The 72,089-nt window shown below is 36.1% G+C and overlaps 2 protein-coding genes across 5 annotated transcripts; both read right to left on the minus strand.

The window, feature by feature from the left end:
• Nucleotides 1–35,712: 35,712 nt before the first annotated feature.
• On the minus strand, nt 35,713–41,214 carry LOC109811487 (glutamate receptor 3.6). 3 transcript variants are annotated; one of them, XM_083075264.1, is made up of 7 exons: nt 41,003–41,214; nt 40,587–40,897; nt 39,138–40,477; nt 38,762–39,039; nt 38,611–38,642; nt 37,200–37,606; nt 35,713–36,416 (listed from the first exon to the last, which is right to left on the minus strand). In XM_083075264.1, the coding sequence occupies exons 2-7, from the start codon at nt 40,870–40,872 to the stop codon at nt 36,072–36,074; spliced, it is 2,688 nt and encodes an 895-aa protein (XP_082931390.1). In that variant the 5' UTR covers nt 40,873–40,897; nt 41,003–41,214; the 3' UTR covers nt 35,713–36,071. The 3 variants fall into 3 exon arrangements, with proteins under 3 accessions (XP_082931390.1, XP_029129834.1, XP_020230833.2); XM_029274001.2 differs by having other exon boundaries at nt 40,587–40,862; nt 41,003–41,213; XM_020375244.3 differs by having other exon boundaries at nt 40,587–41,214.
• Nucleotides 41,215–61,526: 20,312 nt separating this feature from the next.
• Nucleotides 61,527–67,075, minus strand: LOC109811510 (glutamate receptor 3.6). 2 transcript variants are annotated; one of them, XM_083075266.1, is made up of 7 exons: nt 66,516–67,075; nt 65,977–66,259; nt 64,529–65,871; nt 64,151–64,428; nt 64,004–64,035; nt 62,977–63,383; nt 61,527–62,124 (listed from the first exon to the last, which is right to left on the minus strand). In XM_083075266.1, exons 2-7 carry the CDS (start codon nt 66,239–66,241, stop codon nt 61,660–61,662), a joined length of 2,790 nt encoding a protein of 929 aa, XP_082931392.1. In that variant the 5' UTR covers nt 66,242–66,259; nt 66,516–67,075; the 3' UTR covers nt 61,527–61,659. The 2 variants fall into 2 exon arrangements, with proteins under 2 accessions (XP_082931392.1, XP_020230862.2); XM_020375273.3 differs by having other exon boundaries at nt 66,511–67,075.
• Between the last annotated feature and the right edge of the window lie 5,014 nt (nt 67,076–72,089).

A 72,089-nucleotide genomic window follows, 5' to 3' on the forward strand; every position in this document is an offset into this window, starting at 1 on the left:
ACCTCAGACACGTGCTAGGCGACGTCGGTCAAGACAAGGACCGCTATCCAAACAGGTCACAACTGACCTCGGGCCCAAGGCCCAGCAAAACCCTAATTCACACTAAGTTACGTGGATTACTTATACGAGACCCATACATGCACAACACTAACTTTAGCATCGGAGTCTCTTTTGCAGGTACCACCCCCGCCTTGGAACAACAATCGTACCCAGTGAAGGAGGCTCACCGATCTTGCCAACAGATCGTCCCTACGACCGATCTCCAGTAAGAACATTTGGCGCCCACCGTGGGGCTGATCAAGACAGCTCTTATCGGTCACGCTTATGGTTTTCACCCGAAGCCATAGTAGACGAGCAACAGACGACCTAGATCGCACAACTAGAATGGACAGCGAAGCAACATTGAGGAGACTGATCGAAAAGGTCAAACAAATGCGGCAGCAACACGCCGACGACCTGTAGAGCATTCGTGCCAAGCACGAAACCGACCTTGCAACGCTGCGTGCCGCGAACGAAACTGACCTAGCGGCGTTGCGCGCCGAGAATGAACGCATTCGCGCCCAACTCCCTCAGCGCCCCTCTGATCAACCCCGTCAACCGAGTAATCAACACGAGGAAGAGGGGCACTCGGTCTCGCAACCACCGATTGCACATAGGGCACCGACCACCAATCTCGCCACACATCGGTCGCATGCACCGACGCACAGGTCAGCCCATGAAGTCAGCAACGCGCCCGCCCAGGATGCAGGACATAGGGCAAGCATCCACCGCCACCCCTTCGTGGACGACATTATGGAGACGCCCCTCCCTTTTGGATGGAAGCCGCTCAATATCGACCGTTATGACAGCACTACTGACCTGGACGAGCACATTGACCTATACGTCACACAGGTAAACATATACACTAATGACGATGCTATTCTATGTAGGGTTTTTCTGACCTCGCTCAAGGGTGCAACACTCGCATGGTATACCCAACTACCGGCAAGATTAATCGACAGTTTTGACACCCTGGTCTGACAGTTTACGGCACAGTATGCAACAAGCTGACCTCATCACGTTACATCAGTCGCTCTGGCCAGTCTTAGACAGAGCGATGACGAACCACTAAGGACGTTCATGGAGCGCTTTGCCAGCATCTCGATTAAGATTCGAAATTTGAATCCCGAGGTCGCCCTACACGCCATGCTCATGGCACTCAAGCCAGGATCGTTCGTCGACAGCCTGTGTCGGCGACCCCCTGTTGACATGGACGAACTACGTGCCCGAGCTGCAGGCTACATCCAGATGGAAGAGCACTCTACTTTTCATGACCAGGTTCGCAGAAAATCGCAGACAAAGTCAGACCAAGGCCACAAAGATAAAGTGAAGGTCACCAACGACAATTAGTTCAAGAAGACTGCTAAGGCAAATAAAGGGGGGAGATACGACTTCTACACTCCCCTGAATGCGCCCCAAGTACACATCCTGGAGGAAGCCAGCAATAGTAACCTGCTCACCCTGCCACCCACTGGACACAGTCCCAACAGTGCGGACAAATCCAAGCACTGTCGGTACCATAGGAACTATGGTCACACAACCGAAGAATGCCGCACTCTCAGAGATCGCATAGAGGAGCTCGTCCAAGTAGGACACCTCGGACAATACGTCCAACGGTAGCAGGGTCACAAAGGAGGCTACAATGGACGAGGACGAGGCAGAGGTCGAGGTTTGGGAGCTCGCACGGACCAACCCTCTAGTTCTCAGCAAAATGCTGGTGGTGCGGTGCAGGCCGAGGTAAGTCAGGAAACAGGGTTAGCTCCCTTGCGGGGAGTTATCAATACAATTGCAGGTGGTTTCACAGGGGGAGGCTCTAGTAGCTCGGCACGGAAAAGACACTTGCGTAGCATCAACAATGTCCACTCCACTACCTCGGCCCCACACCCCAGCACACCACCGATTACCTTCACCGATGACGACTATACTGGCGTCTGTCCAAACCAAGATGATCCAATGGTCATCGCTGTGGAGGTCGCCAATTGGGAGGTTCACAAGATGCTGATCGACCAAGGAAGCTCGGCTGACGTCCTGTACTGGCCGACGTTCCTAAGGTTAGATATCCCCCACTCCCTTATCCAACCTCACACAGAACCTCTAGTCGGTTTTGTAGGAGAACGAGTCTACACTCGGGGGTACGTGGATCTATTGACAACCTTCCGAGCCTCTCCCGATTCAAGGAGAATTATGGTCCGCTACCTCCTCGTTGAGGCCAATACGTCGTATAACATTATCATCGGCAAGCCTACCCTCAACCAGCTAGGAGCCGTGGTATCCACTCCACACTTGACAATGAAGTTCCCAGGGAATAATGGGAAAATCATCTCGGTCAAAACAAACTAAAAGACAGCTCGGCAGTACTATACCAAAAGTCTGAAAGTCTCGTCATCCGAAGAGCGTCACAAAAGCAACCCTCCCACTATAGCTCACATATCTCAGGTTGCCATCACTGACCTGGATCTAAGGTCGGAATCCCATGATGAGCGGCCAAGTCCTATTGACGAGCTTGACGAGCTTCAAGTCGGCAAACTCCCTGGACAATGTACAAAGATCAGCAGACAGCTAAACCCGGAGTTGCGGCAGCAACTTGAAGCCGAAATCTCCAAGAAGACCTCTTCGCATGCTCCAGTACCGACATGCCAGGTATCGATGCTAACTTTATCTATCACAGGTTGGCAATCCACAGAGAGGCAAAACTGGTGGCCTAGAGGAAGCGGAAGGTCAGCAGTGAGAGGCGAGAAGCTATCATCATCGAGACACAAAAGCTGTTGAACGCGGGCTTCATCCGTGAGGTCAGATACACCACGTGGCTGGCAAACGTGGTACTGGTGAAGAAGAGCTCGGGGAAATGGCGCATGTGTGTCGACTACACCGACTTGAACAAAGCATGCCCCAAAGACTTATACCCCTTACCGAGCATCGACAAGCTGGTCGACGGAGCATCTGGGCACGCCCTCCTCAATTTTCTAGATGCTTACTCCAGGTACAACCAAATCATGATGTACCCCCCGGATGAGGTGCACACGTCGTTCATCACTAACCATGCCAATTTTTGCTACCGAGTAATGCCATTCAGTCTCAAAAACGCAGGGGCCACTTACCAACGACTGATGGACAAGGTGTTCCACCAATAGATTGGGCGGAATATGGAGGTCTACGTTGATGACATGGTGGTCAAAACCATGTCTACCGAGGGTCATGCTGCCGACCTGGCTGAGGTGTTCAGTCAGATCAGAAAACAAAACATGCGCCTCAACCCAGAGAAGTGTGTTTTCGGTGTCCAGGGAGGTAAATTCCTTGGCTTCATGATCACCAACAGGGGAATTGAGGCCAACCTGGAGAAATGCAAAGCCATCATCCAGATGCAGAATCCCCAGACCGTGAAAGACGTCCAACACCTGGCAGGTAGGTTGGTCTCTCTTTCACGTTTCATCCCCAGGCTGGCGGAGAAGGCAGGGCCCATCTTCACCCTACTGCGAAAGCCATAGAACTTCGAGTGGACGGACCAGTGCGAATCAGTGCAGTCATAGTAAAAGAGCACCAGAAAGTGCAGATGCAGATCTACTTCATCAGCCGAGTTCTCCAAGACACGGAGAAACGATACCAGATGATTGAGAAGCTCACACTAGCCCTTGTCACTGCAGCTCGGCGTCTCCGACCTTATTTTCAAAGCCACCAGGTGGTCGTCAAAACCGACTACCCAATCAAACAAATCTTGAGAAAGTCGAAGCTCGCCGGACAGATGATAGCATGGTCGGTAGAACTATCCGAGTTTGGCATCAAGTATGAAAGTCGCGGCCCCCTGAAGGCCCAATGCCTGACAGATTTTATGGCCGAACTGACTCCAACCTCGGCTGACGAGCAACATGTATGGATTTTACACGTTGATGGATCCTCCAACTCTAAGGGTGGTGGTGCAAGTATTATTTTGGAAGGGCCGAATCAGGTCACCTTGGAGCAATCTCTCAAGTTTGGCTTCAAAGTGACAAACAACCAAGCAGAATACGAAGCGCTTCTCGTAGGGCTAAGGTTGGCTCACGACCTCAGAGCACGGAGAGTGAGTTGCAACAGCGACTCAAAACTCATGGTGGAGCAGCTCAGCGGAACATATCATACTAAGGACACCTTACTGCAGAGGTACTTCCATGTAGCCACCCAACAGATCTCCTCCTTCGAAGAGTTCACAATCCACCATGTACCCCGCGAGAAAAATGCAAGAGCCGACCTTCTGTCCAAGCTCGCCAGCACGAAGCGCCCCGGGCAACACCAGACTATCATACAGGAAACACTGAACTCACCCAATTTGGACAACAAGGTCCTCAACACCAGTGACAATGTAGACCGAGGATGGATGACAGACATTTGGAATTACCTGAAGCAGGGAATTCTGCCCGAGGATAAAAATGAAGCTCGAAAAATGAGGGTAAGGTCAGCTAAGTTCGTCATTGTCGGAGACGAACTGTTCAAACGCGGTATCTCCACCCCACTGCTAAAATGCTTAACAGAGCCTCAAGCCACCTATGTCATCGAAGAGATCCATCGAGGGATATGTGGCATGCACTCCGGAGCACGCTCTATGGCGACTAGAGTACTCCGAGCTAGATATTACTAGCCCACATTGAAGTCAGACTGCCAAGCTTACGTACAAAGATGCAAGGAATGCTAGCAGTTCGGCAATACACATCGACAACCGCCCGAAACTCTCCACCAGATGATGTCGTCGTGGCCTTTTGCCCAGTGGGGAATGGACATCCTCGGACCATTTCCCCTCGCGAAGGGTCAGCTCAAATTCCTCTTAGTGGCAATCGACTACTTCACCAAATGGATCGAGGCATGCCCACTCGCCAAGATTACTACCGAGAACGTACAGAAGTTCACCTAGAAGAGCATCATATGCAGGTTTGGCATCCCTCATTCCCTTGTTACCGATAACGACAGGCAGTTCATCGCGCAAAGTTTCGAGAATTTCCTCCAGAAACTCGGAATCAAACACCTCCCGACCTCGATGGAACATCCACAAACCAATGGCCAAGCCGAAGATGCAAATATGGTGATACTCCGAGAGCTCAAGAAGCGGCTAGGAAGCGCCAAAGGACAATGGGCCGACGAGCTTCCCAGCATCCTCTAGGCGTACCATTGTACCCCCCAATCGACAACGCAGGAAACGCCGTACAGGCTAACCTATGGAGCCGATGCCATGATCCCGGTAGAAGTCGGCGAGACGTCTCATCGGCGTTATGTCTTTGATAGTGAGAAAAACGCCCAGGAGACAGCGATAAACCTCGACCTCATTGACGAGCTCAGGGAAGAAGCCCAGATTCATGAAGAGGCGTGCAAGCTTCGAGCCTCTAGGAGATACAACACGTGAGTCCGACCTCGCTCCTTCAGAGTTGGCGACTTGGTCTGGCGACTACTAGGAGATGCCCGCAGAGATTCGTCAAAAGGGAAGCTCGCACCTAACTGGGATGGCCCATTCCGGGTCACAAAAAACTTAGAAAATGGGGCGTATCGCCTGGAAGAGCTCAACAGAAAAGCCATCCCAAGAACTTGGGATGCCATGTATCTCAAGTTCTACTTCAGTTGACATTGTACGAATGAGTTGTGCACTCTTTTCCCGCCTCAGTCTTTTGTCCCAAAAAACAGAAAAATGGGTTTTGGCTGAGAGGGTTTTTAACGAGGCACACCCACAACATTAATAAAATGACTCATTTTGTCCATAACCTTTTAATTTTACATTACTTTAGTACGAATTATTTTGTCTTAAGCCGAGGTCGAGTTCAAACCTTGGTACGAAATTTAACCCGAGGTCGAGTCCGAACCTTGCTACACATCATTCTACCTTAAGCAGAGGTCGAGTTCGAATCCCGGTACGAAATTTTAACCTGAGGTCGAGTCTGAACCTTGGTACGCATTAGTCTACCTTAAGCCGAGGTCGAGTTCGAACCTCGGTACGAAATCTTATCTGAGGTCGAGTCTGAACCTTTGTATGCATTATTTTACCTTAAGCCAAGGTCGAGTTCGAACCCCGGTACGAAATTTTAACCCGAGGTCGAGTCCGAACCTTGGTACACATTATTCTACCTTAAGCCGAGGTCGAGTTTGAACCTCGGTAAGAAATCTTACCTGAGGTCGAGTTCGAACCTTTGTACGCATTATTTTACCTTAAGCCGAGGTCAAGTTCGAACCCCGGTACAAAATTTTAACCCGAGGTCGAGTTCGAACCTTGGTACGCATTACTCTATACTAAGCCAAGGTCGAATTCGAACCCTGGTACAAATCGTTGCGCGCTAAGCCAAGTATGAGCACCGAAGCACAAAGTACAGAACAAATTCCGAATGAGTTTTCAAACCACAAAAACGGGCAAAAACTAAGCCTAAAACATGCGCGCAAAGTCAAAAATCAAAAGCAAAAACACAAGATGAAACACTCAGGAAAATGTTATATACGCAACGAAGGTCATGGTATGCAGAGGCATTCTCGCTTGAGCTGTCCTGGAGGTCGTCTTCCTTCACCAGCCGCCTGAAGCGCACCTCTTTCTCCACGGCATAGCCAAAAGGTCGACTCCGGGCGCAAGCAACCTCGCCTGATAAGCCACCTTGACGAATCCCTTTTTATGTTCGAACAAGACAGCTCGCTCAGTCTCAACGAGCTTCTTCTCCAGCTCCGCCTTTGCCGCGGCCATACTGTCAAGATCCACCCTCAAAGCGGCGACCTCCTCCTCTTTCCCACCAAGGAGCACCTCGTCCTCTAAGGAGCGCACCCGACCTCGAGAAGAACTGACAAGCTTCCGCAGCTCACCCACTTGGGCAGCGTAAGCCTCATTAGCCCTCAGAGCGATCTCCAAGGACTTTTGAACTCTCACCAACTCCCTCCTGGTGGCTTGAAGCTCGGCCTCGTTCTACCACTTGGCCTCACCGAGAGCAGCTCCTAAGGCCTTGTTCTCCTCCTCCAAAGGCTGGACTCGGCTCTTAGCCCTCTCGAGGTCCCCTTGCAGCTTCGCCCACCTGTGCTTCTAGTGGTCTACGATGGCAAGCGACCACTGTAGGAAGACCTCGGCAGAATCGAGACTCTCTACTGCCCCGACATTCTCGAACATAGCCTGATCAGCCAAACGCAGCGAACCCTTGGGATAGAAGGTCTCCGCAGTCACCCCCGCACTCCACAATGAGTCTATAGCAGAGGAGGCGCTCACGTGATCCAACCATGACAGAGGGCGATCCTTCTCAAAGCATTGGGCGAGGTATTTGCTCCTAGGGGCCCCCATTGAGGGGCGAGATGGTGGCGTAGTGGCTGTCGGGTTAGGCGACGGAACCTTAGAGCTCGGTCCCTTTCCGTGGACCTTGGCGGAAGTAGAAGCTGGTGCCGCCTGCGCAGCAACGGGGGCGTTCACCTCTGGCACCTCCGAGCTCGGCGCCACCCAGACCTCGGCAGCATTCGGCTTGGGCCCCGCCTACAAAAGACAAAAGTTTTCTCCTAAGTCACAAAATAAGAGGACAGATAGTATAGAAGCAAAATCACAAGGAAAGGCAAAAACCTCAGCGGCATGGACGACCTCCTCAGCGGCCACCTAGGAAACTCCCTCAAGAGGAGGACTCCCAGTGAGGTCGACGGCGTCGGCGTCAACAGCCCTCGAAGTCACCTCCTCTTCATCTCGAGGGGCAGAGGTCCCCCCGACCTCCTTCTCCCCCCTCTTTCTTTTTCTACGAGTCTCTAGGGGGGCAATCTCCTCCTCCTGAGGCTCGGGGACCTCAATCTCGGCAACATTGTACCGAGACTTCAACTCACGCCACTTGCTTTTCCCCATTATGCCTGCAAAAAACAAAAGCGAAATGCATCAGTAAAAGAAACTTTTACAAACCCTAATAGCTAAGAACGACGAGATACTCACTCTCTAGACCCCTCTCCTTGTACGCCAAGTTAGAAAGCGACAAAACGAGCTTGCAATCCAAGGGACGAGGAAGCACTTCTAGGTCTTTAATGACAGTAGCATCCAAGGTCGTCAATTCAAGATTGGTCAACCCGTTAAACCTGATCGGAGCCTGCTGCCAGTAGAGAGGGAACCTTGGCAGCCCGCCGAAGTGGAACACCTCATCCTCCAGCGGGTTGGCCTCCTTGGGCATAACTCGGAAGAACTCTTGCTTGAAATTCTTGTAAGACTGGGAATAAAGAGAAAATAGTCCCCAGCCTTACTCCCACTCAAAGACAACCAACCATAAGGAGGCACGCCCAATTTCAGTTGGTAAAAATGAAGAAAAAAGGAAGAGATAACCCTATCCCTAGGGTCGAGCACAGGACCTGAAAAGCCCTCAAAAAACCCCAACTATTGGGTTGCAACTGGCAAGGAGCCAAGTTGAAGAAATTCAAAAAATCGCATTCAAATTGGGAAAAGGGAAGACACACGCCTAAATCCCTAAAAAAGCACTAATACATATAGAAAAAAGGAGGATTGTAGGTACCCCCATGTATACACGCTCACCAGGCTGACAAGACTCAAGCCAGATAAGCTTAGAAATGGATGGGTCACAAATCCTATGCGATTTCCACATCGTATTAATCTCCAAGAACAACTTGAAGACGCTCTGGAATTCCCCGACATCACCCCTGACCCATTCGTAACTAGAGATGACGGGGAAGGGCTCCCTAGGCTGGTTCCCCCCCTTTTTCTTTTCCACGGCAGCCGTCTCGACGGCCACCGCCTTGCCGCGTGCCTTGCCTTTACCCTTGGCCGGCGCGGAAGGAGCGGCATCACTGTTACCAGCCATCAAGAAGATGAAAAGATTTGAGAAGAAGGAGAAGATTGGGAAATCGAAGTACCTGGTACTCCTTTGACAAACGAAAGAACAAAAACGAGAGATGGAGACTCGGTTGCCAGAAATGGAGACGGAGGAGAACAAAGATGAGGAAGGTGGAAGACGAAGAGTGAGCAGAGAAACAAAGAGGCATCGGAAGCAAGACAAAGCAAAAGAGTAAAGTGAAAGGGGAAAGGGCGCGAGAGAGAGAAAATGGGTCTCCAAAATTCAAAACGATAGTGACACGTGTCAGCAAGGGGACAAGACTGACAGCACATTAATGAGGCCCCATCATGATGAAGCACGACCATCATTACATAACCGTCATCCCCATTAACACGCTGCCCACGCGTTTCGGAACACGAAGTGACGGTTATGACACATGGAATCATGACAGGCAGGCGTATATGAAGGGTCGCGGCCCCTTGTCGAGCTCGGTCTTAACTCCTCGACCTGCAGCCATCGGAGCTCGGGGGGCTAGTGTACTATCCGTACCGCTATGCTGAGCTCTAGCTCGACATCACAGCGCAAATCAACCTCGGACACGCGCTAGGCGATGTCGGTCAAGACAATGACCGCTATCCAAACAGGTCACAGCTGACCTCGGGCCCAAGGCCCAGCAAAACCCTAATTCACACTAAGGTACGTGCATTACTTATACGAGACCCACACATCCACAACCACTAACTTTAGCATCGGAGTCTCTTTTGCAGGTACCACCCCCGCCTTGGAACAACAATCGTACCCAGTGAAGGAGGCTCACCGATCTTGCCAGTAGATCATCCCTACGACCAATCACCGGTAAGAACAATAAGTATTATAAATAATCACTAAGAAATCATAAAGTATCATAAACATGCCAAACAAGGGGTCCCAAAACGTCAAAAACGCAAACTAAAATAGAATACCCGTATTGGGCACCGTAAATCCTATCAACTTGACCTCTACTTACTATTTTGACCATAACTTGAGTTATACACATCCATTTTAGTGATTCCAAAGTCATTAGAAAGCTAACATTCAAAGATACAACTTTTGTGAAGAACACGAAGCCTAAAAATGTCGTTAAGGTCATTGCGCATGGCTGACAACACAAAACTTAACATTTCACACACTAGAATGGAGACTAAACTTATAACTCGTATAACTCAATCAATTCTTAATATTTTTACACGATTCTAGAGTCTAAATTATAGTACCAAGTGTCTACTTTCTAACCCAACAAATGAAAATTGATTTGGTTAATCACACAAAAAGATATTACAAAAATAATAAGGTATATCCATAAGTAAAATGTGACACCCTTACTACCCCAACACATATATAAATATTAATCATGTAAATAAACTAAAGAATAAAATTCTCAACGTTAGTAAAAGGGTTCACATAAAACCTTCATATTTATTTATCAATAACCAACATAATAATTGGAAATAAAACTTGAGAGTTTACAAATTGGTTTCAAAAGAAAAGGTATAACTTTAAATACATATAAAAAAAATTATCCTAGACTTCTCTGCCCCGATGTCACAATATCAGAGCACACCCACAACTCAACGTTTGGCATTCTAGGTGCCACTCAAAGTCGGATCTTCCTCACCTAAAACATCCACAAATCGTACGGTGAGAAAAGAAAACATCTATATATATAGCACATAAGAAAACACAACATATTATCTCATTATAACTTAATATTCATAAATATTTCAGCATATCGTATTTCAATCAATCATGCATCGTCATCACGTCATAATTCTCAATCACACCAATCATCACAAATCTTGCACTTCACACTATGCCAAGGTCACGCTACCCATTTAACAATCCAAGGTCGTGTTCACCCCTGATATAACATTGTGCCAAGGTCACGATTCTCCTGTAGCATATCTAGCCCAGGGTCGTGCTCATCCCCGACATGTTATTCAAGGTCACGATACCCACGTAACAATCCAAGGCCGTGCTCACCCCTGATATAACATTGTGTCAAGGTCACATTACCCCTAACCCAGGGTCGTGCTCACCCCTGACATGTTAATCAAGGTCACGATACCTATGTAACAATCCTGGGTCGTGCTCACCCCTGGTCATAGGTGTGAAGAACCACAATCACATCTCATTCACATTCCACACAACATCTCATAGTTCAATTCCATACACACATCAGATAAGTCCAAAATAATGGGTTTCATACACCTCAAGCAATTCACATCTAAATTATTAATTTTTATCAAGTAATATAACAATAACATTCATAAATTAATATAATAATCAATAGAATTATCAATTTAATATAATTTTAACATAAATAGTAAAACCCCCAATTGTTCCAAAACCTAACTCACAAGCACTTTTCTACAATTTCGTTCTCTCTCCCAGATCATCATTCTTACAAATTATTAGCATATTTCTAATCCTCAATACATATACAGTCTAATGGGATCATCAATTTCTCAAACAGAAATAATTATAAAATTACCCCTACTCCTACGGGATTCCTCCTCTACCCAATTTCCTCATGTAACTCTACACATAAATAATTCCCCTTTCCCCCGTACCTTGATATGTAGAAGCTGAACCTACACAAGATCTGGTTGGTCTCCCTTGTTGGGTTCCCCTCGGTCTGAAGTAGAAAGTAGAGGGAAAGAAGAGAGAGCAGAAGAAAAGAAATCAGAAAATGAGAGGTGTGCTTTTTGGGAGTGGCAGAGAGCTCAATTTATAGGCATCAGGCTTCGCCGGAATGGCTCGTTCCAAATCTGGAACGGCCCGTTCTGGACCCTTAAATCATGGGTAAAAATTACATCCAGAACGGCCTGTTCTCAAACCAGAACGGCCCGTTCTGGTGTGCATTTATTACTCACAACGGCCATATTTTGGAAACGGCCCGTTCCCATTTAGGGTTATAGGCAGTTTTAATAGTCCGGAATGGCCCGTTCCAACTTAATGGCCCGTTCCAACTTAATGGCCCGTTCTGGGCTACTAAATCACATTCATTTTGGTAGTTTGGAACGTCTCGTTCCAAGCTACTAAATCACCCCTATACATTTATAAAAATTACCAAAATACCCTCAATAAAATAAAAAGGAAATAAAACTGGGGTGTTACATAAAATCTCTCAATTACTCATTAATTCATATAATTAAGGGTGTTCATCAATCTACAAGAACCCTAACTTATAGACAGTGACGAATCCAGAAAAATTGATGAGTGGGGGCAATAAAATATTTCATATCATTTTTACTAAAAAAATTTAATAACTTTTTGGAAATATATTTTTATGATAAAAATTTAAAATATCTTATTTTAATAAATTACAATTGTATTATAAATAGAGTGATAATTTTTCCTTTTTCTCTTTTTGTCTAAGATTATATTTAAGTGTCATTTTATAAATTTTTGTGACTTATTTAATATTAGAGGAATAAAATGATAAAAATTAATAGGATAAAAATAATAAAAATATTAATTGTTTTCTTTTATTTTTCTAAATTTCTACTCATTTAAATTAAAAATATTTTATGAGTGCAATGCCTATATTTTTTTTTATAAGAATAAATGTCTTTATTTAAATATGTTTAAGTTAAAAAAATTGTGTGGCAATTACTCTCATTTCTCTTAATGTGGATTGTCTCCTATCAACACACAATATGCATATACATGATCAAACGATTAAAAAAATAAAATAAAATTCAAAAATAACCTACATTAGTAAACTAAATTATGACACACCTTTAATGAGTAAAAAAAAATAATAAGTTTTTTAGTCGAAAAAATATAATATATTATAATATAAAAAATAAGAAGGAATCTACTTAGTCCAAAGTTAATTTTGATAGACTTGTTCAACTTAAAAATTCATGTTCTACACCAAGTATTCAACCGTTCAATTAAAAGTCTTTAATGTATAGATCAAATTTATAAAAAATTTTAAAAATTAAAAATTATTTGATACCCGATTTCATTAATTTAAATTGATGGGTAAACATAAAAAAATATTTTATATGTTATTTTGAATCTATCTAACAAAGTATTATATGATTTTTAATTTTTCTTAAAATTTTGTAAACTTGATCTATATATTAAGAATTTTTAATTTAATAGTTGAATTTTTAAAAATTTGATATAGAACATTAGTTATTGAGAAAAGTAAATCTATCAAGACTTACTTTTAGAGTAAATAAATTTTTTCGTCATAAAAAATTAAGATAAATTTATTACAGGGTGAAAATAATTAAATAATAAAATAAAATATCAATATATTTTATTATATTAGATATAATAAGATAATTAAAATATAATTAATAATATATATTTTATAAAATAATTAATATTTAATATAAAAAAGAAAATGAACAAAATTTTAGTGAGGGCAATTGTCCGCACTAATGTAAAAGTTGTGACACCCTCTACCTCGACATAATACACAATAATTGTGGGATAAAATTAGAATGAATAAAAACTTTCTCAATTAGATAAGTCTCGATTAACAAATAGATAAAGAATTCACATTCGCATACATAATCATAATTCACTTGCACTACAAGAAAAATGAATTTCCGACGGAAAATTTCTGACGGATATGGATCCGTCGGAAATTTTCGACGGATTTATATTTCCATCGAAAATTTTCGACAAAATTTTTCGTCGAAAATTTTTCGTCGGAAATTTCCGATGGAAATATAAATCCATCAGAAATTTCCGACAGAAACTTTCCGACGAAAAATTCCGTCGGAAATTTCTGACGGAAAATTTCTGACGGAATTATTCCGTCGAAAATTTCCGATGAAATTTTCCGTCGGAAATCTTATTTTTAATTTATATTTTTAATTTCTTTTTTAATTTCTTATTTTTAATTTATTATTTTTAATTTCTTATATATATTTGTAGTATTAAAAATTTTATATATCTTTTAAAGGTATAAATATATATTATAATTATTTATTACAAGTTTTTTATATCTACGATTAGTATTAAAGATGAAAATAAATTAGGTTATACTATATTTTATTATAATTTACTTGGTTTGAACCTAACTTTCTTTAAAAATATATATTTTAAGTGTGACTTATTTATCTATCATAGATAATTTTTAAATATTTGGGTAGAACTACAATCATATAGACTTATTTTATAATAATTTAACACTATTAAAAATATAAAAATCTATATGTTAAATTTATAAAAATAAAGTTTAATTTATTTATGATATAAATATGTTTTTAATATCTAATATATATTTTTAGATGATAATTTATTTTAAAATATATCTTATAATAACAATTCTAAATGGAATATAAATCTTATGATTTTTTTTATTTTGATTTTTTTAATCAATGTATGCAATTTTACTATTTTGATTTTTTCAATCAACGTATACAATAAATAAAAAACACAAAAGAAAAACATGCATGCTACAAATTTTATTTTATCAAAAAATTATTTGTTTTAATATATACATTATATATGTGAATATTAAGACATATATATATATGCATATATATATTATAATTAAACTTTTTTTAAAAATTAATTCATTATTAAGAAATTTTTTTTGTCACATGAGAATTAATTTCCTTCAAAAATTTGACAGATATCAAATAAATAAACATTTTTTCTGAATCTATATATTTATTTTATTAGAATATAATTTTTATTTTTTAAAATATATTATTTTTTTAGATAAAAAATTATGTATATGTCAAATAGTAGTGAGGGCAAGTGCCTCACTATTCCAAACGTGCAGCTGTCGCTGTATATATATATATATATATATATATATATATATATATATATATATATATATATATATATATATATATACATATATAATATAAGGGGTTATAATTATACCGGTGTAACTTTTACTAAGTATTATGCCGCTCTATAACTTTATATTAAATGTGAATTTTGTAAATTCAACTGTTAAATTGAAAGTTCATATCACTTTATACGTGTATATCAAATTTTGTTAAAATTGAACAACAACTGGAAGATAATCCAAGTGTTCATATTTTAGTGTATTTTGAAATGAATATATTACATCAATTTTGTTTTATAAAAATGAAGTATCAAATCATCTTGGATTAATATAAAGTTTTGTATATATAATCTATAAGAGATATGAACTTTCAATCTAACAGTTGGATTTACCAAATTCACATTTAATATAAAGTTATTGAGCGGTGTAATACATTGTAAAAGTTGCATTTAATATATATATATATATATATATATATATATATATATATATATATGAGGGGGGTTATAATTACAATGGTATAAATTTTACTAAGTGTTACACCGCTCAACAACTTTATATTAAATGTGAATTTTGTAAATTCAACCGTTAAATTGAAAATTTTTTACTCTTAAATCATATATATATATAGACACACACACACACACACACACACACACACACATATATATATATATATATATATATATATATATATATACATGAGGGGAGCTATAATTACAATGGTATAAATTTTAGTAAGTGTTACACCGCTCAATAAGTTTATATTAAATGTGAATTTTGTAAATTCAACCGTTAAATTGAAAATCTCTTACTCTTAAATCATATATACAAAATGTTATATTAATCGAAGATGATTTTTTATAAAACAAAATTAAATCTTTCGAAAAATTTATATTTTTGATGAGAAAATTTTTGTAAGAAAAGTTATATTATTGATAGAATATTTCAGACAAATTTATATTTGTCGAAAATGTAAGAACTGGTTTTAAATTTGATATGAAAATATTATGATATAATTAGATAAGATTTTAAGTTACTATTTTATTAATGGTTGATAATTAAAAAATAAAACATGGATAAATACATTATTTGAATTTTATATGTTTGATTTAAGATAACTTACAAAATAACTCTTGGTAAAGTTATTCCGCTCAATAAGTCATGGTGTGTTGAATTTCATCGATCCAATTAATTGTTAAATTAAAAGTTATTAAATTTTACTAATAATTAATATAAAAAATTAATTAGTTTTGAAATAAATTATTTGCTAATTAACAATATAATTGAAATATTAATTATTTTAAATTATTTAACTAAAATCTTATTGACAATTTACTATATGATCTTAATATTTTTGTATAACTAATATCTGGTTTTAAATTTGATATGAAAATATTATATATAATTAGATAAGATTTTAAGTTAGTATTTTATTAATAGTTGATAATTAGAAGAAAAAAAATAAGGATAAATACATTTTTTAAATTTTATATGTTTGATTTAAGGTAAATAAATATATTAAATTAATTAATAATTTATTTAAAATATTAAAATTTAATTTATAAGTATGTAATAAATAAATATTTATAATTTTATAAATTATATTATCATTATAAATTATAAAATTAAATAATTTAAATTATAATTTTAAATAAAAATAAGTAGATGTTAATTATAAAAGTAAGTACATAAAGAATAATTAAATATATTATTATTATTATTATTATTATTATTCGTAATATAAAATTATTATATATTATTATTATAGTACAAATATGAGATTGTATATTTGAGGATGACTTAAATGAATTAATTTGTACAAGTTATACTGACAACATACATAGACATTTCGGTAGCTTACTCATCAGAACTTCACAGTTAAGCGTGCTTGACCTGGAGTAGTACTGAGATGGGTGACCTTCTGGGAAGTCTCCCAGAAATTGCACAAGTAAGAATAAAACACGCTAAACAGTGAAATATTGTGAAATAGAACCCTTGAGAGGCCAAATATGAGAGTTGTTACATTAATAAATTTATTAAAATTAAAAAAAAATTATAATTTCTGACGGATTTTTCTGTCAGAAAATTTGACAGCAATTTCTGACGGATTTTTCCGTCAGAAATTTTGACAGCATTTTCTGACGGATTTTTCCGTCAGAAATTTCTGACGAATTTTTCCGTCAGAAATTTTCGACGGATTTTTCCGTCAGAAATTTCTGACAGAATTTTTCGACAGAATTTTCTGTCAGAAAATTCCGTCGGAAAAATTATTTCCGAAGGATTTTTTTTCGACGCCACTTTTTCCGACGGATTAAAATCCGTCGAAAATCCGTCAGAAAAAGCAAAATCTGTCGAAAATTTACCTATTTCCGTCGGAAATCAGCATTTTTCTTGTAGTGTTGCAGAAATTACAAAAGAAATAAAGTTAAAAGTTTTCCAAACAAAAGAAAGAAACTAAATTGCTAAACTAGTCCTAACTATGCCCTGATGTCACATATCCTATCAAAGCACTCTCAACTGAAGCCTAAGCCTCATCATCAATATCCTCATCCTGATAATCACCTGCAACACAATTTAAACACATACAAAGAGTAACAAGGGGGTGAGAAACACCTCACTCAGGTTCAGGTGTAGAAATTAAGGTTAGACAACACACACAACAAATATAATATAAGGCACAAGCACATATCAGATATAAACAATACATATACACAATTAGTATCACATGCACATTCATATTTCATGCAATGATATCATGGACTTGACTCATAAATGCATGCATGTGGCGTCAGTCACGTGTCTCACAATCACATGTCACGTGGTATGTTGCCGAAGCAACATACTTGGAGTAGTCTAGGAGTACATGTCGGCTTAACCGTGCACTCTTAACTAAAAGGATGTACTGCTAGGGTCTCGTCGGGATAGCGAAGCCGTGCAAGATACGTCCCATGCACACAAACGGGCATAATTGGGCCTTCCAAACCGCACTATCCCCTAGGATTCCTCCAAGATGTTTCACACTTGGAGGGCCTTCCCTAACGATATACTCCATATCGTACCCCATCACATAAATGCATATGATGCATGTCACACGTTCACAAACTCATGGACTCAACATTTTACTTGTCAAGGAATTTAATGTCTCATATCACTTGTTCACATTTCACATTTCTAATAATCATACTTATACGATCATCATTTGGAGATTCTTGTCCTTATCATGCTAATAGGGATCACGCTCGGCGTGCCCTGAGCGCGCCCGACAAATTAAATGTCGTGCCCTGAGCCCGGCTTAAAAAAACTATACGCCCGGCTTAACTATTTAGCCTAGCTTAAAAAAATTGCCCTCGAATTAACTGTTAAGCCCATCTTAAAAAAAACTAAGCCCGGCTTAAAAACTACGCTCAACGTTAAGAACTACGCCTGGCACCCCAATGCGAACCTGCATTACTTAACTTCGTGAAATCTTGCGTATTTCACAACCAAACATGTAATTATAGCATTCAATGGGTAAAAACACTTTAAATAACACCCAGATTGTAACGACCCGCCATGGTCTCTACACTTAGTGGAATCGTACTACTACTAGTGAACTAAGGAAAATATTAAATTGGATAACTCATACATACATGTATAGATAAGAAAAAAAAATAACCAAATTCTTCAAATACAAAATAAAATGCCATATATGTACAGTCATCCCAAAAATAATATTCCCTAGTGCCGGTCAAACAGACAAAATCGTTACCTAAAATGGTAACCCTAACACGAGGATCAAAGCTCCCCGTCTCGCAGCGGACACCTCAACTCCAAGCTAGCCCTGACCTGCTCCCATACCAAGTATGATCATCGCAGTTCCACCACATGGAAAACAAAAGGGTAAGCTAGAATTCACAAATCAATCATACAAGTATAGAACTATAATCTATACTACACAATCATCCAACCATTAATCATATCCATAGAGTCTCACCATACACTCTATCCAATACTACTCATGCATAACATACAATGCACCAATCATGAAGTCAAACACCACACTTCATCATATTAATAATCATGCAGTAAATGCATCTCATGACAGATATCAATGTATATCAATCATCTAATGCGTCGTCACGCATACACCTAGGAGATCTCCATAACAATAGAGTTGTATAAGTGACATTCCATCCTACCGAAACCACCCCAACCGTTTTCACGCCCAAAGCGCCCGCTCGGTCACAGCTAAACAGGATATAATCCTCCCTCGGGTTTACTCGGATGATCTCACTTACACACTTGGAAGTCCAGATCCACCGTCAGGTATAGCACAGTTGGGTACGGGCTTACCACGACCTTGGCATGCATTAACCAAGTCAATTGTGGAGTTCGCCCACCAACTATCTGCAAGGATCCACGCACCTTCCCGAGTACTTGGTTAAGGGAATAACCCTCGACCTCATACCCCGCTCCAACACTAACTAAGGACTTAGAGGAGACTCACCCAACCCAGTGGCCTATCTGAGCACCACTCTCCCAAATCCAGTGGCCTCCCAGAGCACCACTCTCATATATCAGTGGCCTATCCAAGCACCACTCTCAAGAGACTCTATGTGAGCTCTTCCAGTTCGAAAATATTTTTCCTCTCCTCAAGTCCTAGGCTAGACTCATGCCATAGGCATCACATGCAATCATGCATCATACATCATAATGGTCTGCCCACCATCATGATCAACAATCATACACATGTCATAAGACATCACATGCAATAATGCATCATACATCATATATGGTCTACCCACCATTATGATCAACAGTCATACTCATATTCAAACATTCATACGTATCATCACAAAGCATACATATGAATCACACCGCACCATACTATCACACATATATGATCTAACATTTTAACTTTTAACATATTTACGCTCGGCGTAGCCTGAGCTCGCCCAGCCTAATCCCAACCTGAGAGCCCTAAGCTCTTCCATGCCTGGCGCACTCAACCTGCGCCTAGCCTAATCCTAGTCAGAGAGTTCAGAAACTCTCATCCAAACCAACAAATCCAGTCACATGCAAACACAAAACACAATACATAGGCTCCATACAACTCAAAATAAACTCAAATCTCACATGCATCCAACCTATGCATCAAAATCATCAAAATCCTCTCAAAACCCCAAAAGATGAGATTTTCTTCAATCATCTATGGATTCTCAACATTCACGCACCTATTGAGTTTCTAAACTCACATGCAACCTACACAACAAACATTCTAGCTTCCCTTACCTGAAGGTTGGCTCAGATAGCCAAAAACTGAACAAAAGTAGAATTTCCCTTCGAGGCTTAACTCGAAACTTCAATCCACCCAAATCAAGCTTTCTAATCTGAATTTCAAGAAAAGACAGAAGAAGTTATTGATCTAGAGGAGAAAAGGAGTTAAACAGAGAAATTTGGGAGAGAAAGGAGCTCACTGACCCAGAGACCTTCTCTCTAAAACTTCTCTCTATAACTTCTGATTCTCCTCACGGCCCCCTCACCCCTATTTATAAGCAATCCGAAGGGGCCAGAACGGCCCGTTCCGATACCGGAACAGCCCGTTCTGAACTACCAAAACACGCCAAAAATCCACGCCTAGAACGGCCCGTTCTGAAATCAGAACGGCCCGTTCCGGGACTCATCCAGAACGGCTCGTTCTCCCTCCAGAACGGTCCGTTCTCAACTACAATATGTAGTTCAATTCAGTAGCTTGGAACGGCCCGTTCCAGTTTGGGAACGGCCCGTTCTGGGCTACTGAATCAGCCTTTTTTTTTTTTTTTTTTTTTTTTTGAACAATGTTACACAGATCACAAATCCATACTCAATTTTATGTAAACTACCTTAAATCTTGTTAAAAGATCATACCCCTAATTGTTTCACATAGGGTTTCCCCAAAAAACTCATAGAGCACTCTAATTCATATCAAAACTTATCTAATTTTGAAATCAAACACATATTCACGCATCACATCCAACCAGAAACCCAACAGAAAACTCAGATATTAAAACAGAATACTTTCGTAATCTATCCGTTCTTAAAGTATGCATCAGGCAAGGGATTGGGGGCCAATCCTGCTACCCAACAATTATTCCCACACCCTTAAGGGAGATTTCTCACTCCCCCCTTACCTTGATGATCAAAAGATGAGGCACGAGCGTAATCCGGTTGTTCCTTTTCTTTGGGTTCTCCTTGTTCTTCATAAGGCGTAAGAAAGAAAGAAAATGAGTCAAAGTGAATGCGTGGAATGACTCTGGTAACTTCTTATAACCTCCTTTTTTTCAAATTAATAAAATAATAATAATAATAATAATAATAATAATAATAATAATAATAATAATAATAATAATAATAATAATTAGTAAACGACTACTACGTCCTTCCTTCCCTTCATAAAATAACATAATTAAAACACCTTTCCTCCTTTTTAATAAATCACATGAGCATAATCATTCATAAATACCTTTCATAAAAACACATTCTATATCACTAATGAAAATAATAAATTACAACTCATGTTTTATAATAAAATAGTGCTCATATCAATAATTAAATGATACCAAAAAATCCTTAATAAATATATTAAAATATTGAAATAATTTTCTAAAATATCATTAATATAATTTATAAAAATTGGGGTGTTACAAAAGTGGATCCGTTATTGCTTACGGAGCACATCTCAATAAATCCAATTATCATATAGATCATCAATTTTACCAAATAATATAACAACCACATTTATAAATCAATATAAAACTCAATTGAATCATCAATTTTATAGAATCTTAACTCAAATAGTAAAACCCCCAACTTTTCTGAAACCTAACTCATAGACACTTTTCTACAATTTCGTTCTCTCTCCCAGATCATCATCTTCGCTAATTGTTTGCATATTCCTAATCCTCAATACCCATAGAATTTAATGAAATCTTGAATTCATCAAATAGAAACAATTGTAAATTTACCAATAGCCCTACGAAATTCCTCCTCTACCCATTCCCTCATGTGACTTTGCATACAAATAAACCATTTTCTCCCATACTTGGTTGTGCAAATCCAAATAACTCTGATGTAAGGGAATTTGTTCCTGATCTCTTCTTGAGTACTCCTTCTTAGAACTCTTTGTTTTTGTTATTTTTCTTTTCTAACCCTTTAGAACGCAAATGAGGCATATATAATTAACTTTACTTGACCCATTTCTTAAAATAATCTACTGGGCTGGGTCAATCCAACCCATCTTCCTTTTTTTTCGACCCGCTTCTCTTTTCCACAAAATAATTAAATAAAATAAATACATATATAATATAAAATATTTTCTCTCTCTATAATAATAATAATAATGTATTTCTGATCCAAAATATAATAATATAATTTTAATATTAAAATATCCTATAAAATCAACCTTTTAGATTTTAAAATAAAATATATAATTTATCAACTCCTAAATTATCCCTTAAAACATAAATAATTATATATAATGCTAATAAAAATATTTATTTAATACGTACAAAATAATTATTTAAAATGTACAAAATAATATTCTCGTATAATAATAAAATAATATTAACCAAATACTATATAATAATAATAATAATAATATTTTGAAAAACAGGATGTTACATCACTCAATAAAGGGGATAAAAAGAGTTATGGGCTTAGGACAAAGTGCATTGTTGTAACACCCCGATTTTCACAAATTATATGAAGGATCAAAGCCCAATAAGGGTGATTTAGTAGCCTAGAATGTAACATCCTAAATTTTTAATTAATTAAATTTTAATTAATTACTATTTTTATGAAAATAATTTATATCATTTTATTTAGTAATTTTATAAAATTGCAGTAGATTCTAAATAATAATAATTATATTTACGAGAGAAACTTGAGTCTAGTAGTTATTTATATTTATATTCTAGAGAGCAGAAAATAAATTAGTATTTTAAATAATTATAGAAGTTGAAACTGTTTTATTTTTTTTTTAATTATTTATTTACCATTTTAATTAAATAGAGGGGGATGGGCGGGTGAGTATGGGCCTGGCCCAATCAGAATTATTAGAGGGGTTTTGGGGGTAGTCAGTTACCTAATATTCATTTTAACGTCAGACGCTTGAAGGAAGAGGGGAGAGGAGAAAATTCTTGAAGGAAGGCGTAAAGTGTTCAGATTGCTCCGTCGTTCTTCTGTTGGCCTTCGTTCATCATCCTTAAGGTACGGGGGTGATGGGTTTCTTCATATGTGAATATAGGGGTGTTCGGGTAGTGAGGGTGTAACACCCCAGCAACCCGCATGTGGATATTGTCCGCTTTGGCCGCAGCCCTCACGGTTTTGCTTCTGGCAATGGCGCGCATGCCACCCCAAAACGCGTCCACACAAGGAAGGTATCCACACCCATATATATGGCATGCTTCGTTCTCCTTCCTAACCGATGTGGGACTTCACAATCCACCCCCCTCAAGGGAGTCCAGTGCCCTCGCTGGCACACCGACCCGGGTCCAAGCTCTGATACCAAATGTAACAGCCCAGCAACCCGCATGTGGATATTGTCCGCTTTGGCCGCAGCCCTCACGGTTTTGCTTCTGGCAATGGCACGCATGCCACCCCAAAACGCGTCCACACAAGGAAGGTATCCACACCCATATATATGGCATGCTTCGTTCTCCTTCCTAACCGATGTGGGACTTCACAATCCACCCTCCGCAAGGGAGTCCAGCGCATATAATGTGACACCCTTACTACCCCAACACATATATTGTAATAATGAAAACTTAACAAAAACAATTTTCAATTTCGGTAAAAGGGTTCACATGAGAATCTTCAAAATTGTTCTTCAATAACCACAACGATAAAAATAAAACGTGAGAGTTTACAAATGATTTTCAAAAATAATATTTACAATTCTAATTTCATATAACAATCTATGTCCTAAAGAAAATCCTCTGCCCCGATGTCACAATATCAGAGCATAACCTCAACTCAACCGTTAGCATTCTAGATGTCACTCGTAGCCGGATCTTCCTCACCTAAAATATCCACAAATCGCACGGTGAGAAAAGAAAACATCTATATATATAGCACATAATAAAACACAACATATTATCTCATTATAACTAAATATTCATAAATATTTCAACATATCGTATTTCAATCAATCATACATCGTCATCACGTCATAATTCTCAATCACACCAATCATCACAAATCTTGCACTTCACACTATGCCAAGGTCACGCTACCCATTTAACAATCTCAGGCCGTGCTCACCCTTGATATAACACTGTGCCAAGGTCACGTTATCCCTATCTCAGGGCCGTGCTCACCCTTGACATGTTAACCAAGGTCACGATACCCACGTAACAATCCAGAGTCGTGCTCACCCCTGATATAACACTATGCCAAGGTCACGTTATCCCTATTCTAGGGCCGTGCTCACCCCTGACATGTTAACCAAGGTCACGATACTCATGTAACAATCTCGGGCCGTGCTCACCCCTGGTCATAGGTGTGAAGAACCACAATCACATCTCATTCACATCCACATTCACATTCACATCCACATCCACATCCACATCCACATCCACATCCACATCCACATCCACATCCACATCTCAATTCCACAATATATACACAATCCACACAAAATGGTGATTTCACATACCCCTCAAGTAATTCATCATCTAGATCATCAAATAATATAACAATAACATTCATAAACTAATATAACAAACAACAGAATTATCAATTTAATATAATTTTAACGTAAACAGTAAAATCCCCAATTGTTCCAAAACCTAACTCACAGGCACTTTTCTACAATTTCGTTCTCCCTCTAAGATCATCATTCTTACAAATTATTAGCATATTTATAATCCTCAATACATACAGAATCTATTGGGATCCTCAATTTCTCAAACAAAAATCATCCAATTTTTCACAACCTAACTTACAGACACTTTTCTATAATTTCGTTCTCTCTCCCAGAGCATCATTTTTACAAGTTAAACATATATTCGTAATCCTAAATATATATAGAATCACATAAGATAATTAATTCTCCAAACAGAAATAATTATAAAATTATTCATAACCCTAAGGGCTCTTCCTCTACCCAATTCCCTCATGTAACTCTACATATAAATAATCTCCTTTTCCCCCGTACCTGGATAAATAGGAACTCGGGCAGAACCTCTTCCTCTTTTTCCTTAAACAAGGATCAGAACTAAATCTGGGACAGAACCTCATCCTCTGAGTTCCTCTTGGTCTTCAGAGAGAAGAAGAGGAACGAAAGAGAGAACAGAAGAGAAGAGAGAGTGAGAATGAGAGGTGTGTAGAAATGAGAGGATTTGAGGCCTATTTATAGGATTTTTCGCCCACCTACCACTACGGCCCGTTCCAAAATCGGAACGGCCCGTTCTGGGCCCTTCAAACCTACGCAAATTTTTGAACTGGAACGGCCCGTTCCAAAACCAGAACGGCCCGTACTCCCTCTGGAACGGCCCGTTCTCCAAACCGGAACAGCCCGTTCTCCCTCCAGAACGACCCGTTCTGATTCTCAAATTTTGGGCCTTTAACTTATTCCAGAACGGCCCGTTTCACTTTTGAAACGGCCCGTTCTGGGCAACGAATTGGGCCTACGGCCCATTGAAAATCGGGCTGTTACAAAGGGCAATCCCTAAGTCCCTTTAGGAACTCTATTTAAAATTCTGAACGATTATCTGTGCAATCGATGTTCTAAATTCTTAATTCATTTGGAAGAACTTATTTCTTGAATTTTCTTTGAATTCCATTGGGGTTTTCTTGTTAATTCTTTATCCTTAAATTTGATGACTTGAATTTTATGTGTTAAGAAGAGTTTAGATTTTTTTTTGTAAAACCAATGGAAACCAATTTTTGAGGCTTGAGATGTGTATGGATTGATTTGGAACGTATGAAGAATATAAATGGAGTTAAACTGAACCAACGGGGTGTAGAAGTAGTGAAAATTGGTAAAAACCTTGTTGGAACTCGTAAAACGCAGGTTTAATTTCACAGAGGGGAGTCTGGGCAGAGATTTGGGCGCTCAGCGCCAGTTTTGGGCGTCGGGCGTCGGGACCCCGACATACGTTTGTAATTTTGCGATATCTTTCTGTGTAGTTATCCAAATCGAGTGCCGTTTGTTTTGTTAGAAACTAGACATCTGGGGCTACCATTTAGACACAAGAATCGTGTAAAAATATTAATATTTGATCAAGTTATGTGAGTTGCAATTTGAGCCTTCCAATCTGTGTGCGAACCACAACATCAATTTTTGTGAGCCCTGAATGGTAACCTAAACGACTTTATTAGGATTTGTGTTCTTCATGAAAGTTGTAGATATTGATGTTAGGATTCTAATGGAGTTGGGATCACTTAGAAAGGATATGTATATCTCGAGTTATGGTTAAATTATTAACTGAATGTCATAGATATTGTGATGTGTGTGAAGAATTATGTGAAATTTGTGATCTATGATGTTGATAACTTAATTATAGGTACCTAGCATGTGAGGATGATATTGCATGGATTGTTATTGACATGTGATGATGTTATATAATGGAGATGCATTAATTATGAGTTACGTGGGATGCATGAGTTGCATGAGACTTATGAGTTGCATGTGGTGCTTGAGAAGCCAGACGTGGCTATATTGCATTGGACCCTGGGCCCAGAGAGGGGTTGAGACAGGGGGGACCATGACGGGAGGCATTCCATGCGTGGGCCGTTGGGTGTTTAACTGCGCAGCTCACTGGCCACAAAGGGTTTAACGGTGGGTGGATTGCCTTTGCACGGGCCGCTGGGTGTTTAACCGTGCAACATACCGGCCCTGGGAGGGTGTGAGAACGGTATGCCCGCATTGGCAACAACTAAGGGAATTGACGAGGTACGCCCATTGTGCGGAGTGCCAAGTTGAGACTCTTAGGAGAGGAGATGTGTATGAGCATATAGTGAGCATGTGTATGAAAGCTTGTATGATTGAAGAAAAAAATGATGTTTGGTAATTATATGAGATGTATTTGTTGTTTATATTTAATGATGATATTTTGGTGCACGGTGTGGGGTGGGAATTGGGTAGCTCTATGTTCGTATATGATGTTATCTATCTCTCACCGTCCTGTTTTTATGTGGTTTTCTTTTAGGTGAAGATGAAGACATTCATAGTGTTGAGTTCTAAAGGGAAAGGGTTCTGCTCTGATAGGATGTGACATTGGGGCATGAATTTAGGATGCTTTAGTTATGAATTGTTATTTGTCGTTTGAGGAGACTTATTTTTAAGAGTTTTATATTCACCTTATATTTGTAAATTCTGGATTCCTTTCATTTTTCTTTAGAGACCTTGATAATTTTCTTTTAAGAGTAAAACTTTATTATTATTATTATTATTATTTCTATTTATTTCAAGACTTGTGAACCTATGAGTTTTTATTAAAATATGTGGACCCTTCTTGATGTTATATTTATTGAATTATTCTTATTGTTGTTACTTATTTATTATGGGGTAGAAGGGTGTCACATAGAACGGGCCGTTCCCAAATTGGAACGGGTCGTTCAAAACTACTAAAAGACCTATAAACCCTAGATTGGAATGGGTCGTTCCAACAGGCCGTTATGAGTTAAATTCAAACCTAGAACGGGTCGTTTCACTTTGGGAACGGAACATGACCGTTATGAGTTAAAACTCAACTCTAGAACGGGCAGTTCTGGTTTAAGAATGAGTCGTTCTAGATGTAAATTTTACACATGATGAATGAATCTAGAACGGGCCATTCTGGATCTAAAACGGGCCGTTCTGGCCACTTTTGACGTCTATAAATAACATACTCAGGCACTGCTCCTTGGCACACTCTCTGAAGACCAAGGAGAACCAAGAGAAGGAGATCAACCAGATTCTTCTCTAGCTTCATCTTTTGCTTATCCAGGTAAGGGGGGAGTGAGAAACCTCGCTCGGGGTGTGGGAATAATTGTTGGGTAGCAGAATTGGCCCCTAATCCCTTGCCTGATGCATGCTTCTAGGAACATGAAAAATATGAAAGTTTTTGTTTTTCTTTCTGATTGTTCTGTTGTGTTCCTTAATGTTTGCTGAGTGTGAATAAGTGTTTAATTTCAAATATAGACAAGTTTTGCTATGAATTAGAGTGCTCTGTGGGTTCTTGTGAGAAACCCTATGAAATGAAATTAGGGATATAATCTTTGGATGAATTTTGAGGCGTTATATGTAAAATTGATGATGGATTCATGTTTTGGATAATATTTAAAGTGTTTTGAACAATCAAAATATTATATTAACTGGTTGGTTGTAGAAAATGCGTGAAATCATGAAGTTGAATCTATGGCCTTTATGTTTCGTATATTATGAATTGTGAATTGAATGGGTATGATGTTGGATAATTTCTTGGTATGGTTTATGTGCTATTTTGATGTATATGACTACAAGAAGTTCTTTGTATGAGACTATGTGAATATGACGTGAAAATGTGAAAAGTGAACATATGATCTATGATATGATATTATGAGATAATGTGACATGAGATATGATGAGACGTGATAAATGGAATGTTGAGTCAATAAAATAGTGAATGTGTGACATGCATCATGTGCATATATGACTCCAGGTGTGTCGCTTAAGCCGTATGTCAGTGATGTATTGAGCTATTCCAAGTGTACCTTGGGTCACCAGTGATGAAATGATTTATTCCAGGTGTGCCGCTTAGGCCGCATGTCAGTGATGTATTGAGATATTCCAGGTATACCTTAGGTCACCAGTGATGAAATGATCTATTCCAGGTGTGCCGCTTAGGCCGCATGTTAGTGATGTATTGAGCTATTCCAGGTGTACCTTGGGTCACCAGTGATGAAATGATCTATTCCAAGTGTGCTGCTTAGGCCACATGTTAGTGATGTATTGAGCTATTTCAGGTACACCTTGGGTCACCAGTGATGAAATGATCTATTCCAGGTGTGCCGCCTAGGCCTCATGCCAGTGATGTATTAAGTTATTCTAGGTGTACCTTGGGTCACCAATGATGAAATGATCTATTCTAGGTGTGTCGCTTAAGCCACATGCCAGTGATGTATTGAACTATTCTAGGTGTACCTTTGGTCACCAGTGATGTATTCTGAATGAATGTGCCCCTAGGTATGCTACTGTAGCAACATACCAGTGATGAGAAATGTGCAACTTCCGTATGGCGCCACATGCATGCATTTATGAGTCAAGTCCATGACATTATTGCATGATAAGTGAATGTATATGTATTATAATGTATCTATAACTTGGAGTTATGCTTGGTTATGTGTAACTTGTGTGATAATTGTTATGATTGTATGTGTGTGTTGCCTAACATTTATTTCTACATCTGAACCAGAGTGAGGTGTTTCTCACTCCCTTGTTGCTTTGTGTGTATTTTTATTGTGTTACAGATGATCATCAGCATGAGGATATTGGTGATGAGGTTTAAGTCTCATTGTGGGGTGTGCTCTAATAAGACATGTGACTCAGGGCTTAGTTAGGATTAGCATTAGAGTTTCATTACTGTTTTTGTGTTTTGGAAAGATTAATGTTTAATTTTGTTATCATTTCTGCATTGGACTATGATTTGCGAAATATGAATGTGAACTCTCTATCTATGTGTTTTGGAACCTTATTTCGATTAAGAAAGTTTTATTTACTCAGGAATGTACTTTATATTTATTGTGTATTATGTATGTGGGGTAAAGGGTGTCACAATTGTTGCATGTGAAATGCACTTAAGACAAGCATACCTTACTACAATAGTAACAATGGACAAAGTCTAGATATCGAACCCAAAGGATTAGGTTGAAGAAATTACCTACTTAATCATGGCTTTTAGTTGTTTGAAAAAAAAAACAAAATTTGATTGAGAGAATATTAATTTATAAATTGAAATAAAATACTATATATTTGTTATTAAAAATTCAAAGATAAAAACCCTCGAGTTGTGACTTATTGTTCCCATTCCCCCCAAAAGATAAAGTTCATTAATTATAAAATAATATCGCTAATTTTACATATGAAATTGTTAACAATCCTATGATTTCAGGAAGCGAAGAGTTTTTATCTTAAGAATAATCCAAGTTGATCATAAGAGTTTTATTCTAAAACAAAACATATGTGCACAAAAGTGAATTAAATAATAAATTCAATTGAAAATTAAAAATATAACTTGATCATGACAATTTTCAAAATTCAATTATTTTAAGTTTCTATTAATTAAAATAGTTTGATTATACACTTCTAATTAACTGAGATAAGAAATAATATACTAAAATAATTTGATAATTAATAGGAATAATTCATGAATTCATCATTAGAGGTTCCTAAGAAACAATTACATCACAATCCTAGAATGGAGGAACTAGCCAAACATACTGCTAGAACTCATTAAACAAAGGAAAATAATTAACCATAATGGAAAGAATCCTTCTTTGGGGGTTTGGCCTTTAATCTCTTACAAAACCTCAATAATGAATTAATACAAGAGATAAAGAAAATATAAGAGAAAATAAAACTAAAAAGGGATAAAATTAGATGATTACAATGTGGTTTGGACATCCCTATTTATAGTTACAAATTAGGGAGCACAATTGTGCATATTGATAAGAATGACCATGCATTTGGTTGTACTTATCGGGAAGCACAACCATGCATATGTGAAGTAAGGTTGTGCATATCATCAGCCTTCATAATTCCTTCATTTGGTCCTTTAATTGCATTAATTTCATTCTTTTTGTATTTTCTTTGTTTGCTTCACACTTAATAAAAGAAATGAAGTATTGTCAAAAACTTAATATTAAATTAAAGCAAAACAAACAATAAATATAAGGTTACTATGCAACATCTTGACGGTTTAACATGCATCACTCAGTAGAGTGAGAAATTCAAATGAAAGGACAAATATACCTTCATTTAATGAGGTATTTTCAATTTTTCTTAAATCATTGCACTAGAACGGGATCTCACCCACTCTGCCCCGCCGAGATCTCATTCGCTCCAACAACCACACAAAATTGCCCCACTCCAAGGTTTCTGAAGCGGCATGAAGTTGCTTCACCACTATCATGACCACTACAACCACTATTAACTACTATGATAATAATAATTCTTGATTAAAAAATCAACAATAAATATTATAATTATTTTTAAAATTTGTTATTCATATATTTAATTTTATCACAATTTGTCTTAAATTAATTTTTAATTATTAATTATTAATACACTTTATTCTCTAAAGTTCAATCTTCACTTCAATCAAACCAAATCTTATTTCAACATATACATGTGCTAGTTTGGAGGTGAAATCTACGGTAAACCATTGCATCATATGGTGCACGGGTGGACCAAGAAATAAAAATATAGTTTTCATATGGTTTACTGGTGGAGAAGTAAAAAATACAGTTAGATATATAAAAAAAATTAAATTGAATGGCTCAAATTTATTTGATGATAAAATTTTTATTAATATATTAATTTTATTTTCTAGAAACCAATGACCATTTTGTACAAAAAACAAACCTAAACTCCACTTAGTTATCCCAACCCTCCCTTCCACTTCTCCACCACCACCGTCATCACCCCCTTCCACTCCTTCGTCGACTCTAACAACTGATGTCAGAAGCTGTCGCGAAGAGCACTTAACTTGTTTCTCCAATTGGCGAGGGATCCCCTCCAGCCGAAAGAACTGATTTCTAAGATCCTTCGTAGGGTTCCGGTGAGATCCCTTTTGTAATTCCACTATGTTTGCAAAGCATGGAAAACCCTAATCTCCCACCCCCAGTTTGCAAAGGACCACCTTCGCACCTCAATTGCCAATCCAACCATGGCCAACCAATGATTAGTCTCAACCCTAATCGATCGCAAGAAATCATATCTTGCTTAGTTCAATCACTCTTCCAAAACCCCTCAACCCTAATCAAACCCCATTGCTTCACCATTAATCACGATTATCTCATCCTAGGTTCTTGTAATAGAATACTATATTTGTTAGATGTTCACCAAAGTTATGTTAGATTGTTGAACCCTTATCATCGTGTACTCGCACAGACCAGTCCACCCTCCCCACTCCACCTTTGACACTGCTACACACCCTCTTCATAGTTGCTCCTCTCTCATCGAAACCCAACCAGATCAAACTCTTGAAGCCCTAATCTGCTTCCTCAAATCCACCTCGTTTGCACCAAGTTTTATGGTGTTGATGACGATTGGAAGGTGGCCATCCTTGATGAGTGGGTATGCGGCGAGTGCGTTGTTGTCGGAGTGAAGGACAAACGATGAGCGTTAAGTCCAAATAGCTTCTAAAAAAATGACTTTTTAGTAATTTTAAATATTTTAAATAAATAAATAAATAAGCTAGTGTTCACTTGTGCACTAGTGAACAATGCACAAGTGAACAATATGATAAACTTATCCATTATAGTCATCACCTATTTTGGCACCTTGGAATTCCAAAATAGTTTGGTTTGAATATTACATATACTCAAATATACAAATGGAACTTTTTTATTTTTTTATTTTTTATAATTAATCATGGTTTGTTTAATAGTTTTTATATCTTCTAAAAAAAATAAACAAAATTGTTATTTAAAAAAATCGATACCATTAAAATTAATGATAAAAAAAATATTAGTTTCATTTATTTATAATTTTTTATATATGTGTACAAAAAATCATTAAATTCAATGAAAAATAGAAGTTGAAGTAATATGAAAAAATTATAAATTTAAATTTTATTGTTGTCATTAATACTTGAATTGATAAAAAATGTTTAAAACAGAAAATTGGTACAATTATGATCAATTTCTATTTATATTAATACAATGCTTGATCTATTTTAAAAAATTACGTGAATTATGTTCATATAAAATCATGGACAGATCTATATGGAATACAGTGGGGGCACTTGCCCCATTACTATTTTACAATTTTATATATAACATATATACTTTATTATCCAAAAATAATAGTATATTTTAAAAAATAAATGTTATATTCTAATAAAATAAAATTATATATGTTTAAATTATCGTATATATAAAATTTAAGTTTGGGAGAGATGTTCATTTATTTGATATTTATCAAACTTTTGAAAGAGATTAATTTTTATCTGTCACAAAGAATACTCCTTGATAACGAATCATTTTTAAAAAAGTTTAATTATAATATATATATATATATATATATATATATATATTAATGGTCACATATACAATATAATATATTAAAAAAATCAATTTTCGATAAAATAAAATTTGTAGCATACATATTTATCTTTTGTATTTTTTTATTTATTGTATACATTGATTAAAAAAATAAAATAGTAAAGGTTACAAGATTTATGTTATGTTTAGAATTTTTATTATAAAATATGTTTTTAAATAAATTATCACCTAAAAGTATATATTAGATATTAAAAATATGTTTATATAATAAATAAATTAAATTTGATTTTTTAATAAAATTTAACATATTTATTTTTATTAGTATTAAATTATTATAAAGTAGGTCTTTAGAATTGTAGTTCTAACTAAACATTAAAAAAATTATCTATAATAGATAAATAAGTTACATTTAGAACATGTATTTTTAGCGAAAATTATATTCAAACCTACAAAATTATAATATAATATAATCTGACTTATTTCTAGTTATAATTATAAATGAAAAAAACTTATAAAAATAATTATAATATATATTTATATTTTTAAAATTGATATATAAAATTTTTCATACTACAAATGAATGACCCACTATCTAAAATATCTCAATCAAATAAACAAAAAAAAAAAAAAAACAGTGACCACACTGCATGCAACTCATCTTCAATCAGTCCAATAAGACTGGTTGAGTTTTAACAACTATGCTATACTATTGTCTACAAATTGATCATACGTTTTTATTTCGTTAGTGGATGTTACATGTGTATAAAAAATTTCGACTTTATTCTGTTGAGGGTTGAAAATTATCTCTTTTTTGTGAATACCATTGTTTTAAGCATGCCCATTTCATTTTGTATGTCTTTCTTTTGTGCTTGCATGGAGCCACATGCTTCCCAGAAAAGTATGTTTGGGCAGTGCCAAAAAGGTATCTTTAGATATTTTAAAATTAAAAGTAACTTTATGGCGGCTGTACGCTATATGGAAAAAGAATCTTTTTACCTTTTACATTTTAAGAATAATGGATCACGATTTCAAAACTAACTATGAATGCTGCTGTCGCAATCTAAGGTTTCATTGCTAGTTAGACTATGTTTGGTTATATATCAGCATCTTCTGATTTAAGTTATTTGATCTTTAATGTAGTGCTTAGTTTTACTAGATTTAGGGTATGTTTGGGTCATTTCCACATATTTCAATGCACTTAAAAAAAATATGAATATAAGTGGATTGAATTAAACCTAAGTTTGAGTATTAGAAATGTTAAAATAAATATATACTTAATATCCGTGCAATGGGATTTAAATTTTTGTTATCAATAAATATTAAAGTATTAATAAGTGTAACGTTATCAATTTATAAAATTATTGTCTTAAGTTTGTTATGTTGAAGTTTATGTTTTTTGAAAATAAGTAAAGCAACCTTTTACCTCAAGAGTTTGATGGTTGTTTAGTTAGTTATTGATTATTAATTTTGTAGAAAATTAAAATTTTATTATTAATCCAATCAATACATACATAAATTAAAAGTAACATATTTGTAAACATAATAATTCATATCTTTATGAAGACTTCCTCACACACAATATTTCTAGTAGTGTAAATTCCTTGAATTTTTATTTAGTGATTACATATTTGTATTCTTAAATATAAAAATCCTTTATATACAAATTTCAATGAATCACATTAAAAAAAATACATATTCCACAAAAACGAACAGAAAAAAGAGTGAATCAGATTCTGCAGCATGTAGGTCCATGCTACCGACGATATATATTAAAAAAAATGTAACTTTTATATTAAATATATAATTTCTTTATAACATTATGTGAAAAATAGACTCTAGTATGTTGTTCATGATACCCACAATAAATATTAAAAAAAATGTGAATTTTATATTATATGTTTAGAAAACTTCTTATATAAGGAAAAACAAACACAAATTTATTTTGTTCAATAATTTATATTTTACATCAAATTTTAACGATCTAATCATTGAATTTAAAATTCTTAATATATAAATTAAGTTTATAAATTTTTAAAAAATTTAAAAATTATTTAATATTTTATTTGATTAATTCAAATTAATCTATAAAATAATTTTATAATTATTTATTAATTTAAATTAATAAAATAAAGTATGAAATAATTTTCAAATAGAAATGTCAAAACTCTAATCACATGAAATAGAAATGTCAAAACTCAACGAACGATGGCCTGCCATTCAGGACCGGACTGGGCTAAAGAAAAAGTGATTAAAAAAAAATTAGACCTACTTGTGAAGGTCCGGGTCAATTAGGCCAAACGAAACCGATAATTTGTAAACTCAAAACCTAATTTATTTTTTAAAATTTAAATAAAAATATAAAATAAAATGAACCAATTAAGTCCGACCCAATAAGTCAACAACTCAAACTAAATCGAACCAATCTAATTACATTCATTAGTCCGTACCAAATAATTCAGTCTAACGTGACCTTTCCTATCTATTTAATACCTCTACATACAAACATGGTGCACCCAAGCATGTTTCTACTATTATAGAATAAAACAAAATTTTCATTTTATCTCATTTCTTTCATATTGGGGATAAAGGTAAATAATGAAATGAGATGGAATAGGTTTCCTTCCTGGTTTCCATTGAATTCCATCCTCATTTTATTAATCCAAACAATGGAACAAATACCATTTATTCTCATACACCGAAAAAAAAAAAAAACCATTTATTCTTTTCCCACCATTCTATTTAAGTTCTTCAAATAGTGGAGATAATTTTTTTAAAAGAAAAATTAATGATAATCATCGTCATATATATATATATATATATATATCAAAATATATATAAATGTCTAAAATAATTATTAATGAATGCAATATATAAAATTTGGACCTACAAAAAGACAATATTTTAAACATATACTAATAATTTAATTAAAATTAGGATTTATTCACTTCTATTATAATATAATAGGTCTGTCATTTGCTGATAGATAAATAAAAAAAATAGTTGGAAACCTTCTAATAACATTCATGGATATTGTTATGAAGAAAAGTGCAGAGTAATCTGCTGGTAAACATTCATTCAAGTGATTTAATCACACTCATAAAGTCATCATGACTTACCTGGTGATCCCAGACATTAGGTGTCATTGGTGTAACTACACCTATAGCACAGGTTTTGGTACTTAACCTTTGGTAGTGGCATTATTTTCAACATGGGCATGCACCAACACACGTGTCATCAAAATATCCATGTTCATGCACTAGTACCTTTCTATAGGTTATGCCTCATATTTTGTCTTCCCCTTCTTTTTCATTGACATAGGAAATAAATGATCGAAGACGAGTAGAGTTTGATGAGCCCTCAAGGTTAGTATTTGAGTGTCTGCTAAAACGGTAGGCCATTCTTGTAACATAGCAAAGGAGAGCAATGAAGCATGCTGCACCACTCAGTAGGAACAGACCCCAAAAGCTTTTTAACTCAAGTCTGTCAATGCTTTCTTTTGCACCCTGTGAGCTGCAAGCTCTTCTTGTTAGCCATTTGTCGTGAATTCTCTGAAGGTCACCATTCTCTGATAGTTTTAGGATCGCAGTGGACATGTCAATTGCTAAGGGAGAGTCCTTTGGGAAGGCCTGTAATTTATAATTAAAACATGTTCAAACTTCAAACTACTTGGCTGGCAACAATATATGATGATCATACATACATAACAGCATGAATTTGGGACTTTTAAGAGGATAGAGATAGACACTTAGCAGTGTGTGGGGTTCACACGGTTCTAATGGATATAGTGTGTGGTTCCACTAGGCAAGTAGATCTGTATTGGGATTTCTTGTGAAAGTCTTCGAGGGAGAAATATTCTTTATGCATCGGAATAACAATGATGGATCAGAGTCTGAACTTATGATCACGTGCTTACTACTTCATAAACACATTTAGGATTATAAAATAGATCTATAGCCTATTTGGATAAACCTCTCCACAAATACATTTAGGAGAAGAAAATAAGAAGAAAAAATGAATACATTTTTCATTTTTGACTTGTTTGAAATAAACTTTTTTACTAGTTAAAATTAGTTTATGCATAATCAGGTGAAATGAATATTCTCTGGCTACGTTAAACTTTCTTTTGAACATGTGAGAGAGAGATAATGAGTTATGAGAAATTGAAATATAGTCATGTTTCAATACAAACTTAGAAGGAGTTTAAAAAGTTTTTCAACCAAAAAATACTCTTTAAATTTAGTGGAGAAACTTCCAAAAACTCTTATAGATTGTATCCAAACATGCTCTATGAAGTATACGGAAAGGATTATGCATATCTTTATAAACAACCACTTATCTTAATACTTTGCATGATGCATGTGGCATATGTGAAGTTGAGTTTCGCAGAAGAGAAATGGATTTATACTTACAAATCCCCATCCGTTCTTAGTGAACTCTCGACCAATAATACTAAATTCACATCTAGTTGATAGGAAGAGTTCCATGTATGGACGCTCATCTATTATTGCAGCAACACCACCACTAGCTGGTCCATCCTTCAAGGCCTTTTCATACTCTGATATGGAGGTTAGAGGAACAAGCCTTGACTTGTGTATGTTTAGCTCATCAGTCAGATAATTTTCAGAAAACGCATCCCTTTGGAAACCAATGCGTTCGTTGCTTGTTACTAAGCTTTCAATTCCCTTAACTGGGGAAGAGAGCTGTTCCACGGTTAGTATGGAGGTCAAGCTTGCAGTATAGCTTGAGTTCAGTATCAATACCACAAACAGCCATATGATAAGCACAAAACGACCAAGGGTGCTCACAGTTTTCTCTCCTGCATAGTATAGAGGTTACAAAAAAGTGTATTTTTATTGATTTAAAATGTAATACAATTACAAGCATCTATAGCTGTAATGAATAACAACATCAGAGGATAGTCTTGGAAAACGACCAAGGGTGCTCACAGTTTTCTCTTCTGCATAGTATAGAGGTTACAAAAAAGTGTATTTTTATTGATCTAAAATGTAATACAATTACAAGCATCTATAGCAGTAATGAATAACAACAACAAGGCGTGAATTGTTTTTAACTTATATATTCTTTATTTGCCTAATCTCTAGTCGATATAAGATTAAAGTTTTTTCCCGGTATATATCCTCATGCCAGGTACTATTTGGCTTGATGCATTGATAAATGGTAGGTAGCCATTTTTAACGATATAGGATAGATGAGACTTGAGTTTCTCCAAATAAATAGAGTGAAGTTAAAAAATTGAATTACAAAAGTCTGTTACACAAAGCTAGCTAAGTATGATATGTAACAAAATGCAAAAACAGATGGCAGTAGAGATACGCTACTGTTATGAATTTGTTCCAACACAGAAGGGGTTTTTGTTAGATGTAAGACTAGAATATACAACTAAGTAAAAAAAATACATAAAGTGATAAAGGTAATAAAAAGAGAATACAAAGAGGCAACACATAAAAGTACTAAACCTTAAGTGGAGTACACAATAATGAAGGGTAAAGTAATTATGTAACAGTATTAAAACATTTATGAACGGGATTATGAATTGGATTCTGGCGGTCCATCTTGACAATAACTAGAATTTCTTAACAAGGTAAAATGAGTTTTTTATTCCCACTTTTAAGGTGGAAAAGTCAACTGTGCTAGAAAATGTGTTGGATGTAAAATCATTCATGTGCTTCCACATAATAGCATAAAGCTTGTAGGTTTATTGGTTCTCTAGAGTTTGTTAAAAATCGAGTTTTTGTTCAGTACATTAACATGAGGAAAGCAGAAAGGATAACTAGTTAAAGGAATTATCCAACCACTTACTCTGTGCAAAATATAGGGTTGAGAAGCTAAACCTGCATAGATAAATGATTAAGATGTCAGCAATTGATAAAGTATGCAAGTGATCATATGATGAACGAATCAAAGAAGTTAATTAAGACCACGTTTAAAAATTGTTTTGCCACTTAATTACCAGATAATGGTGACTAATTGTCTTCTGGCAGGGCCTCTAAAGTCATCATTTATGCGACGCTCTAAAATCCACACCACAGCTCCCACCACCAAGAAAAACATTCCTGTCACAAACCACATGATTGGAGCGAATGGTGTGAGGAAAGCCCAAGCACTAGATTTCAACTTCTTGATAGGTGCCACAACAACTAGCCCAGACTCAACATATGGCTGTGTAAAATCCACTATCTTAGCTCGGTTTGTAGTAATGGTAATGTCCCCCACCACAGCATCAAAGGCCTACGCTAAATAGAAGCAATTTCAACGCAAGAATTCAAAACTAACAAAGCAACATGATACAAAAAATGAAGATAGATAATGACAACTTAGATACTCACACCATTTGTCATCAAATGAAGAAGTTCTAAACTTGACGGGTTGATTTTACCATTACCATATGGAATAAACTTGAATGGAACCGGATAAGGCAACAAGTTTAGAGCAGCAGTAAACACATCTATGCAATAACCACCAAACATGTCAGTTCCCTCAATTCTCGACACAAACTCACGAAAATTAACTTCAAGTGGCACCCCAATTCTCAATTGTCTTCCATTGGTGCCAAAAGTCCAACCACGTGGGGTTTGAGTTGTTTGACCAGGCCAAATGACACCATATAGTCCTTCACTAGAATTGGAATGATTAGGAGCTTCACCAGTGTGGAGACCAGAGGTTTCAGACCAATAACCAATCCTCCTAATTCCAGTTCCTATCACATTAATTATTTCATATGCTGGATGCATTAAATTTCCATTTGAGTCAAACAACATTTGGCCTGTTAAACCAGTTGTGTTGACCTCTAAAATTTTTTTAAGCAACATGCTACCATTAACAAACACCCCCATAGCATCTAGGAGAAGGGTGTCCCCCTTTAACATGTTTGAACTTGAATCATTTGAAAATGATAAATTTCCTCCATCCTTTAAAATTGCGTCAAGTGCATGAGCAAGTACCCAGACAGTGTCATATGCGTATAAACCGAAGATATTTAACCCAAAAGGATCATGATTAGGATCTTCTTTTTGGGTCAGTTTTTTCCACCTAGAAATAAATGTTTTTTTGATGTTTGAATCTGGTGTATGAATGCGCAAGGTGATAACACCTTGGATGTCATTCATGGCTGGAGAAGTGGACAATGATGGATCTGAATCTAGCACTGTAGAAAGCCAATCTGTGGCTATCCACACATAACCACTTGTCATCATGCCAAGTGATTGAGCCACATGAAGTAATTCTAGACCAAAAGTAGAGTATATGTGAAGAATTATTACCCGTGATTCTATTAAAGCTACCTTAACTAATTCACTGTTTATTTCTTCTCGGGTTATGTTATTTGGCCTAAAGGGTACTTTATATGATATTTTACAACGTTTCTCTGTTAGCTTATCCCCTAAGGCAGCTACCCCATTTCTTCCATGATCATCATCAACGTATATGGCTATAACATCTCTCCATTGAAAGTGATCAACAATTTCTGCCACAGCAGTCATCTGATACAAATCACTATGTGTTGTTCTAACAAAATATGGGAACTGCAGTGAAGTCAGTGTAGGGTCTGTTGCTGCAAATGAAAGTAGAGGCACTTGAATCTCATTTGCAATATGTGAAATCACATGAGCCATGACCGAGAACTGTGGACCAATTATGGCCACAGTATCATTCTCCATTAATCTTAATGCTGTAATAAAAAATAACAAGTTAGTAACTAAGAAATATCAAATATGTTTCTGTGGGAAAACGTGCGAAAGAGTGAAGTGGGAAAGTGTGATATGTTTGCAAGGACATACAAGCCATGATTCCTAGGAATCCAGTGGATAATTTGGTGTCCAGTATTGAAATATTAAGCTTAGTTCCATTCAGAATCATGGCGTCGGAGTTTATATCATCCACTGCAGCTTGTATGGCAACTTTAGCCACTCTTCCAATTGTAGAGTTGAAAGATAAAATTGCCCCAATGTTAACGGAACTTGGTCTTGTAGAAACATTGCTGCTTCCTTTTGAGGAAAAGCCACCGTAGAGGATCACAAGGACAAGGAACCAAACTTTGTTCATGTTGTATTTTCCTGCGAACATAACAAGGGAAAAGAACACAAAAGTCCTAGTAACATGTTTACATGCTATTGTACACGTGAAAGAAGAAGAAAGAAAAGAAAACACATGAAATATCCTTGCTGGGATATGTAATTTTAGTAACCCATCTCACCAATTTTTGTCTGTGGTAAGCTTTGAATGAATTGGAAGAACACAAATGTGTCTCTTTACACGTTCCCTGAAATAACTAGTTGTTGTCTACTTATTTATGCATGAGTGTGAGATCGTGTTCCCAAGTGAGGCATGGCATGAATCCTCTTATAGCAAATGGGTCATGCATGATGTGTTTGGTGCTATGAAATCTTCCGCTTGTCCTCAACAATGCAACTCCTTTTGTAAGAGTAATATTGATCACAATTTTAATTTTTGTCATTAAGGGAAAAAGGAGAATACCGAATAATTGAATATAGACATAATATTAATAAATATAAAGCACATTTTTATTGCTGCATTTTTACATTTTACGTGAAATCATTTCAATATTTGATACAACCCATGCAAAAAGGGATGTACCCACACGTGTACGAAGAGCACCCAGCTGGATAAAAGATTTCGTTACTTAATATTCATTGGATAAGACAGTTATCATTAGTTTATCCTTTTATCAATTAAGTAGTTGCAGTAGATATGATTAGATTTTGTTATCATTAGTTATTTCTTTTAGTTTATAAATAAGAATGTAATTCTTTGAATGAGGAATGGAAAAGAGTTTATTTCCCAATTACTTGTTTGCAAGTCTGGAGTTTCTAAGCTGACTCGAAAAGCTTAACAATATTCTTTTGATAAATGTATAATAGCTTATATTTATTTATGGGTTTGTATCAAGATGATCGCCCGAAACTAGTTTATTCATTTCAAGACATAAAATCCAATTAAATGAGTTTTGAATCTTCCAAAAAAAAAAAATCTTCTCAATTCTCAATTATAATCAGGAATCTAACTACTAGCAATTAATATACTTATGGATCTAATGTCTAATTATAAAACCATTAAAAAAATGATGAATTGAAATAATACAACTGTTACAAAAAACAAAGAACCAACTAGAATAATCTAATAATTAAATAAGGAATATAGAAAGAAAAAAAACATTTGGAGCAGAGAATGTGACTACATTATAAAGTTGCAATTTATACTGTTATTGTATATTATATATATATATATATATATATATATATATATATATATATATATATATATATATATATATATATTATTTTAGGATTCTTGTACATATACCCAACTCTCCACACCATACCGATTCAATCGGTTATTAAGCCTAATCTTATATTATTAGGTGTTGAGCAATAAAATACATGTAATGGTGTGTTGTAAATTATTATTTATTTAATTATATTATTTAATTGATGATGTGTTGTTTTAGTATTTTAAAATTCTAAGAATAAAGAAATTCTTATAATTTTAGTTGTTGAGAATTATTTCATGTTGAAGTCAAAGTTGACTATGTTTAAGAGAAAGTATATAAGATTTTTTTAAGATTAGAATTTTATAAGTTCATTTTTTTTAAAATTCTAGAGAATGGTTTTCAAGAGATAGGCTCTAGAACAATAGAAGACTATTCTTCCTTTTAACTTCATGAAAGCCCCCTATCCTTCCCCAAAGCATAGATTGTGGTAGCAAATTTGGGATTTGAGGTTTGAGAGTTGAGAATCGAAGGTTCGAAGTTGTCGAACAGTAAGAGCTCGGGGTGTCTTGTTTTTCCTTCTTTTCCTCATCTATGGGAGAATCGAGGTAAGATAAGCTTGTAGATTAACCTTTGTTGTGTTGTATGTGTCATTTATGCATTGATTTAGCCATTGGGTGCTTTGATGTTGAATTTGAGAATAGAAAAGATTGATGTTCAAGGTTTCCTTGTTGTTCATGGTGGGATGGAAGGGAAATTTATTCTTTGAATTCTAGAGTGGTTGCATGTTGATTTCCTTGTTGAATCTAATTTGTTATGACGTATATGTGTTGCTTTTGAAGATTGTATGTTGTTTGGTATGGATGGAAGGATTGAAATTGTTGATAATGGTTGAATTGTTTAAGTTGATAAACTTTGTTCTTGAGTTGTGTTTTTTTGCATTGATGTGTTCGCTTAAAACAAGAACTTACTCGCTAAAGCGAGTTGGTGAGACCATTTCAAAGGTACTCTTTGACTTGGCTCACTTGGAGTACTCGTTTGTTACTTTAAGTAAATCTTTTCCGCTTAAAGCGATAACTTACTCACTTAAGCGAGTTGATCACACCTTTCAGGAGTGCTCTCGGACTGAGCTCGCTAAGAGCAAGCTATGGTTGCTTAGAGAAAATTTTGTTCGCTTAGAGTGTGCTCTTCATGGCTTGGAGTGACTGTCTCTTTGAGACTTGTTGCTTCTAAGCTATGTTCTCTCTATGTGTAGGGTTATGTTATAAATGCATAAGGCATATTGTTGCATAGTGTTGTGTTGTGATGTACATGTGGTATGTTGTTGTGTTGTGAGGCACACGAGGTATGTTATCGTGTTGAGTTATGTTGATATGATACATGATGCATGATGTTGAACTGTATTATTAACTTAGAACTAAAGGAGAGGTGTTGTTTTAAAAGTTGAAATATCTCATTATGTGGATATGTATTGTGGAGCTCTAAGAGTCCAATTATTGAAAAACTCTTCTTAAGTATTGTTATCTCTTGAAGTGGAGTGTTGATTCTCCTTTGAGTCCTTAGTTGATATTGTATGGGGGCCAAGTTGAGGCATACTAGTTTAGACACATTGAGTAAGGTATGAAGTTAAGGGGTAAAATCCGTAATTGATTATTGGAAAATTATGTGGTATCGTGAGGATAAGCGGAGGGCTATTCCCATATATATGTGACATGGTTAATGCATGCCAATGTCATAGAGGCCCGCACCCAAGCCATGTTATACCTGACGATGGGTTATGAACTTTTTTAGTGTAAGTGACAAAATTCAAGAAATCGTGTTGTATTATACATTGATATCCAAATTTTTTGTTGATCTAGTAAAAAAAAAAGACCATGTTGTAGTTAGTTCGATAGGGTCAAACCACTTAAATAAGGATGACAAATAAACTTGTACCTATGAGTAACACCCAAACTCGCCTCAACTTTAACGAGGAATACCTAGTTTAACTAGGTACGGATAATACCTGATTTATTAAACTAGGGATGGGGATGGATATATACTCACCCACCTTATACCCGTCATTGTCCATACTTGCTTTAAATTTCTAGAAATTTAATTCAATTTTTTAGAATTCACTTGAGATTTATGTAATTTTTACTCTATTTTAAATTTATGTCAGATGAAATTTAATTAATGTAATTTTGTAATTACTACTTTGTGTTAGAATTCTTATTTTTTTATAATTTTTTTACAGAAAAATTATTTAATTAATTTCGTGGAAGGAACAGGTATGCCTAATACTTGATGAAGATGGAGATGGGACACAACAAATTCTACACTCGTCAAGTATGAGAACAAGGATGAATATAGGATATGAACTCAAGGACAAGGATGGAGATATTGAAACAAGTATGGGAACGAGGATGAATATAGGATACGAACTCAAGGAGGAGGATAGGGATATTGAAACCCACACTTGCTCCGCCCTATTGTCATCCCTAACTTATATTGCTGACTTGTGTTATAAGAGATCTCTTTGTTAAAATGCGTGACAACACATAAAGTAATTGTGTTAATGAGTTGTGTTGTTAAGTTATGTTGTTCATATGCTAAGTTGATATGATGATGTGTTGTACAATTATGTTGTAAGTTGAAAAGTTGTTAAGTTTTAAAATTGTGTTGATAGGTTAACTTGTGTTGTTAAATTGAGCCTTAGGTTGTTGTCGTGTGTTAATGAAGTTGTTTGTGCAGTTAGTTTATTGATTCTATACTATGTTATTTTCTTGATTATGAATTTACCTTTACTTTATATATATATATATTTTCGGTCTGTGATAGTCATATTATTATGAGAGTAAGGTAAAATTAGGCTTGAGGGCGATTAGGTTGAGGTGTCATACTTATGACTTTTATGTTTTACAGCCTGATAATTATATATATATATATATATATATATATATATATGTGTGTGTGTGTGTGTGTGTGTGTGTGTGTGTGTGAACATGATTTGACTATATCCCATTGTTGGATTTTATATTTTTTAGTCATTTATTCGTTACATGATCTTAGGTTAAATTATATTTATGTTTCTTATTGTGTTGTAGCTGAGTAAGCTAGCTATAAAGTACAAAATCTTGTTGAATTATTACATCCTAAATTCAAAGGACATGGAGTCAATATTAAATGAAGTCACGATTAAAATTCTAAGGACATAGAATCACAATTGAAAGTATCACTTTATTTTTATTGGACTGATATGGTGAAAGTTACACTTTCTTGAAAAAAAATATATTAATTTTGTGTTCTTAAATAAGGATATTCTCTATACAAAAAAAGAGAGAGAGAGAATATTCTAGTGGATAAATGGACAATAAAAATCAATGAATGTATTAGAAAGAAAGTTAGAAACCAATAATATTTGGTCTGACAAAAAGGAGTTCTTTTTATTTTATTTTATTTTATTTTACCAAAAGTATTTCCTAAAATTGTCATTTTGTAGAGGATTTTATCTAATTGACACGAGGGCTTGTCTCTCAATCATATATATTACTATGTTTGGATATTGCACAAATTTTTATTAAAAATAAAAAATAAAACAAATAACTTTTTTCCTATAAACTAAATGAATATTATAACTTATGCAACCTCTATTTGTTTTTCTCAGTTTTAGTTATGCACCTTGTTTTTTTTTTTGTTTTGAGAAATTAAATAAAAATGCTTTTATTTTATAATTTTTAAATTTATTTTAGCTTCTTATTTTGTTTTTCTACAAGTGTTTTTGAAAAAAATTATCAAAATAAGATCATTGTCAAAGAGACTATACAGCAAAAAAATTAACTAAAAATTAGCTTAATCTAATATTTAACTTTTTTACACATTTGTATCAGCTCAAGTAACAAAAGAAAAATAAAAATTGACGCTCCTAAATAAATATTTTCATTTGAGTTTTATGAATAAAAATAGTTGAGAGTTTTTTCGTCATAAACTTGGCTCGGGTTAATTGCGAATTTTAAATACCAAAGATCCAAAGCAAAAGAAAAAAAAAAAGTCTAAATAATTTTTCAAAAATAATTTTTAATAGATAACAATTACCATAACCGGAATATTCCCTTAAAATGTATTTTATTGTTCTATGATTTTTATTTATTTATTTTATGTATAAAATGTAGGATGTTATACATATTATTCGAATTTCTAAGAACTAAACCTATGATTTTTATAGAAAATATCTTCCTTGAGACAACAGATCACTGCTTCTCTTTTGAAAAAGTGAAAAGAGAATACATGAAAATTGCTAAAGGCAGACAAGGTGGCCTTAACCCCTCTTTACTTTTTAGAAAATATCTATATTGAGACATCAACCAATAGAACTTTTAAAAGTATATCTATAATTGAACTCAAATTCAGAAAGTAATGTAAAGGTAAAAGATCGACTTCTAATCTTCCTCATCCGATAAAGATAAAAGCAATTGCTTTCCCAAGATATTTGTGTATCACACCAAATTGGGTGTGGAGTGAGGGCTACCTCACTATCGGGTAGTGGTTTTATTAAAAATAAAATGAAAATTGAGATTAATTAATAAAAAATATGTTAGTTTAATTGGTGTTGTGATTAATCCTCAAATATTAAGTTTTTGAATTTAAGTTATGAATTTAATTAAAATATTTATTTTTTATTTTTTTAATAATAAAAGAGTATAATGATCTATCAAATGTGAAAATCAATGTAGTTAATGAAATGAATATCTCCTTTATATATATAATATATATATATACTAATATCAATTAGTATAGATTACTACACTAATAAATTTATTTAACAAATGAATAAAGTTCATAATGTATATGGTCTTGAATGAAGATTAATAACATTTTCACAGTTTTTATTTTCACATACCACCTCCTCGTTTTTTTTTTGGAAAACTAAAATGCATTTCAGTTTAAAAATTATTCTTAAAATATTGCACTACTGTGATACTTAGATGAAAATCAAACAACTATAATATACATTCCTTGAATAAAATTTAAGTAAGTATTCACATATTTTATTATTACTCGTAGATATCCATTGATATCTATGGGAACTAGTGATTTTTTTTTTCTCTCTAGTAATTTAAAATAAAAAATAATATTAAAATAATTCTAGGATTACATTTGACAATAATTCAGTTGAAATAATCACTGTCGCCACCCGCCGAAACGAACGTTGGCATTCGCGACGATGGTCGGACTCTTTTTAAGTTTTGAAAAATGATGGATTGTTAGAACGACTTATTCTCAAACTGAGACCTCATCGAACTAACAATTTTATTAAATGATTCACCAATCCACGTTAATCCCAAGCGGGACCCTCCATGGATTAGTGGTTTTCGCAAAAAGAAGGGTTCTTGGAGTCGCCACCAATGTTTTACTCAAAACATTGGAAAAAGGGATAAGGCAATTGATTTTCGCAAATCAACCTTGGCCATTACAACCAGAGTTGGGTAAGGGAGTCGGTTACGTGCGGGGAAGGTGTTAGCACCCCACAACGCCCCTTTCGGGTTCCCTATGACGGATTATTTCATAAATAACAGTGTAAAATTACTAAATTACCCCTATTTATTAGAAACGACTATGAATAAGATATCTACATGATGAATAAATTAAACATGCGATGCAACAATCAGAAAGCAGTAAAAGGAAGGATTTTGAAGAAGAAACCTTTGAAGCGTGCTTTTATATATTCAAATGTTAGGAGGCTTTTTGGCGCTCCCTCCCACTACACGCTCGCTCGCTCCTTCCCTAAAAATTAATCTTTACTATGGAAATCAAAAAGATTTCCCTTCGACTAGGTTCGAGACTCAAGCAAATGGCTCGTGACTCAAGAACTTCGTCGGATCGGCTCTCAGAGAGATTCCTAGGGCAGAACACTGCTCAAAAACCCCAGAATACTCAAGAAGAGAGTCCAAGAAGTGTGGAAAAGTGTGTAATGACGTCCAAATGACGTCCTATATATAGGAGTGAGGCGCAGTACGGCCTTTGACATCAATACGGCCCGTACTGAAGATTTGAACTACAGTACGGCCGTATTGAATTCAGTACGGCCGTACTGAAGTTTCAAAAACTTCAATACGGCCGTATTGGTTTCAGTACGGCCGTACTAAAGTTCAAAAACTTCAGTATGGCCGTATTGGTTTCAGTACGGCCGTATTGTAGTTCAAATTGTTCAGTACGGCCGTACTGAACTTCTAGGAGGCCGTATTGAGCTTCAATTCTCCCACATCCTTATTTTAAGCTACTCTAAGACCTCTAAACCTACAGATAATCATCCTAGGGTCTTCCAGGAGTCCTTCTGGCTGACTTTCCTTTGGTCTTCGAGAGTCTTTGAGTCTTATTTCCGACCCGGAAAATTTTAGGGGTCTACAGCTGCCCCCCCTTTACTTAGTCAAACGGCTTTTTGGTGTACCGGTTGACAAGTAAAGGAGTTGACCCAATTGTCCGGGGAGTAGGCCATCCTTCTGACTTGTAGTGTCTTCCGGTGGAAAATTGTTGAGTAGCCTCTCCAGGTTGAGTATTAGTCGTCGCCTCTCCAGGCTCGTGCATACCTCGGTGCTTCTGACAACCTTGGTAGCGTGAGTTTGCCCTCTCCAGGGTTAGCTTCGCTCGACACCCGAGCCGGAAGCTGCATACCTCCGTGTTTTTGACGACGGGGTAGCGTGAGTACCGCCTCTCCAGGCTTAGCTTCACTCGTCCTTCGAGCCGGAAGCTGCATACCTCCGTGTTTGTGACGACGGGGGTAGCGTGAGTTTGCCCTCTCCAGGGTCTGCGGTTTGCCCTCCCCAGGGTTGCGTACCTCCGTGCTTCTAGTCACTTTGGTAGCGTGAGTTTGCCCTCTCCAGGGTCTGCGGTTTGCCCTCCCCAGGGTTGCGTACCTCCGTGCTTCTGATCACTTTGGTAGCGTGAGTTTGCCCTCTCCAGGGTCTGCGGTTTGCCCTCCCCAGGGTTGCGTACCTCCGTGCTTCTGATCACTTTGGTAGCGTGAGTTTGCCCTCTCCAGGGTCTACGGTTTGCCCTCCCCAGGGGTGCATACCTCCGTGCTTCTGGTCACTTTGGTAGCGTGAGTTTGCCCTCTCCAGGGTCTGCGGTTTGCCCTCCCCAGGGTTGCATACCTCCGTGCTTCTGGTCACTTTGGTAGCGTGAGTTTGCCCTCTCCAGGGTCTGCGGTTTGCCCTCCCCAGGGTTGCATACCTCCGTGCTTCTGGTCACTTTGGTAGCGTGAGTTTGCCCTCTCCAGGGTCTGCGGTTTGCCCTCCCCAGGGTTGCATACCTCCGTGCTTCTGGTCACTTTGGTAGCGTGAGTTTGCCCTCTCCAGGGTCTGCGGTTTGCCCTCCCCAGGGTTGCATACCTCCGTTCTTCTGGTCACTTTGGTAGCGTGAGTTTGCCCTCTCCAGGGTCTGCGGTTTGCCCTCCCCAGGGTTGCATACCTCCGTGCTTCTGGTCACTTTGGTAGCGTGAGTTTGCCCTCTCCAGGGTCTGCGGTTTGCCCTCCCCAGGGTTGCATACCTCCGTGCTTCTGGTCACTTTGGTAGCGTGAGTTTGCCCTCTCCAGGGTCTGCGGTTTGCCCTCCCCAGGGTCTGCCTCCGTGTTTCTGACGACGTTGGCAGTGTGAGTTTGCCCTCTCCAGGGATTTGTGATGATTTTGTCTCCACAGTCCACGATGCTGCTTCGACGGTTTGTTTTTGATTTTGGTGCCGCTGAGGGCTGGATAACGCAGGGATCCGTCTAGGGGATGTGCAGTTACTCATAGGTTCTTGTGTCCCAACTTTCCATTGCGTAGTTGGTGCCCACTGGGGAATTTCTGATTCCTTGGGGGTGCAGACACAAAGATGCTCTTTCTGATGTGAGCGGTGCCTTATGGTTGGCTGACGTCGGTTATCCTTATTCGGGTGACTCTTTTGATTTTCTGGTTTTGTTGCCTCTGCGTAGGCTGTTATCCGCTGGGGGATTCTGTTGTGATGATTTTGATTAGCCTCTTCTGTTAGGCGGATCATCTTGACGTACAATGATTGGCTCAATGCCGAATTCCGCTTGGGGAATGATTATTGATCTTTTTTTGATTTTCTCTTTTTGAAGGAGTGCCTCTGAGTAGGCGAATGCTCTTGATGTTCAGTGTTCGGCTGAGTGCCGGATTCCGCTTGGGGAATGGTTATTGATCTTTTCGATTTTTTTCTCCTTTTGAAGGGGTGCCTCTGAGTAGGCGAATGATCTTGATGTTCGGTGTTCGGCTGAGTGCCGGATTCCGCTTGGGGAATGGTTGTTGATGTTTTTGATTTTTTTTTCTTTTTTTTTTTTTTTTTTTTTTTTTTTGAGGGAGTGCCTCTGAGTAGGCAAATGGGGATTGAAGATCTTATGTATCCCAGAGTATTATTTAGAAAGCCTCTTCAGGCTTAGCTTCACTCGTCGCTCGAGTTGGAAAGCTATCTTCCACTGAGGAAGTCTGAGTCCTTTGACTCGGATATTCTGTTTGGATGATCATACTTCCATTGGGGAATCTTGCTGATCTTGCTTTGATAGCTCTTACTGGGGATTTGATCCACGAGAGTGAGCTGAGAAGTCTCTGGGGAGTATTATTTCGACAAGCCTCTCCAGGCTCAGTTATTCTGTACAATTTGTTGATTTTCTGTTCAGCCCAAGAGTGTAAGCTGAGATGTCTCTTGGGGAGTATTATTTCGGCAAGCCTCTCCAGGCTCAGTTATTTGGTACGATGGGGGAGTATTATTTCGGCAAGCCTCTCCAGGCTCAGTTATTCTGTACAATTGAGGAGTATTATTTCGGCAAGCCTCTCCAGGCTCAGTTATTCTGTACGATTGAGGAGTATTATTTCGGCAAGCCTCTCCAGGCTCAGTTATTCTGTATGATGAGGGAGTATTATTTCGGCAAGCCTCTCCAGGCTCAGTTATTCTGTATGATGTGGTTGATTTTCTGAATTTTTGCCTTTTTTGTCGTTTTTTGGCTTTTTCTGTTGACTGCTGTCATACACAAGCAATTTTTCCTATTTTTCTATTTTATGCGGTTGCCTCATGATAAGGTCTTTGAATGTGCAACTAATGTGTGTGTGATGCACAAAATGCAAGTTTAATTATTTTGTTAATGTTTTTAGAAAAATGAATGGCTCTCCCTATCCTCCTTTTCTTGGAGGAATTTCTGTCATCGACGTGAGGGAAGATTTTTTTGTGAGCCTTTTTCGCAGGAGATTACGGATTTTATAGGAACCCCTCCAACTTTCTTTATTGACTGATTATTAAAGGAATTTCATACAATTTTTAAGAAACACCAATTTAGAGGCATAATCACATGGTCAAGAGAGAAGAGAAATGAATAGATATTTTATTGATATTCACAAATGTTTTTACAGACAGATATACAAAAGGAATTTCTGAAGAATGGCTGGCCAGGGTAGGCTATATACATCAGGCTTAACAATTATATCTGTAATTGTTGCTCTTACGTTCCCCTAATTGCTTCGGGTGAGATGCCTGAGCCAGGAGTGTAGACTCTGCAAGACACTTGCTTCTAGAAGATAATCATTTGAACCGCCTTTCGGTTTTCGGTTCAAATGATCGTTGCTTGCTTTGTTTTTGTGTCTTATTCTTTTGCCCCTAATTTTTGCCTAGGACGTATCCTAGCGGGGATAAATTCGCCTTTGTTTTGCCTAGTACCCTTGTACTGGCGGGCTTTTTATGTTGCCCTAACTTTTGCCTAGGACGCCCTTTTCGGGTTTTCATCCTAGCGGGCCTATGCAAGCAACGTCTTCAAGCATAGTACTTCTTTACCATGTCAGCGTTCACTGGGTATCGAAGTTCTTCTCCATCCATGTCTGTGAGGATTAATGCTCCTCCTGATAAGGCTCGTTTTACCACGTATGGTCCTTCGTAATTTGGGGCCCACTTTCCGATTTTGTCCTTTTGGGCGAGTAGCAACTTCTTCATTACCAACTCTCCCTCATGGTAGACTCGAGGATGGACTTTTTTGTCAAAAGCCTTTTTGATCTTCCTCTGATAGGCTTGACCATGGCATATGGCGTTCAGCCGTTTCTCTTCGATAAGGTTCAACTGGTCGTATCGGCTTTGAACCCATTCTGCCTCGGAAAGTTTTGCTTCCATGATTACCCTTAGAGAAGGTATTTCGACTTCGACGGGTAGAATTGCCTCCATCCCATAGACGAGGGAGAATGGAGTAGCTCCTGTAGATGTGCGTACTGAAGTCCTATAACCATGAAGAGCGAAGGGTAACATTTCGTGCCAGTCTTTAAATGAGACAACCATCTTTTGCACTATTTTCTTGATGTTCTTATTGGTAGCCTCGATTGTCCCATTCATCTTCGGCCGATATGGGGAAGAGTTGTGGTGTTGGATCTTGAATTCTTGGCACAGTTTTTCCACCATTTTATTATTCAGATTAGATCCATTTTCAGTGATGATTTATTTCTCCATGCTTCCACTAGATTATTCTAAAATCGTTTGGGACAAGAGAGAAAAGAAAGGAAAGATATTTTTGTTCTGAAGTTTGTGTTTTAGAGGGGATTTATTTTTCAAAAATGGTTTTTGTAAGAATGGTTGGCCAAGGTAGGCTTATGTGTTTAGGCTTGTTTGATTAAACACTTATGAAGTTAAGAAAATCTTTGTTTATTGACGTTGTGATTTGACAACTTAGATAGCTTCCCTTGAACCTTTCTTGAATTCGGCTCGTGGTACCATCATGGATTTCTTTTGTTTTTTTTATTGTCCTTATTTTTGCCTAAAACACCCTTTTGTGGCGTTTTAGCGGACTTTTGTTTTTGTTCATTTTTGCAACCCTAACTTTTGCCTAGGTCACCCTTTCGTGGGATTCCTAGCGGGTCTTTTGCTCTTATTTTTGCGCAGCCCCCTTTTTGGGTTTCCTGCCGAGCTTCTTTTATTTTAAAAGATTTCTTTTTACCCATGATGGCACTTGTCGAGGCCAAGGGAAGGTGCTCCAAGTTGTCACACACACTTCCACATAAAAATGATGCGGGTTTATTATTATTAAGATGATTTTAACCTCATTCATGTTTATTCAAACAGGGTTAAAAATAATGTGGTTTAGAATTTTATTATAAGCAAGAAAAGAAGCAATGAGAAAGAATAAAGAATGATTTTATTATAATCATAGCGGAAATATGTGTCCTTATTTCATCACTGATATGGGTCCCAATGTTGACCTCTTTTATCTCTCGGCCCTGCCCCAAATTCACAGTCTCCAATTTCTCTTGACATGGTTGGAGTAGACGAGCTTCTTGATCTAGCAGTCTTTGCAGATCCGAAGAGATGGCCTCCTCATCACTGTCTTGCTCAACCCATTCATCCTCAACTTTCGGATCCCGGTCAGAGCGAACAATTACAGACATAATTTTTTTATTGGTTCTGTTTTGGTTTAGAATTATTAATATTAATAAGAGAAAGAGAGAAAAGAACAAAAGAGAGAATGATATGTGAAAAATGCCTCTTTATTGATATGTATTAAAACTGTACAAAAAACCCTTATTTACATGAAAAGGATCTCATGATCTCGGGTACTGATCATGAGTCCCAGAAAGAAAAGAAAAATGTGGAGGGGCCCTATCGTGGCTTGCTCTTCTCTCTACTCCTACTTCGGCAGAGGATTCTTGCTCACGTCGGGCGCTGTCGAATCAAAAGTGATCCACCCAGCATCGATAAGGTCTTGGACCTTATTTTTGAGAGCTCTACAGTTCTCCGTTGAATGCCCCCGAATGGTATAGACATTTGTCTTGCGGTTTGTACCAATCAGGATGAGGTGGATCAATCTTCCTTGGTGGAATGTAAGCTAGAAGACGTGCTTCTACTAGCTTCGGCAGGAGGTCGCTATATGTGGTCGGAAGTTTATCAAACTTCTTCACAGGGTTGTATTGCGACTTTCCCGACTTCGAAGTGGAAGAAGATAAAGAAACATTTACGGTATTGACTCCTCCCTCCTTCTTCTTCCCGAAGGTCTTCTTAGCTTCAAATGATTGGGAAGGCCCAGCTAGCTTCCCACTTTTCAGCCCTTGTTCCACTCTTTCTCCAATGGTGATGATGTCCGAGAAGAGCGTTCGTGTTCCCTATCATCTTGTCATAATAGGGACCGGTCAACGAGTTTATGAATAGGGACACCGTCTCCTTATCCGACAGCGGGGGCTCTATTTGTGCCGCCAACTCCCTCCATCGTTGGGCGTACGCTTTAAAGGATTCATCATTTTTCTTACTCAAGGCCTGAAGATCGGACCTATCGGGTGTTAGGTCGATGTTATACTTGTAGCGCTTGAGAAATGCGTCGGCCAACTGCCTCCATGTACGCACCTGATTCCCATCCAGCTGCATATACCAGTTGAGTGCGGTGTCGGCCAAGCTCTCTTGGAAGCAATGAATTAAGAGCTTTTCATTAGTGGCATATGCAGCCATCTTTCGGCAATACATGGTGAGATGACTTTTGGGGCAAGTCGATCCCACGTACTTTGGGAAATCGGGTACTTTGAATTTGGGAGGGAATTGGATGTCCCTCACTAAACACATGTCGGCGGCATCTTTGATATCAAAATCATGCCCCTCCATAGCCCTCAGTCGGTCTTCTAGAGCGCGGAATTGATCTTTTGAAATCTCGGGCTCTCTAATCGTAATCCCCGCCCCAAGGGGTACAGCTCGCGGAGGGTCTTGTTCTTCCTCATGATCCTCCTCTTGATGGGACTCATGGTCACTGTGGTGAGCCCCGTTCATGTTTTGGTGACGCATGAGTTCCATCATTTGCGCCATCTGCTCCTTGAGCTGTGTGAGCTCGGCTGTAAGCTTCTTATTTTGTTCCTCCAACGCGTCCATCTTCTTGATTTTCTGCGCGCGCGTGAGGACAGAGAGATGACCAGCCACTTTCTAAAATGAATGTTTAATCTAATTAGTTTATTTATGGAGTGAATACACACTTGACATGAGCTTGGTAACCCTCCATCTTTAAGGCGCTGCCTTTTTAAGACGAAGTTTTACCACCATCCTTGACTTATGACCTCTCCCCAACGGAGAAACTCAATAGTCGTGGGTCTCTTTCATTCATGTCAAGGAGTATTGGTGAGCCTAAAATGAATATTCAACTAAGCATTATCATGTTTTCGGGATGCTCCTAAGATGATGCATGATATTGCTTGGTTTGGATAAATATCTCTTTTTTTTTGGATATTTTGTTTTTTGTATTTTTCGGGTGAAAGGGAAACTACCTATATGAATGTGATGAAGGTAGATGTTAACACCATGTAATGGAAGATTCTTATTCCTATTTATTTTATTCTAAAAAAAAGGAATGTTGTATGTTTAAATAATGCAATGTATGCTCAAACAATGTCACATAAACAATGCACAAACAATTCACTCATCCACGAACAGTCACGAGCGAATCACGAGGTAGGGGTATCCTGCAGAAAAGTGCATATTCAAGGAGGTTCTAACTGTTCTCACTGGTCTGAGGCCCCCAAGGTGCCCCCATTATAGGGACCCAATTCCTCTCGTCGTAAGTCGATGGAAAGTTCCAACGCACTGTCGGACTTGAGTTCATGGTTATCACCTTGAGTGATGTTTTCCGACAACGGTCTACGGGCACCTAGACCCATTCGACAACCGGCCGTACTAACATCCACTCCCTATGGCTTTCCACTCATGCCCCCGGGTATAGAGGGAACTGTTGTGTGCAAAGGTTTGTGTGCAATTTTTATTTCAAACAATTGCGAAAATTTAAACATACAACAGTTATTAAAAACCACATAGCTAAAACATATTATCATACAAGCGAGGGGTAATGAAGTAATTTTAAACTATTATTTTAGAAATAATCCATCACTAAATGGGACTGACTCTCGAGGCTTCCCCAGCGGAGTCGCCATCTGTCGCCACCCGCCGAAACGAACGTTGGCATTCGCGACGATGGTTGGACTCTTTTTAAGTTTTGAAAAATGATGGATTGTTAGAACGACTTATTCTCAAACTGAGACCTCATCGAACTAACAATTTTATTAAATGATTCACCAATCCACGTTAATCCCAAGCGGGACCCTCCATGGATTAGTGGTTTTCGCAAAAAGAAGGGTTCTTGGAGTCGCCACCAATGTTTTACTCAAAACATTGGAAAAAGGGATAAGGCAATTGATTTTCGCAAATCAACCTTGGCCATTACAACCAGAGTTGGGTAAGGGAGTCGGTTACGTGCGGGGAAGGTGTTAGCACCCCACAACGCCCCTTTCGGGTTCCCTATGACGGATTATTTCATAAATAACAGTGTAAAATTACTAAATTACCCCTATTTATTAGAAACGACTATGAATAAGATATCTACATGATGAATAAATTAAACATGCGATGCAACAATCAGAAAGCAGTAAAAGGAAGGATTTTGAAGAAGAAACCTTTGAAGCGTGCTTTTATATATTCAAATGTTAGGAGGCTTTTTGGCGCTCCCTCCCACTACACGCTCGCTCGCTCCTTCCCTAAAAATTAATCTTTACTATGGAAATCAAAAAGATTTCCCTTCGACTAGGTTCGAGACTCAAGCAAATGGCTCGTGACTCAAGAACTTCGTCGGATCGGCTCTCAGAGAGATTCCTAGGGCAGAACACTGCTCAAAAACCCCAGAATACTCAAGAAGAGAGTCCAAGAAGTGTGGAAAAGTGTGTAATGTCCAAATGACGTCCTATATATAGGAGTGAGTCGCAGTACGGCCTCTGACATCAATACGGCCCGTACTGAAGATTTGAACTACAGTACGGCCGTATTGAATTCAGTACGGCCGTACTGAAGTTTCAAAAACTTCAATACGGCCGTATTGGTTTCAGTACAGCCGTACTGAAGTTCAAAAACTTCAGTATGGCCGTATTGGTTTCAGTACGGCGGTATTGTAGTTCAAATTGTTCAGTACGGCCGTACTGAACTTCTAAGAGGCCGTATTGAGCTTCAATTCTCCCACATCCTTATTTTAAGCTACTCTAAGACCTCTAAACCTACAGATAATCATCCTAGGGTCTTCCAGGAGTCCTTCTGGCTGACTTTCCTTTGGTCTTCGAGAGTCTTTGAGTCTTATTTCCGACCCGGACAATTTTAGGGGTCTACAATCACTAGTGAAAAATTAGTATATTACGTCACCTCTTTAATGTCTGACACACTAAAATCCGACGTAAAAAAGATGCGGTGGCATTTTTATAATTTTCGTGAACTTTTTTACGTTGGACCTGGTAGGGTCCGACGTAAAATGTCAAATCTACGTCGGATGTATGTTGTGTCTGACATAGATTTGACATTTTACGTCGGATCCTACCAGGTCCGACGTAAAAAAATGACGCGAAATTGAATAAGAGAGTGCGAGGCACACCGCGCGCATTCACTGTTAATCACTTTTCATTTTTTTTCTCTGTAAACCCTCTCCCTCTCTTTTGTTACTGAATCGTTTTTTTGTCTTTTGCAGAGTGGGTTGAACTCTTTGTTACTCATTCACACACTGTTGTAGCTCATCAGGTATGAATCAGGGTTTCGTTAACACCTTTTTGCTTCACATTGCTATTGTGGCTATATGTTCTATTCGATTTTTTGGTTATTCTATTTGTATGGGTTGTTGGCCTTTTCTTTGGGTTGTTCTACGAAGCAGAACCGGCAGAACGGCCCGTTCTCCAAGCAGAACGACCCGTTCTCCATCCAAAACGGCATGTTCTCCATGCAGAACGGGCCATTCTACTTGGAGAACGGGCCGTTTTGCAAGCTTGCACTCGGTATGTTTTTTATTTATTTATTTTTTTACTACATTTTTACGTCGGACCTTAGTAATGTCTGACATAAATTTACGTCGATTTTATAGAGGCGACGTAGATTTACGTCTCTCGCATTAATGTCGGTATTTTTTCCGACGTAAAAAGCTCAAAATAACCGACGTGGAATACCTCTTTTGTACTAGTGAATTTGGGACTTGTGTTTATCCTAATTCTTTTAGAAGTATTTTTTTTTCAATTGACATCATTTTATCACTTCAAAAAATAGATTTATTATTTTACCCAATAAAATTAATCAACAATAATTCATTCAAAATATACTACATTACCAATTGATCAACACGAGATAAACATTTATAACTCCGTAAAATATGAATTTTGTGCTTGACACAATTAAAATAAACAATAACTCAAGTGTAGTTATTAATATTACACAACGGTTATCCGTGAATATGAATACACTATCATACTTGCCTCATGTACTTTGTTTACAAACGAGTTGAAAAAAATCGTATCTATTTTTTTTTTTTATATTATTATCAAGGAGTATTCCTTATCGAACATGGGGACACTCTCCCTCGAGGATTTGATAGACATCAAATAGGTGGACAACCCCTCCAACCCTCCGACTTAAGTTTTTTGCATTCACCTATAATAGTCGAGATTCAAATCTTGATCACTTGATTAAAGGACGTAAGTCCCTTACCACTTACACCAACCCAAATTGGTAAAATTGTATATGTTTCAGTTACTTATTTATTATTCACATATGATTTTATTCATGAATATATGTGAGTACTTTTGTCATCCCTATATATAAAATTGACAAAAATAATAACTTAAGTGGATCTATATCTATAAAGAAAACAAACACTTTTTTCTTTTGAGTATCTTGAACCATTTATATTTTCATATCTTGGACTATTATCATGGTTGTGCTTAAAATTCATGTTTATAAACTTCTCCATAAATATTTTTAAATAAAGAAAATATGAAAGATTTTTTTTTTTTTATATATAGACTAAATTTATCTTATACACAAGTTAGAAAACATATTTTGGAGAAATTAATATGTGGGGGGCAAGTAACCCCCTCTCTTTTAGTAACTCCCTCTCTTTTGATTCTTGAAAGAAAAAATACTATAATTAAATATACTATACCCCTTTCCGTCTTATATATGAGAAACAAATAACTAGTTTATAGAAATCAACAAAAGTAATTAAGATAGTTAATTTTCATTAATAATGTCATAACTTAAATTTCATTCTAAAAATACCTTTTAAATGGATTGGTTTCAATAATGACTATGTTAAATGACATTTTACTTAATTCAAAAGATATTTTTTTCATTAAGTGTAACTTTGTATTATTAATAGATCAATAAATGCATCCACATGCATCAGCGCTTACAATGAAATCAATAATTGATACATTTTAAAACAAATATTTGTTTCTTATAATTTTGGGCAAAAAAGTGTACCAATTTTTTTCTTATATACAGAATCGGAGAAAATAATAAATATATAATTATTTAGAAAATACGTAACTTTTTCTTTAACTTGTTTGAGATTGATTCTTCTTGTTTAAGTTACTATAATTGATAGATCACTTTTACCTATGTATATATAGTAAAAAATAAATTTAAGCGAACAAGATAAAAGACAAATTTTTAGTTCACTTAATTTTATATTGAGAGATTGTTTGAAAGTTGATATATATTGTTTATAAATTTTATGATTTGAAAATTATATTTTAAAGTTATATAAACGGTCTGATATATTTAAAAGTTATTTAATTTTATCATTAAAAAAAATTTGCCACCCTTTCTTTGAAGTGTTTTGTTCGTTCCTATTAATACCAGAAAGCTCATATAGATAAGTTATTTATAACTTTTAAATAAGTTTATTTAATTTATTTTTATTTTGTAAGTTCTTATTAAAAAAAATCAAACACACCCTAAATTTCCATTTAAAAAAAAATCAGATTTTCTTTTATGGCATGATCGTACACGATGTTGTTGGCTCTGTTAATAGCCTGATCCATTTCTGGGCCCAAATAACACCTGAGAGAGGCTCCCTTCAAATGGATCACTATTATTATTAGGTTCATGATATATACACTTCCTTTTTTTTTTTTTATAAGTATATCTCTTTTATTTTTTTAAAAAAATTATAAAATATTATAATTTTTTTTTAATTTTACACTTTCAACTTTTAATTTATTACTTTTTTTTTTCACACACTTTTTTTTCCTTTCATTTGCACATGTTACCAAAATAGGTGGGGTGAAGGAAAGATAAGGGAGTACATGAAAAAATTTAAAAAAAAAAGAGAAAAGATGTGTGAAAAAAAGTACTAAATTAAATGTTGTGGATATAAAATTAAAAAATTAAAAACAAAAAATTAAGAATATTTTAAAATTTTAAATATTTTTTTTTTAAAAAAAGAGGTGTACTTATAAAAAAGAGAGGTGTATATATCATCAACCTTATTATTACCTTTTTTTTCACATTTTTTTTGTCTGATACGGGTAATTTCACACATTTTTGGAATTTGTTAATTTCACACTTCTCTGTTTTCACACATTCATTTTTGAATCTACGAAAATTCAAAGTTGTTGCCACATTGGAAAAGGGAATTCGCTTCGTTAAACTAAAACTGAATTATCCGATTTTGGTTATAAAGTCCTCACAAGTCTATATATCTATTTCCCATTTCAACTTTTTATTTTTATTACTATTTAATTATTTAAATTTCTCTAAAAGTTTTAAGAGTATTTTCTCATGAATACTTATATGTGCTTATTGTTCCGTAGAAACCCATAAGGATAAAAGGAAAAGTAAGAGGAAAATTTGAGCAAAAATGAAATTAAAAGGACCATATATGCTCCATAAAATATCATCTCCTTAGTCATCACAATAATGCATATCAATCCAAAACATAGAACCATTAATGGTATTTTAGATAAATTTTAATCACTGTAGGATTAATTTTATATTTTCTTTTTGATTATTCTCCTTTAATTAAGATTACGAGTTTTTTTTAGATCATGTCTTCCACAAAAAGCAGTCTTGTTCAAGCTAGATCACTCTTAATTATGATTATGGGTTAGTTTAAGCATAAATAACCATCAGATTTTTACCATCACAAATATCCCTTCGGTTATTTAGAACTAACACGATATGATTATGAAAAAGGGGAAAAGAATCTATAGTTGTTATCAAATAAGGATTCATTATAATTGTTTACTAGAGTAACTAATTGATTTATTTTATATGTTAAAATTACAAAACTGACAGCAAAGTTTAAACATAAAATTATGTAAATATTACATTAATCTTCATACCACTAAACCATCCTAAATTCCTAATAGTTGACTCTAACTAATGGATTAACATTCTCTAAAGTTGAATAACATATATAGTATGAACACTTTAAAGAGAACATAATTCACTTTTTTTTATTATAAGTGTCTCGAGATTGTTTGCAGTCAAGCTTTTTTAATTACCATAATTAAATATTTTAAAATCTTTACAATTTTTTTTTTACTTGTAATTTTGATTAAAAGTTATTTTTGCTAGAAAAAACAAATTATAATCATAAGAAAATGATATTTACTTGTTAGTTTAGTTATATTTTGTTATTTGCTTTATCTAATATAAAGGATTAGTCAATTTTAATTTTAAAACAATTATTGTAAATATTTTTATGTGTGCAAAATTGAGTTCATAAACTCAAATATATCATATTTTTTTTTCCTTTTTTATATGAAGAGTTACATATTATAATCTCAACTTGTTATATGTTTTTCTTAGTCATACTTTCATATTCAATTTTCAACAAAGATTTAGCACGATATTAACATTGGGCAGTGACATTATTTTCAATGTGGACACGAACAATAGAGTCATCCAAAGATCCATCTTCATCATGCACCACCTTTTTACAAGAGCACTTCTCCTTTCGCCTTCTCTTTGGCCTGCATTTGTCTTCCACTTCTTTTTCATTAACAAAGGAAAGGAAAGATCGAAGACGTGCAGAGCGTGATGAGCCTTCAAGGTTAGTATTGGAGTGTCTGCTGAAACGGTAGGCCATTCTTGTAACATAGCAAAGGAGAGCAATGAAGCATGCTATGCCACTAAGTAGGAACAGTCCCCAAAAGCTTTTTAACTCAAGTCGGTCTATGCCTTGTTTGGCTCCCTCTGAGCTGCAAGCACTTCTTGTTAGCCATTTGTCGTGAATCCTCTGAAGGTCACCGTTTTCTGATAGTTTTAGGATGGCAGTTGACATGTCAATTGCTAGGGGAGAGTCCCTTGGGAAGCCCTGTATGCATGTTACATTCAAACACATGTTCACTGTTGCTGTCAAACAATATGATGATCATATGTAACACTGAATTTAAGACTTTTAAAATGGACCAATTTTGTAAGGATATGTTTGGATAATCTTCTCTAGAAACACTTTTAGAAGAAAAAGTAAAATAATCTTTTTAAGAAGTCAAAACTAATTTATGCATATGTTATAAGATAAATTTTGAGAAAAGCTACATGAGAGAGTTTTTTTAGAAATTAACTTATGCATAAATTATTTTTAGTTCATGGAGAATTTTTTTTTCTTATTTTTTTTCTTCTAGAAGTGTTTATGAAGAAATTTATCCAAACATGTCTTAAGTGGATAGAGGTAGACAATCAGTGCATTGCAGCATTGTATGGGATTCACACGGGTTTTATGGATATGGTGTGTGGATCACACTACGAAAGTAGCTCCCTGGTTGGCTTGACAATGTTGCATGGTGGTTTACATGATATGGATTTATATTAGGATATTTTATGAAATCCTTCCAATGGAGAAATATTCCAAGAGTGGTCAAGTTGAGATTATAAAATAGGTTTCATCATTTTATTGATTTCAGTGCAAGATCCACCTTCATTTCCACTAAAGAAATGAAACTTCTCTGCCTATGTCAAACTTTGTTTTGAAGATTTAGTGGGAGAATGAGCTATTGGAATTAGAAATATGAAGTAAACAAAGGAATATGAATGTGTTTGTTTATAAACAATACTTTTCAATTTTAGAAAAGGGTATTCTTAGAATTATTCAACCACCTTTCTTAATACTTTGAATGATGAATATGGCATTGAGTTTTGCAGAAGAGAAGTGAGTTTATATACTTACAAAACCCCATCCCATCTTGGTGAACTCTTGACCAACAATACCAAATTCACATCTGGTGGATAGGAAGAGCTCCATGTAGGCACGTTCATCTATTATTGCAGCAACACCGCCATTAGCTGGTCCATCTGACAAGGCCTTTTCATATTCTGATGCGCAGTTGAGAGGAACAAGCCTTGATCTGTGTATGTTGAGCTCCTCAGTCAGATAATTTTCAGCAAATGAACCCCTCAGGAAACCAATGCGCTCGTTGCTTATTACTAAGCTTTCAATTCCTTTAACTGAGGAAGAAAGCTGTTCCACGGTTAGGATGGAGGTCAAGCTTGCAATATAGCTTGAGTTCACTATCAAAACCACAAACAACCATATGATTAGCACCAAGCGTCCAAGGGCGCTCACAGTTTTCTCTCCTGCATAGAAGGGGTTTTTCTCAAATGTAAGACTTAAATATACACCAACATTTTTCAGCTCAAACTCAACATATTGATGTGGTACTAAAGCATCTATGAACTAGTAACTAAAGCATCTACGAACTACTAATCATAAGTTTGATAGATACCTATTAATTATTTAGTTACATAGTTAGGTTGGTTGGTTGAAGAAATAAGACATGTTGCCTATATAAATAAGAGGTGATCATCTTGTCATTTATGAGAGAATTGAGACCACTAGGCATTGGTAGGTGTACACCCTGAAAATTCTGTTTGTCACTCACTGTAATCAGGGGAGAAGTTCCTTGTTCTTTCTAATAATAAAATACCTGGTTAAACCTCGTTTCTATTAGAACTGGATTTTTTTTTTCAGTCCATCTTTATAAGGTAATTAAAATGAGTTTTGGTTGTCCACTCATAAAGGAGGAAATGGAAATTTTGTTGGAAAATGTGTTGGATGTGAAATCATTCATGTGTTTCCGGGTAATAACTTAAACATTTTAGGTTCATTGATCTTTACAGTCTGTTAAAAATTTTCTGTTCTCAACATGAGGAAAGCAGATAGGATAACTAGACGCAAAATAGTTTCAACTACTTACTATGTGCAAAAAATAGGGTTGAAAAGCTAAACCTGCAGAAGCAAATGATTAAGATGTCAGCAATTGATAAAGTATGCTAGTGATCATATGAATCAATAAAAGAAGTTAATTAAGACCATATTTTAAATTGTTTTGCCACTCAATTACCAGATAATGGTGACAAATTGCCTTCTAGCTGGGCCTCTAAAGTCATCATTTATGCGACGCTCTAAAATCCACACCACAGCTCCCACAACTAAGAAAAACATTCCTGTCACAAACCACATCATTGGAGTGAATGGTGTGAGGAAAGCCCAAGCACTGGATTTCAACTTCTTGATAGGTGCCACAACAACTAGACCGGACTCAATATATGGCTGTGTAAAATCCACTATCTTGGTTCGGTTTGTAGTAATGGTAATGTCTCCCACCACAGCATCGAAGGTCTGTAGATAAAATAAGCAATTCCAATGAAACAATATAAAACAAAAACAAAGCTACATGGTAGAAAAAATGAAGATAGATTATGATAACTTAAATACTCACGCCATTTGTGATCATGTGAAGAAGGTCTGAATTTAAAGGGTTGGTTTTACCATCACCAAATGGAATAAACTTGAATGGAACCGGATAAGGCAACAAGTTTAGAGCAGCAGTAAACACATCTATGCAATAACCACCAAACATCTCAGTTCCCTCAACTTTTGACACAATCTCACGGTTACTAATTCTAAGAGGCACCCCAATTTTCAAGGGTCTTCCATTGCTTGCAAAAACCCAACCACGTGGGGTTTGGGTTGTTTGACCAGGCCATATGACACCATATAGACCACTAGAATTGGAGTGATTAGGACCTTCCCCAGTGTGGAGGCCAGAGGCTTCAGACCAATAACCAATCCTCCTAATTCCAGTGCCTATCACATTAATGATTTCATATGATGGATTAACCAAGTTTCCATCTGCACTAAACTCCATTTGGCCTGTTAAACCACTTCTGTTCACTTCTAAAATTTTTTTACGCAACCTGTCACCATCAGCAAACACCCCCATAGTATCCAAGTGAAAGGTGTCCCGTTTAATTAACATGTTTAGACTTGAATCATTTGAAAATGACACAGTTCCCCCACTCTTAAAAAATGCATCGAGTGCTGAAGCAAGCACCCAAACTGTGTCATAGGCGTAAAGGCCAAAGATATTAAAGCCAGAAGGGTCCTGATTAGGATCTTCCTTTTGGCTCAGTTTTTTCCACCTAGAAATAAATTTTTTTTTGATGTCTGAATCTGGTGTATGCATGCGCAAGGTGATAACACCTTGGATGTCATTCATGTCTGGAGAAGTGGGCAATGATGGATCGGAGTCTAGCACTGTAGAAAGCCAATCTGTGGCTATCCACACATAACCACTTCCCATCATGCCAAGTGACCTAGCTGCATGAAGTACTTTTAGGCCAAAAGAAGGGTATATGTGAAGGACTATTACCCTAGACTCCATTAAAGCTACCTTAACTAATGCACTGTTTATTTCTTCCGGGGTTATATTATCAGAAGGTTCAAAGGGTACTTTATATGATATTTTACAACGTTTCTCTGCTAGCTTATCCCCTAATGCAGCCACCCCATTTCTTCCATGATCATCATCAACGTAAATGGCTACGACATCTCTCCATCGAAAGTGATCAACAATTTCTGTCACAGCAGCCATCTGACACAGATCACTCTGTGTTGTCCTAACAAAATATGGGAACTGCAGTGAAGTCAGTGTTGGATCTGTTGCTGCAAATGAAAGTAGAGGCACTTGCATCTCATTTGCTATGTGTGAAATCACATGTGCCATGACTGAGTACTGAGGACCAATTATGGCCACAGTGTCACTTTCCATCAATAGAAATGCTGTAATAAAAAATAACAAGGAAGTGACTACGAAATATGGTTATGTGGGGAAATTAAACGAGTAAAATAAAGTGGAAAAGTGGCATGTGTTTGACAAGGACGTACAATCAATGATTCCTAGAAATCCAGTGGATAATTTGGTGTCCAACATTGAAATATTAAGCTTAGTTCCATTCAGAATCGTTGCATTGGAATTTATATCATCTACTGCAGCTTGTATGGCAACTTTCGCAACTCTTCCAATTGTAGAGTTGAAAGATAAAATTGCCCCAACGTTAACGGAACTTGGTCTCGTAGAAACATTGTTTGTTCCTTTTGAGGGCAAGCTACTGTAGAAGATCACAAGGACAAGAAGCCAAACTTTGCTCATGTTGTATTTTACTGCAAACTTGACAAGAGAAAGAAAAAAAAATCCAAGTAACATGTTAATTAATGTTATTGTACACAATACGAGATACACATGAAATATACTTGAGTGAAAATATGTGAGGTATGAAAAAAAATATATTTTACAACGTCAAAAAAACAGAAAGAAAAACAATATATGAAATATTGTTTCTGAGATATGTAAACAATACTAATTTGGACTATGCTAGCATATTTTTCCTTGAATGAAAATGGAGGAAGCTAAAGTGTCACCTTACACTTTCGCTGAAAGAGCTAGTTGTAGTTGTGATATGCGTTTTAGTGTTGGATTTCTTGTGCTCAAGTGAAGCATGGCTTGAATCCTTTTATAGCAAGTGGGTCAATAGGTCATGCATAATGTGTTCAGTGCTTTCAAAACTCCCTTGTCCTCAACACTGCAAGTACTTTTGAAAGACTGATATTGATAATTTTATTTTTATTTTTTTGTCATTTAATAAGTTAAGGGAATAGGAGAGAACACCGAATAATTGAATATATATGTATGAAGTTGTTAAATATATAACACAACACAGTTCTTTTTATTGCTGCATATAAACATAGTGCTGTTGTTTTTAAATGTGAATAGATGAATAATGATAGTGATGTTATTGTTACAAATGACGACATGCACGAATGAGGATTGAGGACTGAGGACGTAGAATGATGACATTTTAAAAAATATTAAAAAGTTAGAAAAATATAAGAAGTGTGATTCGTTGGAAATGTGTGCTTTTGACGAAATATAAGTCGCACTAATTAAAATTCTTCAAATAAAGTCTCAGGATCTAAATTTGTGTATTGTAGCCGAAAAGAAAGAGTTAATTAAAAGTGGCTAATTCGTTCCTTTTGGAAGATATTCATGAACTTGGTGAATATTTAATAGAGTAAAACTTCATTCTGATTAGGGGTATTCATTAGTTTCAACAATCGGATAGGATGGACGATTCGAAACAAACTAATTATATCAATTATTGAAAGATATTTAAAAATTGGTTTGACTTTTTTCTTGATTGAATTATTATTAACCAAATCAAATAAATTTAATTTTGATTTGAATCACTAATTTACATTTCATAAATTTGATAATCCAAAAACTATACTAATTAAAATTATTAGTATTAGTAAAAAAAAAAAGACACTTCGTGTTAAAAAATTAGTGAGTTATCATTTATTAGTGAATTATCATTCATTAAAAAATTATATAATTATTATAATAAAAAAAAGATAAAAATATTTTAAAATTTATATATACAAAAACGATAAATTTCCTTTATATATTATTATAAACTTTATTTTATTATTATGGTTATGATTATTACCTTTCGGCATGTTAAACTATGTTAATGAACTACTTTAATTTTACACTTTCAAACATTAATTTTTTATTTACCCCTTAAATGTTATTTATAATATTTTAATAATAAATTTATATTTAAATTTAAAGATAAAATAATTTATTTTCATATTTTAAAAAATAAAAATTTATCATTTTTTCTAAAAAAACAATTAATTTAAACCAAATTATCTTATTGTTGATTAGTTTATATATATATATATATATATATATATATATATATATATATATATATATATGATAAATTCGACTTAAATCAAATCAATTAAAATTTTTATTTTACTTCAAATTCAAATCAAATCAATTTATTAATATTCCTAATTTTGGTTCTTAAAAGTGCATGTAGTTAATATTTTAGTTTTTTAAAATAAAGAAATTTTGAATAAATCATTAAAAGTTTAGCTATTTTATTTAAATATCTAAAAGTAAGTATGTATTGAGATTTTAACCCCTAATTAATATACATAGTATTATTATTTAAGACATACTTTTTTTTACTAAATTGAGTAACATTTTACTTTTTAACAATTCCTTCTGAATTGACCTAAAGTTTTAGTTACATTTACTTTTAAAACTTGAATGATGTTTTTACCTGTATTTAATATAGAAAAAATCAATTATATCGTGTGGACGGGTGACTTGCAATCTCCATTGTCAAAAAAGAAATGTTATTGCTTTCGCACTTCATTAGTGGGGACTGTGTATCACACCCAAAGAGGCAATAGTCATTATAATGGTGCTAGACGTTGACAAAAAATCTTTTTTAGTAGCAGTCTTTTTTTTCTTCTTCAGAGAAATTACTTATGAAAAAGTCTTAAATAATAAAACATGTTAAAATAAATTCATCCGATGACAAACAAATCAGATAATTAGAGGTTATCTAGGGAACATTTTTACATCAATCATTGTACAAGTTACCTTTTATGTAAAAATGATTATTTTTTTATTTTTTTAAATCTAAACTAACCGTAAAAATAAAACATGTTTTACATCATATAACCTCTAAAAAAGAGTATGAAATGAAAGCAAAAAAGGAATGAACAATGACAAAAATGACGCACTTGTGATGGGAAGAACAAGACTTAGAGAACAAACGAATAGGAATAAGGGCAAGTTAAGGAACGTCTGACAAAATTAGGATGAGAGTAAAATTTAGTGGGTATGTATGCGGGTATGGGTATCATGGCACCCAACTCACCAGTCCCGCAATTATATATATATATATATATATATATATATATATATATATATATATATTGTTGCGGGTTGCATCAATTGTCCCGTGGCGGAGGCTAGGTGGGCCAAGTCACTGTCGAATTATGGCGCTTGGGTTGCTGCGCTCTTAAGTAAAAAGAGTTGCGCCCTGACTATCAGCTATAGTTTTTGGCCTAGTGGTAAGCGCTCGATCCAACAATTGGTATCAGAGCCAAGGTCATGAGTTCGGTACCCAGCGGGGCAATTGCTGAGAGGGAGATTGTTGCGGGTTGCATCAATTGTTCCGTGGCGGAGGCTAGGTGGGCCAAGTCACTGTCGAATCATAAAAAGAGTTGCGCCCTGACTATCAGCTATAGCTTTTGGCCTAGTGGTAAGCGCTCGATCCAACATATATATATATATATATATATATATATATATATATATATATAGATCAAATGTCTATATATTTGTTTTTTTTTAATTTGTAGTATATAATTTAATCTAACTAATTTTTGTATAACTTTTTTCGTAGGTCTTGGAGAGAATATTATTAACACATGATTATGATATCGAAAGTTTAATTGCAACTTTTATTATGTTGAACTTCCTTTAAAGTTTATTTACAAGAATTGAATGTTCAGTAATCTTTTATTTATAAGAATTGTTGTTAGATTTTTCGTAATATTAAAGACTTGATGATGGAGGACCACCCTTAGAGTTTCATAATGGCTAGGAGAATGGAGGAAGATGAAGGAGACACCATCCCTAGAGCCATACTCATCATGAGTGTGGATTATTGATCCATCTCCTAGGCCCATTTTGAGTAGTATATGACTTTATTGCTTTATTTCCTTTCTTACCCTTGTATTTTGGGGAGTACTTTAGATAATAGGATTTTATTATGTATTTTCATTTAGCCTTTGTATTATGGGAAAAATTAGTTTAGGATTTATTTTTGGGCTTAAACCTTGACTTGTGAGGTCAAAAGTCCACTTTTTTCTATTTTTAGGTCAAAGGGTATTTTGGTCTTTTGGTAGGAAGGAACCGACACATCATCTAAGATTCATTTAGGTTGCATTTTGGCTTGCATTTGGGCTGCATTACGCGGTCATGCAACCCTAAATGCAACCCTAGATGTCTTCCCACTCCTATAAGTACCCTTAGCCTAGCACCTTGTACACACTTTGGATTATATGAATTTGAGAGAGCATTTTGCCTCAAATCCTTTCCATAGTCACTAGGTCTCCACGACCTACTTCTCCTTTCTCCTCCCTTGAGTGAGTTTAGGGTTCCTTGAGTGGCCTTCACCTCCACTTAGTGAAGAGACCCAACCTAGAAGCACCCAAAACACCTCTTTCCCTTCATTTTCCTTATTTGCCCAACCTTCCCCTTTCATGCCCACCTTCCCTAAATTCTCCACCCTTGAAGGAACATCCACCCTTAAGGTCATCATCTTGGCCTTGGCAAGGAGCTTCTCCCCACCTTGGACGTCATTGATCAACCCCATGGTGGAAGGAGTCCATCATTTGGTATCAAGAGCTTAGGTTATCTTCAAGGGTAACTAGCTTTCTTTTCATCTCCTTGAGTCTTTATCTTTCTTTGAGTCTTGATTTGCGTCTTCTTTATGTCTCATTTTCATCCATGAAAACTTGATATAAATGTCTCTTTATGTTACTCCATGGTTCATTACTTGTTCATGAGCCTCCCTTTGTGCTTTAGGGTTTTTCTTGAGTCTTAGGTTCTTGTGTTCCATTTTTTGTTTTTTACTCTTGTTTGCTGGAAAAATATCTCAAGAACATGAAGAACATCTATTTCATCTCCTTTTGATCCTTTTTACCTTTTAAGTTTCGTCAAAATTGTGTTTCTTTCACCCACTTAAAAAAAGACAAATACCTAAATGTATGATGCACCAATTTGATGTATGAGAAAATGAAAAATGTATGATATATGTGTTTTGCATGGGCTGGCCAAAAATTCTCGGCACCATTTAGAAGTCATTCATGCTTGTTGATTAGTCCTTGACATGCTCCAAATTTGTGTTAAAATCTATGTGTTATTTCCTTCCTATACATACATGATTGGCCACCTTTCCATGCACATCATTACATGATTATTTCTTCGTCCTTTGTGCACATGTGTGAAGTGATTAAATGTTATGTGTGAGTGCTGGAATCTTTGACAAAATCTGCACAAAAAGAAAAAAATAGTACAAGACACACTCCACTCACAATATGTCTCATCACCCACTCATGTGTTGCCACTTGTCTCTCTAAATTTGACTCCTTTATGTGCTGCATTTTTAATCACCCACAAGTGTAAAAACCAAGCAACATTTAAAAGGAAAATAGAAACAAAATCTGGATAGAAAAATTGAATAAAAAACCATGACCAAAAAGGCCAAAAGAAAACAAAAGGATTTGTTGCTAGACTTGTGGACATTTGACTTAATTACCCTTGCACATTGGAGTTGGACTTGCACTGAATTTTTGGACCTTATTGGACCCTTTTAAGACACAAAAACGTGGCTGGACCTTTACAAAACAAGGACTTAAAATTCACAAGTGCAAACCATTAAAGTTTAAACTCCATTCTAGTGCCATTCTAGGACTTTTCCTTTGTGTGTTAGCCTTTTTAATGTGTCTTAATTTTTGCTTTTCTTCTTTGGAATTCTTATGTTTGTCTCATTAATCTCTCTTTGAGTTTAGCTTTCTAATTGAGAATTTTCAGTTTTATTCCTTTGGCCTCCTTCTTGCTCTTGGTTGGTTTGTTGTCTTTGGGTGTAGGTGAAGCACTACCTCAAAACCCCTTAGCAAAATTCTTTGGGGGATTGAGAGGAGATTAAATCCGTGAAGGTCCCAAGTACCTTGGAAAGGTTATCATACTTCAAAGAGTGTAAACACTAAAGGAGAGGACTAACCAAGTTTGTTCCTTGTGAAGGAAGCCAAATTGGAGGAGTTGAAGACTTTTAATTTTCTTACTTGTTCCTTTTGCTCCATTTTTGGGCTCTTGTATTTTGGGCCTTATTTTTCATTATTTTGGGTTGTAATTGACCATTTTTAAACCTCTTCATTTTAGGGTAAACTCGAAGTAGTGCTTGTAGGAGTGGCTTGAATACCACCAAGGTCACTTCAAGCTCCCACCCTAGGGAATCCGACTAGCATATACTTTAAGTTGCTTTCCTTTGCATGTTTTATAACTTTTATAGTATAATTGTTTAGGTTCTTTGTTCTTATTTGTTTCGTTTAGAAGACTACAATTTGTC

The sequence above is a fragment of the Cajanus cajan genome, chromosome 5 (genome assembly GCF_000230855.2).
Source record: "Cajanus cajan strain Asha chromosome 5, NIPB_CcT2T_4, whole genome shotgun sequence".
In the NCBI taxonomy this organism is placed as follows: domain Eukaryota; kingdom Viridiplantae; phylum Streptophyta; class Magnoliopsida; order Fabales; family Fabaceae; genus Cajanus; species Cajanus cajan.

What these genes read in the sequence shown, in the direction of transcription:
- LOC109811487 (XM_083075264.1), bottom strand. Translation starts at nt 40,872, where the DNA reads ATGTTCGCAGGAAAATACAACATGAACAAAGTTTGGTTCCTTGTCCTT. An exon ending in TTCATTTGATGACAAATGGT is followed by an intron (nt 39,040 to 39,137) that starts GTGAGTATCTAA and finishes TATTTAGCGTAG; the next exon opens with GCCTTTGATGCTGTGGTGGG. An exon ending in AACCCTATATTTTGCACAGA is followed by an intron (nt 37,607 to 38,610) that starts GTAAGTGGTTGG and finishes TATACTATGCAG; the next exon opens with GAGAGAAAACTGTGAGCACC.
- LOC109811510 (XM_083075266.1), bottom strand. Translation starts at nt 66,241, where the DNA reads ATGAGCAAAGTTTGGCTTCTTGTCCTTGTGATCTTCTACAGTAGCTTG. An exon ending in AACCCTATTTTTTGCACATA is followed by an intron (nt 63,384 to 64,003) that starts GTAAGTAGTTGA and finishes CCTTCTATGCAG; the next exon opens with GAGAGAAAACTGTGAGCGCC. An exon ending in CCAAGATGGGATGGGGTTTT is followed by an intron (nt 62,125 to 62,976) that starts GTAAGTATATAA and finishes ACATGCATACAG; the next exon opens with GGCTTCCCAAGGGACTCTCC.